Source organism: Alligator mississippiensis, chromosome 4 (assembly GCF_030867095.1).
Source record: "Alligator mississippiensis isolate rAllMis1 chromosome 4, rAllMis1, whole genome shotgun sequence".
Classification (NCBI taxonomy): Eukaryota; Metazoa; Chordata; order Crocodylia; family Alligatoridae; genus Alligator; species Alligator mississippiensis.
The window spans coordinates 163,604,682-163,668,461 of NC_081827.1; the positions used below are offsets into that span (position 1 = coordinate 163,604,682).

The 63,780-nt window shown below is 43.1% G+C and overlaps 3 protein-coding genes and 1 non-coding gene across 5 annotated transcripts in view; all 4 read left to right on the top strand.

Annotated features, from left to right (window-relative positions):
• Window positions 1-9,502: 9,502 nt before the first annotated feature.
• LOC102567035 (keratin, type I cytoskeletal 19) lies at window positions 9,503-15,519 on the top strand. Its single transcript, XM_006276665.4, has 8 exons — window positions 9,503-10,075; window positions 11,503-11,585; window positions 12,121-12,277; window positions 12,749-12,910; window positions 13,380-13,505; window positions 13,741-13,967; window positions 14,472-14,578; window positions 15,259-15,519. The coding sequence occupies exons 1-8, from the start codon at window positions 9,554-9,556 to the stop codon at window positions 15,276-15,278; spliced, it is 1,404 nt and encodes a 467-aa protein (XP_006276727.1). The 5' UTR covers window positions 9,503-9,553; the 3' UTR covers window positions 15,279-15,519.
• Window positions 15,520-31,661: 16,142 nt separating this feature from the next.
• Window positions 31,662-31,755, top strand: TRNAT-UGU (transfer RNA threonine (anticodon UGU)). The gene is made up of 2 exons: window positions 31,662-31,699; window positions 31,720-31,755. It is a non-coding gene; the product is annotated as a tRNA-Thr (tRNA).
• A 13,815-nt stretch (window positions 31,756-45,570) lies between these two features.
• Window positions 45,571-52,406, top strand: LOC102566807 (keratin, type I cytoskeletal 19). The gene is made up of 8 exons (XM_006276664.4): window positions 45,571-46,139; window positions 48,802-48,884; window positions 49,683-49,839; window positions 50,112-50,273; window positions 50,378-50,503; window positions 50,650-50,870; window positions 51,546-51,571; window positions 52,113-52,406. The coding sequence occupies exons 1-8, from the start codon at window positions 45,708-45,710 to the stop codon at window positions 52,142-52,144; spliced, it is 1,239 nt and encodes a 412-aa protein (XP_006276726.1). The 5' UTR covers window positions 45,571-45,707; the 3' UTR covers window positions 52,145-52,406.
• A 6,802-nt stretch (window positions 52,407-59,208) lies between these two features.
• The window catches only part of LOC102566571 (keratin, type I cytoskeletal 15), an 8,190-nt gene continuing 3,618 nt past the window's right edge, over window positions 59,209-63,780 (top strand). The window contains exons 1-3 of one of the 2 annotated variants that reach the window (XM_019476716.2): window positions 59,209-59,842; window positions 60,900-60,982; window positions 63,030-63,186. In XM_019476716.2, the coding sequence (XP_019332261.1) occupies window positions 59,270-59,842; window positions 60,900-60,982; window positions 63,030-63,186 (813 nt within the window). In that variant the 5' untranslated portion in view covers window positions 59,209-59,269. The remainder of the gene's footprint in view (window positions 59,843-60,899; window positions 60,983-63,029; window positions 63,187-63,780) is intronic. The other variant, XM_006276663.4, reaches the window with a different exon arrangement.

Sequence of the window (63,780 nt, forward strand, 5' to 3'; positions counted from 1 at the left end):
TGTGGCCAGCAGCCTGGGCAGGCCGGGTCGGAGAGGGTGGGCGCCGAGCTAGAATTAGGCACAGACACGTAACAGTTGATTTTAAGATTATTTTACTTACACCGAGATGGTCGTGGTGTAGGCTGAGAACTTGCTTGAGTTGCGGTTACAACAAAAAACACGAACACATGTGGAGGTTGCAAGGCTCCACGCAGACAGAACACGACAAACTCTGGATGTCCAGGACAAGCGCGCATTAAACTCGTCTTTACGTCCTATGGCTCCGTTCAAGGACGGGAAGAGGTGGGCGGTGGATCAGGCCGCCAAACTCCTCTGAGCGACACACAGGGTTTCTATTACCCTGCCGTGCACACCCAGAGTCCCCACGAGATGGATGCGGAGTCCTCTTCGGCTTGGGCGGAAACTGCTCAAGCCTCTTATACGGCTAGCAGGCCAATCGCTAGTCGCCATGTGTGAATAATTTAGAACTAGCCAATTGCACAAATTTGCATATGACGAGTGGGAAATCTTTGCACCGTGCATTTCTGTGCTGCAAAGGAAATGCACCCCGCAAAGATCCCTGCAAAGTGGCGGGAAAACTTCTTTGCACGCGGGTTCTCTGCGCAGCAGAACTCCTCCATGCAATGAAGTTGTATACCCACGGGGATAATTCTTAGTGCCGAAGCGCACACAAAAAAAATCAGACCTTTGGGTCATGACACTAGGCACATGTGGATGCAGCCATGGAGATTGAGAGAAAGGGCTACAGTTTACTCTGCTCTTTGAACCAGTGAAGCACCAAGTTTAGTAAAGGGCTCACATTTTGCACTGGAAAATCCCATATTCTAGTAGCAAAAGGAGTTGTTCCCAGTCCTCACATTCTGCATTTTCTCTTTAATTTCTCTTGCACTAGTTTTATAGGCATTACATTATGTGAAAGTTCTGCAGTATTTTTGAGCTGAAGCCACTATTTTGTTGCCCTCCTGCCTTTCCTTTTGCTAATGCAGTGGAATATTAAATACATGGAGATGTCTTTCAGCAAAGTGTTGCAGACAAGATCTGATTTTCCCACTTGGTAATTATTTCCTTTCTTTAACAGGGCAGTTGAGACAATGCTAAGACAACAAGAGGGACACAGGCAGCGTAAAACTTCAGATCTTCTGAGAAGACCCATGGACAATGACAGCGGAGACCCAGCACATTCACCATACATCCTTCCAAAGCATGGCTGATGCTGCTAGAGCAGATTGGCTGGGCCACCTTCTGGCTTAGCATGTTGCCCATTGCCTTCATTCTGCGTGTGCTCTTGTAGCCAGTCAGTTACTTTAGTTCCTTGGTTCTGTAGCTAGATATCTATCCTTTGCTGAAAAAAATTATCTCTGATAAACATTTACTTCTCTGCCATGCAAACAAGAAACATGTCTGTGAAGTGATTTCATGTAACAAATTCTTTTGTTGGAGTTCCAACTTGGGTGCACCTCCCAAATGACATAGTGTAATGCCTTTCCAAGAAAGTTTCCCTGCCATAATACAATCAGACAATGTTTGAACAAAAAAGAAAAATATTGGAGTAGGAAAATTTTACTCCTAGAAAATACAAGGGTGACATCAACCAGAGAAGAAAAATGAGCTTTCATATTAACAAGTGAAGAGGGCAGAGCAGGAATCTGTGAGACTCCTGGGATAAGAGATTTTTTGGATTGGAAGCAGGAATCCTCCTCAGAAGCAGAACCTCAATCCTGCACGCACTGGCAAATATTTTTTGAAAATAATTTTATTATGGGTTAACAAATTAAATTATCTTTATGATTTTCCCTACGGCTGACCTGAATCCTGAGATTTAGTCTGACTTCCATGGCTGAAGTTCCCATGGCAAGGTCAGACTGTGCATCATTCTTAGTCCATTCTGCAAATTCATCGTTTTCAGGCATGAGTGTTTCAGTTTGATCCTTCCTGTGGTAAAGTTGTTCTGCACCTCTGGCTATCCACACTTTTGGCAATTCATAGGGATTGCAACAGCCCAGGACAGGAGAAGGGGACAGGCTAATTAATAAAAGTACCAAATTTCTTCTTCCACACAAAAGAATGTCTGGCCCACACATTTTGAAAAATATTTGTAGCATTTTCTTTCATTTCCTTTTTCTATTTACATAAACCAGTGCAATCTCCATGAATAAAGGAGTTGGATTCTTCCTGGCTTTACATTATGTACACATGTGCAAAATAGGTGTTGAGTAGTACTGAACCAGAACTGATTCTTTGTTGTATACTTCCCTGACAGCACATTTGCACCTGTATAACAGACTGCAAAAAGTGAGAATCAGGGCAGAATCCGGAACCAAAGTTTTATGTCTCAGGAGCTACCTATGCACTTTATTGTCTGGGTGAGGATTAGCTATAATCATCGAAGCCATATCTTTCTTGTCACTGGGTATCTTCAGAATATTATTCCACAGCTATCAGTAAAAGGAAACAAAGTCGCTACACTTCCTCCTCCTTTGGCATCCTCAGACCTAGTTGTCTTTCATCAGCTGTTTCCATCTAGGTGTAATGCCCATAGCCTCTCACAGAAACTGCTCTCTCAAATCCCTGCCATTTTAGTTCAGAAAGACAGCCAGAATGATGCTGTCAGGATGAGTAAAATGAAAGGTGCTTGTGGTGTTCAGTAAGTACAACCCCAGGCAACAGATTGAAGCCCAGACTCTTCTTCCAGTAAGCACAGAGCATTGCACTTAGAATCGACAGGAGATAAGGGCAAGGAGAAGTTCCTCTAGATCCTCTGTACCAACAAAGAGCCAAGATTTCAGACCACCTTCGTGCAAGTCAGCCTAAGGCATCCACAGCAACAGAGATATTTCTTCAGATACAAGTCTGTGTGGAAGTGACCTTCATAGAACTCCTATTGGAAAATCTGACTTGAAATGACTTTCCTAATGGGCATCTAGAACTCAAATTCCAAGTTTAGTTTTCACATATGAGAGATATTTTTTTATGCTCTGGAAAACACCATTCCAGAAATTATTTGCATTTCCTAATGCAAGAGGGGATTTTCCCGAGGTGTTTGAAGAAATTCAGAGCCTGCTCAAACATTCTTGGTCATCTCCAGATAAACCATTTTTGGAGGCAAGCCCTCCTCATTCCTTGCCTACACTTTAGCTAGTTAAAAAGAAAAATAAATCTTTTCTGTAGCCCCTGGTCCCTTAGGCTAGGGATAGGCATTAATCATAAATTGGTTTAAGTGATCAGAAACTGGTTTCAGCCTGTAACAGAACAGATATTCAGTGCACATAAACCAGTTTGAAAATGGCTGAAACCAGTTTGAGATAAACCTGATTGAATATAGTATCAAACTTAAATGATTTGGGTCAAACCTGTTTATGCAATGTCTGTCCCAGAACCGTTCCTGGTTTAAGTTAGACCAGACTCTCCCAGCAACTCAGTATGCTTTCTGGGCTGGGCTCTCTGCTCCCCAGCAGAGCTGGCCTCTCCCCTCTGTTCCCTGGCTGTTGCTTGGCAGAGACTGCAGGCATTTGTTTGGCTTCCCCCTGCTCCCCGGCCTCCCCTCACCACTCTCTGCTAAGCCCCCTCTCCTCTGTCTTACAGACACCTCTCAGCATTAGCTAGCAGACCACATGCTGGCTATAGTCTGTGCTGTGAGAGACCAGTTTCTTCCTTGGGAAAGCTGTTTAAGAAGAGCTTGAACTAATGGAGAGAGGCTTTGTTTCCTGATGGGGTGGTAAACACTGAGTTAGGGGTGATAAGCACTGTGTTATCAACTCCCTGCTGGGCTGGGGAAAACCCCCTCCTTAATCAGAGCATCCTGCTGGGGCCTGGTCATGCTCCCCTCAGCTCAGCACTGTGGAAGGGAAGGGAGGGCTGCTCCAGCACCCCCTGCTTCTAGTCTGAGCCACTGCAGGCATGTGCCTGCATTTCTGGGATGTCCATATGGTTACAAACCGGTTTAGCCTAACCAGGTTAGACTAACCTGTAAAGATTGAATCCATTCAGACTCAGGCTTTTTGAATGTTTGTCCCTAGCCTTAGACTCTATTCAAGGCTTGGGGGTAGTGTGTTCTAGTGAGCACAGACTTCTTTAACTTAAGCACAATACCTTTTCTCTTTTCCCCAACAGCTTGAAATGGACAAGTCTGCACTCACTAGATCATACTACTCTCCAACCTAGAATTAAGTCGAGCTTCTGTCTGAGTTCTACTTCTAAGCCATCGCCACAATTTATCTGTTTCCTTGTCTAGCAAAATCCCAGTTCCCCTCTCTCTCAGAAACTTTTTGCAGTGTTTTTCATGTGTTTGCACAATATTTCCCACTCTTCCCCCAGCACTCTGAAACTGCATCAAGTTCACCTCTTTCTTCCCTACCCAAGGACTCTTCATGCTCATTACCTGACACGGCCTTCTTAGTCAATCCCCATCTTGTTAATTGTTGCCCCTTTCTGTTTGCCAAGCAATTGCCAGTTTTTTCCGTGGCACCCCTCTTAAACCTGTCTCCTTTCCTTCACTGCCTCCAAATGGTTTCCTAGTCCCAGCTTCCTCGTCCAGCCAGTTTTAGTTTTCCCGTCTCTCAGTGGCTTCTTATCCAATCCCATTGTCCCCCTCAGGCTCTCTACTGTATAAAAGTTACCATAGTAATTATTATTAGTTTTACAAGAGCTTAACAAATCACATTTAGTCTTTTGTCTGCTGAACACACCTAGGGCTCCACCTTCCTCATTACTGTGCAATTCTCAATGGTGTAATTACTAGGCATAAGCATGGCAGATTCATTTTATTGGGAAACAAATGTAAGGTAAGACTTGAGAAAGAAGTAATTCAACAAAAGGGATAAAGAAAATGCATATCAAGATGATTTGGAGACTGGAGAGCCTTTTTTTTTTTAACCAGAAGAGACTAGAAGAAGATAGCAGGTTTAGCCTGGCAAAGTAAAGGGTGAAAAGGGAACTGATTTCTTCCTATAAATACATCATGGGGTAAACCTATGATAGGGAAGGAGAATGACTATATAGGCTAAAGCTGGGACAAGAATAACCATGCCAAAACTGGACATGAAAACAAAAAGGTTGGAAATTAGAAAAAAAAACATAACTATGAGTGGAGTGAGTATCTGGACAAGCCTTCCAATAGCAGTACTGGAAGCAAGAAACCTAACTGGTTTGAGGACAGAGCTAGATAACTTTGTAAATGGGATTGTTTGAGACAGTTTCCTCCAAAGCATAGGACAGGACTCAGTCCATGTCAGTCAAATGTTCCTACAAATACATTTATAATGCAAAATGAGGTAGTAAGCAACCATCAATCATATGGACCATGGTATATGTGTAAGAGGTCTAGTCAGATGCCTGAGGAATCTGTCTGTGGCTGACAAGCCCAATTTGAGAGCAACACAGCTTGTTACAAGTTTAACATCCATATGTTGTCTGAGTTGCAGTCCCAATTTACAGCATGCTGCTTTCTTCTTTCTTGTTTTGATTCCATCCTCTAGATCAAAGCCGCGTCATGTTGAGCTGCACCCAGTGCCTGATGTTCCCTCCAGATCGGATGGGATTTTGTGTGCTCCTCTCAGCTTTCTACACTGATGTTGAATGGCTTCATATTATTTTTGCACACATCATGGTACTGCCACAGAGGGTGACCCCACTTTCTAGAGCCATCTTGAATCTCACTATACAAAATATTCTCAGGGAAACAGCTTTCTCTCATTATCCTGATATGACCAATCCATCGCAAACGTTTCTTCCTGATAATGGTTTCTAAATGTGTCACTTGTGAGTGTTCCAGGACCTCTGTGTTTTGTATTCTGTCTTCCCACCTTATTTTCAGGATCTTATGAACATATCTCATGTGGAAGCTGTTCAGTCTCTTGATATGCCTAGCATATGTAGTCCATGTTTCTGAACCATAAAGCAGGGATGACAGCACGCAAGTCTCATGGATTCATAACTTCACTTTAGCTGGCAGTTTGCTGTTATTCCATTCACATTTCTGTAATACCCTGAAATTCTTAGCTGCTTTTCCAATTCTGTTCATCAATTCAGTTTGAAGGTCAAGGTTCCTGCTGATGGTACCACCTAAGTAGCAAAAACTGTCAATGACACCAAGAGATTTATCCTCTAGAGTGATGTCAGGTATTGGTTCTTTCACCCCTTGGTACATAATCACAGTCTTCTTGAGACTAATTGCCATCCCAAAGCTCTTGCATGATTCAGGAAATCTGCCCAAGAGATTTTGCAGGGAAGATTCACTGTGGGCAACCAAGGATGCATTGTCCTCAAACAGTAAACCTCTCAGAACCAGCTCTTTCACTTGGTTTTCATTCTAAACCCTGCAAAGTTGAACAAGCCTCTGTCTAATCTGGTTCAAAGATAAATGCCATCATTGCTTTCCTTGAATGCATGAAGAAAAAGGAATATAAAGTAAAGTAGATGTTAAAAAGCATGGGGGCTAAGACATACCCCTGTTTCATCCCATTGTTAATGTCAAAGTCATTTGACTCTTTGTTTCATACACTGCAGGTGCCTTCATACCTTGATGTAATGAGCCAATGCTGTTCAACAGTTTGGGGATACAATGCAGTTTCTTCAGAACAAGAAAAAGGCCCTGTTGGTTGACTGTATAGAAGGCCTTTGTCAGATCGATGCACAGTGATATTTGTTTTTCTCTACACTTATCTTGCAGTTGCTTGACTGAAAATACCTCTTCTTTCCCCAAGAGTTTGTAGCCTAGGGAGCATGTCGCAAGTGACAATTTTTCCAACAATGTTCAACAGGAATATACCTCTATAGTGGCCACAATCCTATCTATCCCCTTTGTTTTTGTATAATTGTACAAACTGAGCATCTTTGAAATCTTGTGGTACCGCTTTCTCTTTCCAGCAGAGTAGTATAACTTCATAAAGCTTTCAAAGCAATTTGTTGTCAGCATATCTGTAGATTTCAGCAGGCCAATGATCATTGCTGGATGCCTTGTTCCCAGGAAGGTATTTAATGGCTTTCTTCAAAGCTTCTAATGTAGGCTCATCATACAAATCCATCATCATTTCAAACAGATACTTCAGGATCGGGAAGGCAGTTACTTTCTCAATCACTTTGGAAGAAGTCTCCTGCATTCTGATAAAAATATGCTGTGTTTCCTAATGCAGAGAGTGAACATAGAGCTTAGACAGGTATCTCTGAACCTAAATGTAAATAAAAATGGGCCTGACTTCATTTTGCTTTCTCAAGGCTGAAGAAATGAACAGATATTGGATTGACATGAAAGACTTTGTATTTGCTTAATCTACAGTTGGCTTTAGCCTGATTATTGGAATTCACTAAGGCAAACTCATAGATAGTATGCACCTTATCAACCACTCTGTTTCACCTGGTCTCCCAATGGATGTCTCATGCCAAGCAATACATTTAAAACATGGATCAATTATAACAGACTTCAGTATTTCTAATGGGTTGATACCAAATAAATGCTTTCAGAGAGGGTGAATGCATCTTTAAACCAAATCCAAGTTCTGTTTTTGTCCCATCTCTACTTTATATTTTTGAGAGCTATACTTTGTTAATATGGACAACCTATGACAAGAGTGGTTAACTTGGCCCTAAATTAAATGTTTTCTTAGAGCACTGAGTATGCATAATTAAATTATTTAAAAGTATAACAGAAAGAAATATTCATGTTTCAAGAAAGGTATATAATGTAGCTCTTTGGAGACTTCAGAAATGTGGTCAGATGCCATGATATAGGGATGCAGAGAAGAACATGCAAAGTAAACACTTCAGAATTAATGCTAATGAGCAGCTGCAACCTCATAGGGAAGGATGAAGAAGCAGCTGAATTTGCTGTTGAGGAAAGTGTGATTAAGGAATCACGCACACCAAAGAAAAAGCATTCACATTTATAACAGTGACTCAAGCAATTTCAGCAGCTTCTCTAAAACAAATTGTTTAGAGCATGCAGAGAACTGAAGGGCATGTACACACAAGCAAAGAACTAATAGAGAAGCTAAGACATGAATGTATAGCACTCAGCTACACTACAGCAGGTGCTCAGGTGTATGCTTTTAGCTTGCAGTAACTGAGAGGCAATCTTCTTTTTCTTTGAGGGGAACCATTTGTGGGTTCAATTTGGATAGAAGTCAGGAGTTGGGACTATCAAAACTACTGTGGTGGGCAAAAGCATTTTCTGAAACTGTCACATCCTGGATTGAAGATAACTGGAGTTAGACAAGGTGTTTTGGGGGATGAACAGAATACAGAATACATTCAATGAATACTCCCCTTACTTGCAATTACTGCACATTTCCCAACTAACTCCAGACAAGGGCATACATTTTACTGCATGTGCTGGCCATAATATTCTGAATTAAGTTTTGATCCCTCCTGTACATGGTTACTTTGAAGTTGACAACTATCAAAAGATTCATTTTAGGGATCACAACAAGATATATGGAAATATTTAACCACAGTACTTCCCTATTTCTTCAGGCCAAGCAAAGTCCTAGAGGTGATGGTATCAGATCCTCAGGAAAACATAAACTGACTCATGAGTGTCAGTTTATAGACCACTCCAGAGAATTTTATCAATCAGAATTATGGAAGGCAGTCTCCACTCTTTTTAAAAAAAAACTCTCTCAGCTTCTACAAAACATTAATCCTTAGTGATAGAAATAATCGAGCACTGTATGTCCCATCCTGGGTGAAGGTGAAGGGATGTGTAGAAGTGTGGACAGACTTTTTTTGTATTTAAGTTTTTGCCATAATACCTTAAGTTGGTTTTTGGTTTTGGGGGGTTTTTTTTGTGTACAGGTAGCTTTCAAGGAAAATGTGTGTATCAAATGATTGTTAAATGGCTCTAAGAGAAAAAGGTATCACATGGAGAAATGAATGGTGGGAATGTATGAGGAATGCCATTATTATCCCAACTAAAACAGAGAGGAAAAAACTCAGTTCTGAACATTCATGTCTTTTCTTCTGCTGTGTAAAAAAAAAGTTCCTAAATTGCAAAAAAGTGATCAAGTTCTTCAGGCAGAATGAATGAACAAAATGAAAGAATGAATGAATGAAGACTCACTACAACCACAGAAAAGTTGAGCTTTATTATTTAGGACCATAAGGTAGAGATAGAAGTTGAATTACGTCATTTTCTCCATACACGAGACTGAAGGAATGAGAATAACTGGGTATAGGATCTTGGTTTCCTCTTCTTGCCATGACATAAGAAGTAGTGATGCAATGAGTCTCAATCATAGGTTAACAAGGCCATCCATTATCTCACCCAAAATCTAACATAGCACCACCCACCTGAGATGACTGTCCATTTTGCATCTGAATCAGCACAGACACATACAATGGGCTTATGCAATATTGTCCAAAGGACCAAAAAAAATTCTCTTCAGCACATATTTCTGGGCATAAATCATAAAGCTGGCAAAAAATTAATGAGACGCTAGACCAACCACTGACACCCAGAGAAGAACGTATAAATAGAGAGCACCAAAGGCACAGTTTGTAGTCAGCTTCCCTACCAGCCTGCACATAAAGCTTTGGGGTCAGATATTTCCTCTCTCTCACTATGAGTTGTAGCATCAAAAAAACCTCTAGCTGCTCTTACAGAAGTGGTGGAGGTGGTGGTTTTGGTAGCTGTGGTGGTGGGAGCTCCTCTATTTCTACTAAAAAATATACCTCCTCTGTAGCAGGTGGCAGTACTTATGGTGGTGGAAGACTGGGTGGTGGAAGCTATGGTGGGGGAGCATGCAGCATTGTGTATGGAGGAGGAGTAAGTGGTGGTAGCATTGGCGGTGGACAGGGTAGTGCCTTTTGTGGTGGGTATGGAGGTGGCTTGAGTGGTGGCTTTGGAGGTGGCTTTGGAGGTGGCTTTGGGGGTGGGGATGGGGCCCTGCTGACTGGCAATGAAAAGACAACCATGCAGAACCTTAATGACCGCCTGGCTACCTACCTGGACAAAGTACGCAGGCTAGAGGAAGAAAATGCTGACCTAGAGGAAAGAATCAGGGAGTGGTATAGGAAGCAAGGACCCAGCATCTCCAAAGACTACAGTCCATATTACCAGACAATTGAGCAACTCCAGAATCAGGTGAGAATGTGTTTTTTACTATCCATTGGCATGATCTCTCATTTGGTGGGATTTCCTTTTGAAACCTTGATGTAGTAGAAATAGAGAAAAAAAATGAATGTCCAGTCTCCTAAAATGTGCTGCACAGCACTAAAGCTGGATAGCGATGAATTTTCCTTTTGATGGCAGAAATCTGCAGAGGCAGCTGTGCTGCTGCTTTTCCCCAGGTACCCTCCATCATACCCCACAGGAAAATACAGATTTATAAGGGTTCTTCTGAGGACACATTGTGGTGGAAAAAGATAGAGCTGGGCTCTGACTAGTGCCACCCCAGGATAAATAACTGAGGGACCTGTGAAGCCCTAAGTTCTGCTGAGGGCAGGTGGTTCTGAGTCAGGGATGTGTACTCAGCTCCCAGTGACTTCCTTTCTTCATTCCCTCTTAGCCCCACAGATTAAGGGGCAAAATCACACCCGAGATGGGTTTTGCTGTGAAATTTCTTTGGTTTTACAAGTATTGATGGCAGATCACGTAAAGATCATCTGTCCTCTTACAAAGGATGTTATTTTTTAGATTTGATCCTGTCTTCTCTGTGATATCAGGCATGACTACCCCCCATTTTGTCTACTTTGGGGATGCAATGAGCTTCTGCACTGTAGCTTGCTGCTAAGGTGCCGTGATGGTGACGCTACTGCACACTAGCGTCTAAAAAAACATGCAGGGATGGTGCTGTGCAGTAGCAGCAGTTACAGTGCAGTCATTTGCTACTTGGTCAAGCAAGTACTAAATGACTGTGCAGTAGCAACTGCGCAGTCTGCCACTCATGCAGATGCGGCCTGGGTGCGCAAATCTCATGAATCTTGTGGCCTCTCCGTCAAGCTTAAGCACGATCCAGAAATATTTTCTAGTATAATCTTTCATGAAGTATTCCTGATAAAGGAACTTGTTACCAGGATGTTTTACGACGTGTGGACAAGGAAAGAAAACAATACTTAACACAATTAAATTAATCCTATATGGACTCTGAGATCTCTTTGTGGTAACTATCATAGTTCTAAACTGGGGTTTCCGCAGTCTGTAAATCTGAACCATCACTGTGCAAGGAGGACTGTCTTACAAATACACTTTGTTTCTTTAAGCTAGCAAAAACTGTAAAACAATACGGATGCTGACTAGGCCCAACATTGTTCCTACTAACTGAAGCCAAAAAGAAAATGCCAACTGTTTTCCTGTATGAGCAGTATTGCAGTTATATTGGGGTGACCAGGGATTGCTCAGAACGCTCTCTTCCTGAGCTGTCTCAGATACTCTTATCACATCACCACTGGGAAAAGAAATTTCAAGAGCAGATTTTCTGTATGTTTGTGTCCCCTATACATTTGGACAACTTCTTGACCATGCAGAGCTCTCATAGTGGAAAGTCACCTCTGTAACCTCCTCTTTTCCAGATCATTTCTGCAACTGTGGACAACAACAAATTGATTCTGGACATTGATAACAGCAAGATGATTGCCGATGACTTCCGAATGAAGTGAGTACTTCCCTCCGTGACAGAGAAATGTGCTTCTTTCACATCTTACTCATAAATTGAGCAATCAAAGTAGTCATCTAAGGGAGGATAATAGGACAGGAGTGCTTAACAAAGGAATATTATGAGAGTAGTTGTATTACAAAAGATTTTTAAGTATTCCTTAATGATCTCTCTCTGGTAATGACAAATTCAGTTCATACTGAACAAAATACCAAACAAATATCTCTACTGAGTTGGTACTGGCCCACTATCTCCCCTGTCTGTCGTCACGTCCATATTTTGCTTATAAATTTAACATCAAACTACATCAAAACATGGAGAGACTGATGGGGGACATCTCAGTAAGATCTGTTATTAGGGAATGGGCATTACATGGAAAGACATTACATTTTTTGGCCACTTGACTGATGGTCTGTGCAGCATGCAGTGGCAGATAGGTCTGCATAGACTCATTCATAGACAAACTGGCTAAGGCAAGGAGTACTCTGTCACTGGCTCATACACTGATGTTTTTGTCCTTTTTGCTGTGATTCAGGTATGAGAATGAACTGGCCATCCGCCAGGGTGTGGAGGCAGACATCAATGGCTTACGCAATTTCCTGGATGAACTTGTGCGTGTAAGGTCTACTCTAGAATTAGAGGTTGAGACCCTGAAGGATGAGCTGCTCACCCTCAAGAAGAACCATGAGGAGGTAAGATCCAGGACCCATTAAAGCAATACAACTGAAAGAAAGCTACATTTAAAGAGCCATCCTGGTGAAATGGTTCTTTGCTGCCATGCTCTGTTTAGTATTGGAACGTCAAGTTCCTGACCTTTGCAGTCCTACCAGTTAAGAAAAAGAGTTCACTGTAACTATTTAATTAATTTGCTCAGTTGAATACCCCAGCATGAGATTCACATTAGTTCAAGACTTGAACACCCAAGTGGGTAGAAATGGTGAAATTGTCCCACACTTTCTCTGGAGAAACACTCAGGGGTTCCTTCAGTTTCCCTTCTTTAGCTATAACTGAACAACAGTGTGCTGCTAACTCATCATTACTCATTGTGGAGTTCAGATTGGACCCTGCTCCAGAGATGGGCCACATATGAAAAAGCTTCATTCAGAGCTGGATGTTGCTGTCTTTTGTTTGCTAACTTTGATATATCTCACCTTTCATGTAAGGAAATGAGACTACTGCAATCCCAGACTGGTGGTGATGTGAATGTGGAGGTCAATGCTGCTCCTGGCCAAGATCTGACAAAGATACTGAATGACATGAGACAGGAATATGAGGAAATCATTGCAAAGAACCGAAGGGAGGTTGAACAGTGGTATGAAGTCAAGGTAAGTTATGAATATAATAAATTATCTCCATCTTCAAGGAAAAGAAAAGAGAGGCAGTAACATGCAAGTGAAAGGCGAGTATGATTCACATCATAAAACTCATTAGCATCGAGTAATGTTAACAGATTCATATATGGCTCACTATATTAAGCAAGAAGGGATGACGTGTATTAACATTTGAGTTCACTGGTAGTATAGTGTGTGGGAATAAGAGCACAGGGTGTTGCAGATGTGGGCAGGTGTATACTGGGAAATACTGGTGGCATAGGAGGGCTGTAAAAGTAGTGATTGTTGATCAGCAGTTAGCTCAGCCTGTTGATGGTTAGCTTCAAAACAGAGTTATTAGTTTTGTGACATTTATGCTCATTAAAGTCACCATATTCAATGCACAGTGAAAGTCTCCATGATCTTTAGAGGTAAAAAAGACCCTCACAACTAAAGAGTCTTCTTCTGTGTTTGTGTGTTTCAGATGGAAGAGGTGAATCAGCAGGTCACATCAAGTGGTCAGGAGGTGCAAACAAGTAGCCACCAGCTCACTGAACTGAGACGCGATTTCCAGAGTCTGGAAATTGAACTGCAGACACAGCTTAGCATGGTATGTTGTGGTCCCAGCTATTATCCTCACATACTCTAGGACATGTCCACATGGAGATGGAGGGAAAAATGTTATGCCTTGCCCTTCTTTTTGAACCACCAGAGCACCCAGCTTGGCAAAGCTGTTCCCTTAAAGGGCTCTCACAACTTTGCACTAGAAAATCCCAAATTCCAGTAGCAAAAGAATCACATTTGACCAAGTGCACCCATTCTGCATTTATTTTTTAACTTCCCAGAAAGCATCTCTGGAAAACAACTTGGCAGAAACAGAGGCTCGTTACGGTGCTCAGCTGCAACAGATCCAGGCCATGATCAACTGTGTGGAGGAGGAACTGGCCCAGCTGCGCTGTGAAATGGAGAGTCAAAATCAAGAGTACAAGATGCTCCTTGGCATCAAGACCCGCCTGGAACAGGAGATTGCACAGTACCACGGGCTGCTCCAGGAAGGACAGCAAGACATTACGTACGTGCACTGCAGAGGTGTCAGGGCAAAAAGAGAGACCAGTCCAAATGACTGTTTAAAGGGGATATAGAGTCATTAGGGAAACAGTGGGTAGTGCCTGGGTGGAAAGTTGTGCAAAGGGTTCTGCACACCATCTTCACTGAAGGCGGGCATGTCTTATGTTAATGAATCTACATCTGCTGAATTGGGAAAGGGGGGTTCAAATAAGCATCAAATCATTGATTTACACCTTGCCCTGTCCCTTTTGGAAAAGCTGAGGAACAGCACACAAAACTGCATTGTACTGCACTCTCTGCTGCCACCTGTTCAACAGGTACAATGCCAAGAACCTGTCTTGCACTGTGTTATTATTTCCATTTCTAAAATGCCTAAAATGCTGAGGAAGCAGGAAATGCAACTAATACTTCCAAACTGCAGGAAAAGTCCAGCTCTCCAACATCTCCTATGCATGCATGAATTATTTAGCTATTGTTACATTCATCCTAACTCCTCTCTCTTCCACAGCTCTTCTCAAGGAGGGATTCAAGGAGGTGGTAGGTCCTCGCAGTCCTACTCTTCCCACTCCTATTCTTCGACTTCCCACTCTCAGTCCCATGGTGGTGAGATGACAGGTAAGAACTCTCTATATGAGGAGGTGTTATTTTATTAGCAATCCAGGTTTTTATATTTTAGGATGTGCTATCTAGCCTATATATGGGCATATTGCCTTTTGTGATAGGATCCATAGTGGCCAATTCAGAAGGAATAGACATCTGCATCTAAAAACATGTGAGCTGCTACATCTTCAGTAAGAGTCCAAGTGTCATTAGCTAGGGGTCAGTATGGGAGAGACCTGGTAACTAACACCCCCTACCCCACCCCCATGACTTACACTTGCTCTGATCCGTAAAACACTTTAAATGAAAATTGAAGAGTTTGGGAAGATTAAGGGTGTGGAAAGCAAAGAAAGAGAGAAAAAAGATCAGTTATAGAGCAGCTAGAGATATAAAATATTAAATAAATAAATAAAAAGAAGCATTTTTTTCATTTTCCAAAAACCTAAGACACCTGTAGCTAAAATTAAAGGTAGTTTTCCCTAGTTCCTCTTGGACTGGCTGAATAAACATAATGTTTCAAAAAAGTTCTGGCATATTTCCAAACTTGGAACCACCTGAACTTCTTCCCGCATCCCTTGCTAATACACGTGTTAATAAAGGAGAACATACAAATCAACAGACACATCTTACAATTCAATGCTGGAGGAGAGAGTTGATTTTCCAGTTATATAATATTTTCTTCTGTCTTTCCACAGGACAGACAAGACCATGCTAAAAGTAGAGCAGAGCCACAAGGACCCGCTGATCTAAGAATCTTGTTGAACAGACCCATGGACATGCAACATCTTTGTCATATACCTATCAGAGAAGTCCAACTGGGCCACCTTCTAAATCTATTACATTACTTGTTTTCTTCTATTTCATTATGCTCTTCATATCCAACCATGGTTGGTGATCCACCTTCTACTGGTAGTATGTTCTCTAATAAAACTTTACTTATTTCTGATGCAAACAAACACATGTGTCTTACAATTGATTTCATTTAACAATCTTGCCAGTTTTCAAACACAGATGGGGATGTGAAGTTGTGGATTTGGAGAGTATGTAATTTGAATGTATGCACTGAATTAGAACATTAAAAAGGAATCTCACAAAAACCGGAAACTTGCTCATATCATTAAGGATGAGTATACAAGTATAGAACAGGCATGCAGAGGGAAAATCCAGGAGGTCAACACAAAAATTTAGAAACAGCTAGAAAGGGACATAAAAAGCAGCAAAAAGTATTCTATAACTATAGTAGAAGTAAGAGAAAAATGGAGGAAAGTAAAAATCTCTTCTGAAGGAGGAGGAGTTAATAATGGATGTTGTAAAGAAGGTTGAAGTGTTTTATATATTTTTTATGAAGACCTCGGTCTTCACCAAAAAAGCTCAGCTATAAGATATCAAGCACAGTTAACAGCAGGGAAGCCTAGATCAGGGAAAGAACAGGTTGGAGATTCCTTGGACAAGCTGGACATTTTAAAGTCAGCAAGGACAGATAATTCTGAGGATATACTTCTTAACCAATGTAACTTTCTCCCAAGGAAAGTTTTAATATGATCAGAAAAGGTCTTGGAAAAATTATTGGACTAGAAGAAAAATAGTGCTGTTTGATTGTAAAAATGACATCTAACATAAGGAAAGAGTGAATGCCTGGGAAAATCAGTTTTGCAGGATACATGGTAAGGGCTGTGCATTGATGTTTTAGTTCAATGCTTTAGTGTAACATAATAATCATTTAAGGTTGAGATGAAACTGAATTTTTCTGCAATTTTTTGCAAATAAGAAAAAAAAAGTTTGGGTCCCATAGCTAGAAATGAATAGTTGTCAGGAATTTAAAAAAACCTAAAAAGCCTAGACTCACAAATCCAGTTTGTGAGAGACAAGGAGCAGGACTCCACTTGTGCATACAGCTCAACTCTTAAAATGCCCACTAGGCACATAGGAGATCTAGTTTTCCCTGCTTGATTCAAAGTATGGATTTGACCAAATTCTCCTAATCTCCCCAAAGAGTGTCTAAACCCTTTGGCAATGGGATATTCTGGAATGGGTTTCTTTCAATCTCTCTTACTGAAGCTATAAAATACTTAAGATTCATTGAGCAAGTGGAGGAAAAGGGTGAGTGGAAGTAACTCTATAGCACGGGTCAGCAACCCCCGGCACGCATGTCGAGCATGGCACACGAAGCCATTTTGCTCAGCTCACCAGTGCCAGCCTCACACAGATCTGGGTGGCGCAGGTGCCCCCAACCCCTGGGAGTGTATGCTGCTGCTGGGAATGGCCCCACTACCTGCCCAAGCACACGGCAGGCAGCAGCAGTGGGTGGGGGAGCCGGGTCCTGCTGCAGCAGCTACTGCCTTCTGTTGGGGGCAGGGAGCTGTGGACCTGGGTCCCTGGCCCCATAGCCTTGGCAGCTGGAGGGCCCCTCCAGCAGGGCTGGGGGGCAGGGATGGGGGGAAGGGGCTTTTGGTGGGAGGCAAGGGGCACGAGCAGGGCTGGGGGGCTGTTGTGGGGGAACCTGCACAAAACAAATACACAAGATCAAAGGTAGTATCAGAAGTTTTATTTATTGTCACCAGGTTTACAATTTTTAGAAAATCTGGTATTTACCATAAAATGGGAACATTTATGATTATTATCTATACTAATATGCAGTGCATCCTGCCCTCGTGTTGTTTTTCTGGCATGCCGGCACTCCAGCACCTTCCAATGTAGACATTGTGGTTTTTTCAGCACTTTGTCCAAAAAACGTTGCCTACCCCTGCTCTATAATTTGGGGCTCAGGATACTTGTTTGAACCATGGGCAATCTGGATTTAAATTCCTGTGCTACAATAAGGCAAAGAATGGAGTTAAATGAGGTCTTCTACATCCCACGTAAGAGGCCTAATCATTGGGCTACAATAAATAAAAGTAGTGCTACAGTAATGACTTAGCCATGATAATCAGGAAACGTGAGAGAGGCAAAGATATTGTTTATGGTGGTATATTTTATTGGATCGACTGCATGTTTGAGAGATATTTTAGATAATTAAAAATACACCGTATTTCTCCCCCATGTGAGTTTGTGAATGGTACTGAACACATAGAAATGTTTTATTCTGCTATAATCAAAATCTGAATCTTTCTAATTCAGTTTTGGGCCAAACCAAAGTCAATTTTTTCAGAGAATATCTACCATTAAAAAATTTACGCAACTATACACACCCATACACACGCCTACATTGTATAGTAGAGCTCTCGGTATTGCAGGAAAGCAGGCAGGCCTTTTGATGTGCCATTTGGGGACATGGGCAACCAACAAGTACAGGCAACCTCTGCTTAACGCTGTTTTGCTTAGCTCTGTTTTGCTATAATGCTCATTTTAAATTGATACCTGATTCCACTTAGCGCTCAGCGAGTTTTGTTATGGCTTCCAGTTGCCATCTTGGGTCATCAAAAACTTTTGGTTTCACTTAATGCTTGTTTCACTTAATGCTCATTTTTTCAGGAACCAATTAAGAGTGTTAAGTGGGGATTGTCTGTAGACATATAATGAGAAGGGCCTCTGAGAGCACATCAGTGATCACTTGGGACAACAAAATGAGAAAACAGGAATGGGAGTGAAGGTCATAGTTTCAAAACTAATGACTGAGGGGGGACACCGAGGGGGGACACTGAGCAAAGCACACCAGTACTCACTGGCCCTTGAATGAGTCCAAGGAGCCAATGGACACTGCCCAGTGAAACTGCCTGGAGATGTGAATGGACAAGGGACAGGAAAGAGGCCCCACAGTGCCTGGGGGTCCTCCTGCCAAGAGCCTTCTTCCTGGTTAGGTATATTGCTAGCTTGGTTATGGCCAGGAGGTCCGGAGACTTGGTGAGGTTGCAGATGGGGAGTGCATAAAAAAAAGGTGTAGGAGTGCAGCCCCAGCCAGAACCTCAGTGGGAGATCCTGGAGCAGGCAGTGGAGGGAGGGGCTGCAGTCTGGCACACTCCAGGGTCTCCCTTTCAGAAAAGCAAGCAGATCTATTTGACACATATTTGTGACATAGAGCAACAGTTAGCCTGCACTGTTAATGGAGAGGGCTAGTAGACATGTGCCAACTGCTACTTGAGGCAACAAAAGAACAAAGCAGGGACAGGAATGAAGGTCATAGCTTAAAAATGAGTGCTTAGAGAGGGGACACGGAGAAGAGCACGCTGGACAGCGCCCACTGGCTCTCAAATGAGTCCAAGGAGGCAATGGACGCTGCCCAGTGAAACTCTGCCCAGAGATGTGAATGGACAGGGGCCAGGAAAGTGGTCCTGCAGTCCTGGGGGTCCTCCTGGCCAGAGCCTCCTTCCTGGTCAGATAGATCACTAGCTTGGCTAGGGTCAGGAGAAGGTCAACCAGAAGTTTCTGGGACTTGGTGGAGCTGCAGATAAGGAGTGCATAAACAAAAAGGCACAGGGAGTTGTATAGCCAAAACCTCAGCAGGAGGTTCTGGAGATGGCAGTGGAGGGGCTACAGCCTGGCACAATCCAGGTAGGCATTAGGGCTGTGTGAAGCTTAGGTCACTGATTCAATTCGGCAGCCAAATCTCCCAATCTGAATCAAATCAGGAGACCCTTTAATCTCTCCAAATTGAAGTGGAACCCTCTGAATCGATTTGGAGAGATTTGGAAAGATTCGATGATTTGGACATAGACACAGCTTTAAATGTTTTTTGTACATACTTCAAGGTACCAGGTGGCTCGTGAATGCTGAGATGCTGGAACGGATAGAGCGTCCTACGGGAATGTATGTGTGTGTGGGGGGGGTGGGGGGGAGGGGAGGGGAGGGAATGTCCCCAGTGCACTTGACAGCAGACCTGGAAGTAGACCAGAAACACTTCCAGTCCACTTCCAGGTACAGCAGGGACCGTGTGTGGGGACCCCTGTCCTCGCTCCCCAGATTGGTGATTGGTGCCTCCTGGGTCTGGATGAGCACCCGGGTCCCCCTGTGGCTGATCTCTGAGCCAGGGGGACACAGGGAAGAGGGGGTCCCCTACGTGCTCAGTGGTGGTCCCGGAAGTGGACCAGAAATACTTCCAGTCCACTTTTGGGTTTGCTGCTGAGCACATGCCCTCCCCTTCCCCTCCCCCCCGGCCATGCTCCCATGGGATGCTCCATCTGCCCTACCATTGCAGTGTTCACGAACCGTGCCTGGTACCTTGAGGTATGTAGAAAAAGCATCTAAAGCTGTGTCTGAATCACTGATTCTATGAATCAGCATTGAATCTTCAGATTTGGATTTGGCCAGATCGAATCGGGACAGCGATCCGAATCAATGAAACAAATCATTGTCCCCAGTTCGGGCCAAATCCAAATCCAAATTGAATATGGCCCGTTTCGCACACCCCTAGTAGGCATGTGCCAGGATCTCCCTCTCAGAGAATCAGGTAGGAACCTGTGGGAAACCCTGGTTTAGAAAATAGGAAGTATGTATACAGCCCTTTAACAAGGAATGCTTTGCTCACTCTAATCCAGAGGTGTGTTGAGAAAACTCTCTGATAAAAATTCCATATGCTAATGTGTAGAAAAGCAACCAACCACTTTTCCAAGTGTAAAAAAAATTTCCTTTGAGACATGAAAGAATTCTCATACATATAGATATGTTCCAGTGTGAGCTTAGGTCTTCTATCTTGTCTCTGACAGTGGCCAGTCCTGGATCCCTCAGATGGGGATTCACATTACACCTAGTTATATTACTTACTTATACTATGAGTTGGGATGAAATGTTGTTCTGACCACAGGTAATGATCATTTTAAGTACTAGGAAAAAGGAAAGCTCTACAAAAGTACTTGAAAACCCAGGAAATTAGACTACATTTTCTTTGTTGCTTCTAGAATCTTTCTTGGAAGCGCCATATAATTCAGATATCCTAAATTAACTAAAAAGAAGCCTCAGCGCTGGGCACACTGGCAAACTTCCTTTGCAGACCATGTTGTTATGCATTACTTATATAAACTACCCCCATGGTTGGCCCCGTGGTTCACTTAACCTCAGTGCTCTGACACTATTCAATGATCGTGGCTAGAGATCTTATGGCAGGATGCAGCTGCACACATTTTTGCTGCTGCAATATCAAGGGTTGATGGGGTGAACTCAGGTTTTACAGAAAAGCAGCTTATACTCTATGTTTGGTCTTTCTGTTTTAATGTAGTTCTGTACTCATGGCTTCACTCAGCAGAACAATCTCCTAAATTCTGCTAGAAATCACAAGCACCTTTGATATAGTCAGCCAAGCAATATGTTCACATGGCATCCTCTAGTGGCAAACACAAGAAATACGCAACTATTCTGGGAGGAATTCCTTAACACAGTTTGAAAATTCATGCCCTGTGATTCCATTGTTCAGGTCTAGGAGTAAAGGGATTATCCATCCCTTTACTTATGTGAATTTTTTATGTGAATAAAAACATCATGATTTATAATTTATAACAGTCAGTAGAAAATGAAATCCCTATCTGCTCCTTCTGGTTACTCAGGCACAAAGAAACATTCGCCAAACCTGCCAAAATTCTCTCTCTAGATATACATGCTCTTAGCCGTCTGCAGAATCTGCTTACTGGTCTCCAGTAGGGCTGTGTGAGGCTTTGGACCATGCTTCAGATCTAGAGAAGTTTCAGATGCTTCAGTGTCCAAAGCAGCATATCTGGATTGAAGTGCTGGCTTCGTTAGGCTTTCCAAGTGGTTTGGAGCTTCCGAACCACTTCGGAGATCTGGCCATAGGGTATAATGGGGAATCAATTAAATATCTGTAACTTTGTTGTTTTGCCTCTGATTTACGTGAAACTTGCTTGGGTGGTAGCCTCTGCCGAGAGCATGAAGTCTGACAAGCTTCAAGAAGTTTGGTGCAGGGTTTTGGGGGGAACTGTACCGCAAATTCTTGAAAGCAAAACTCATGTCACGTGTATATGTTACACTACAGGAGGGTGAAAACTGCAGGGATGGTGGCCCCTGATGAGGCCACAAAGCCTGCTAAGTTCCAAGAAGATAGGTGTAAGGGTTTGAGGGGAACTGCACCTCAAGCTGCTGACAGGCAAAACTCGTGACATAGATGACCCTGCATGTGCTATGGTGCAGTGGGATGAAAACTGCAGGGGTGGTGGCCCCTGCTGTGGCCACGAAGCCTGCCAGCTGTCAAGGAGATAGGTGCAGGGGGAGTCTGGCTTCTGGAGCCCTGCACCTCTGGATGCTGACAGGCAAAACTCGTGACACGGGTGACCCTGTGTGTGTTAAGGCGCAGTGGGGTGAAAGCTGCAGGCCTGCTAGCCCCTGCTGAGGCCACAAAGCCTGCCAGCTGTCAAGGAGATCGGTGCAGGAGGGTTCTGGGGCCCTGCGCCCCTAGCTGCTGACAGACAAAACTCATGACATGGGTGCTTGTACAACTGACTGTGTCTGTCTTGGGTCAGTTGATTGTCTGTATTGATTATTTCCTCTCCTTAGTCTGTGGTTTTGCAGGTGTTAATCCTTGCTCGTTAACTCATTACGTAGTAGCTAGGTACTATGTATTGAGCTGGTCCTTGAGTGTCATGAGTTTTGCCTGTCAGAAGCTAGAGGTGCAGGGCCCCAGAACCCAGACTCCCCCACACTTATCTCTTTGACAGCTGGCAGGCTTTGTGGCTGTAGCAGGGGATACCATCCCTGCAGCTTTCGCCCCGCTGTGCCTTATCACACGCAGTGTCAGCCATGTCATGAGTTTGCTTGTCCGCAGCTTGAGGTGCAATTTCCCCCAATCCCCTGCACTTATCTCCTTGAAACTTTGCAGGCTTTGTGGACACAGCAGGGGCCGCCACCCCTACAGTTTTCAGCCCACTGAGCCTTAACGCACACAGGGTCATTTATGTCATGACTTTTGCCTGTCAACAGCTTGAGGTGAAGTTCCCCCCAAACCCCTGCACCTATCACCTTGAAACTTGGCAGGCTTTCTGGCCTCATCAGGGGTTACCATCCCTGAGTGTTGACCCCACTGTGGCTTAACACATACACATCCAGGGCAGCCTAAGGGCCAAAAGGGGAGCACATAAAAAGTGGAAAAAGGGTGAGATCACTAAAGATGAATATACCTCCTCTGCTCGTGCTTGTAGGGAGGCAGTTAGGCGGGCCAAAGCTACCATGGAGCTGAGGATGGCAACCCAAGTAAAGGACAACAAGAAATTGTTTTTTAGATATATTGGGAGTAAAAGGAAGGCCCAGGGAGGAATAGGACCCCTGCTAAATGGGCAGAAGCAATTGGTGACAGATAGAGGGGACAAGGCTGAACTCCACAACGAGTTCTTTGCCTCAGTGTTCCTAAGCGAGGGGCACGACAAGTCTCTCACTGGGGTTGTAGAGAGGCAGCAGCATGGCGCCAGACTTCCATGCGTAGATCCTGAGGTAGTGCAGAGTCATTTGGAAGAACTGGATGCCTTTAAGTCGGCAGGCCCGGATGGGCTCCATCCGAGGGTGCTGAAGGCACTGGCCGACGTCATTGCAGAGCCACTGGCGGGAATATTCAAATGCTCGTGGCGCATGGGCCAAGTCCCGGAGGACTGGAAAAGGGCTAACGTGGTCCCCATTTTCAAAAAGGGGAGGAAGGAGGACCCGGGCAACTATAGGCCGGTCAGTCTCACCTCCATCCTTGGTAAAGTATTTGAAAAAATTATCAAGGCTCACATTTGTGAGAGCCCGGCAGGGCAAATTATGCTGAGGGGAAACCAGCATGGGTTTGTGGCGGGCAGATCGTGCCTGACCAACCTAGTCTCTTTCTATGACCAGGTTACGAAACGCCTGGACACAGGAGGAGGGGTGGATGTCGTATACCTGGACTTCAGGAAGGCCTTCGATACGGTATCCCACCCCATACTGGTGAACAAATTAAGAGGCTGTGATGTGGATGACTGCACAGTCCGGTGGGTGGCGAATTGGCTAGAGGGTCGCACCCAAAGAGTCGTGGTAGATGGGTCGGTCTCGACCTGGAAGGGTGTGGGTAGTGGGGTCCCGCAGGGTTCGGTCCTTGGACCGATACTCTTTAATGTCTTCATCAGCGACTTGGACGTGGGAGTGAAATGTACTCTGTCCAAGTTTGCAGATGACACAAAGCTATGGGGAGAAGTGGACACGCCGGAGGGCAGGGAACAGCTGCAGGCAGACCTGGATAGGCTGGACAAGAGGGCAGAAAACAACAGGATGCAGTTCAACAAGGAGAAATGCAAAGTGCTGCACCTAGGGAGGAAAAATGTCCAGCACACCTACAGCCTAGGGAATGACCTGTTGGGTGGCACGGAGGTGGAAAGGGATCTTGGAGTCCTAGTGGACTCCAAGATGAACATGAGCCGGCAGTGTGATGAAGCCATCAGAAAAGCCAATGGCACTTTATCGTGCATCAGCAGATGCATGACAAATAGGTCCAGGGAGGTGATACTTCCCCTCTATAGGGCGTTGGTCAGACCGCAGTTGGAGTACTGCGTGCAATTCTGGGCGCCGCACTTCAAGAAGGATGCGGATAACCTGGAGAGGGTCCAGAGAAGGGCAACTCGTATGGTCAAGGGCCTGCAGACCAAGCCCTACGAGGAGAGACTAGAGAAACTGGACCTTTTCAGCCTCCGCAAGAGAAGGTTGAGAGGCGACCTTGTGGCTGCCTATAAGTTCATCACGGGGGCACAGAAGGGAATTGGTGAGGATTTATTCACCAAGGCGCCCCCGGGGGTTACAAGAAACAATGGCCATAAGCTAGCAGAGAGCAGATTTAGACTGGACATTAGGAAGAACTTCTTCACAGTTCGAGTGGCCAAGGTCTGGAACGGGCTCCCAAGGGAGGTGGTGCTCTCCCCTACCCTGGGGGTCTTCAAAAGGAGGTTAGACGAGTATCTAGCTGGGGTCATTTAGACCCAGCACTCTTTCCTGCTTATGCAGGGGGTCGGACTTGATGATCTATTGAGGTCCCTTCCGACCCTAACATCTATGAATCTATGAATCTATGTGACACAAGTTTTGCTTTCAAAAATTTGAGGTACAGTTCCCCCCAAACCCCTGCACCCATCTTCTTGAACTTTGGCAGACTTCATGCTCTCAGAAGAGGCTACAATCCCTGCAAGTTTCATCCAAATCAGACAAAAAGCAACAAAGTTACTGATATTTCATGTATTCCCCATTATACCCTATGGCCGGATCTCCGAGGTGGCTCCGAAGCTTTGGAGCCGCTTTGGCCAGATCGAACCGGGAACCCGGTCTGGAGCTCTGGATTGGATCACTGGCATCCAAAACAGCAGGATCTGAAGCCAGATGAAATAGCTGCCTACTCGCACAAGCCTAGTCTCTGGTTCTAACAAACTTATCTCTTCCCTTCCACACATCATCTTGTACAAGTCAAGCAAAAAACTTTTTATAATATTTAAAAAATCTCAGCTCAAGTTGTGCCTCGCTCACACAATGGCACAAGTCTTTAGGTGCTGCACTTTGTTGTGGAAAAGTCAGTGACATCAGTGATTTTTAAGTAGTAAATGTGGAGAAATGCTCAGCTTTAACTACTTTTATCAACAGGTTAGTATATTTGCAACCACCTTTCCCAGGGTAAAATTCCATGAATTTTCTGCAATAAAATCCATTTGCTCTAAAGAAGTGGAAGCAAATAGTGTTACTCACAAAACTCGAATGTAAACTCTGGAAACCCTCAGATTTTTAATTAAAAGATATTAAATCAAATAGCTATGTTTTGCCTAGGACCATTGTGATTTCAGATGAGGCAAGGCACCAAATAATATACACACAGATCACATTGCTGTGGGGATATTTATCTGGGTGAGAATTAGATAAGTGCCTGATATTTAGGCAAGACTGTCTCTGAAGCTCTTGAAATCATTCCATAATAAAGTCAGAGCCTGGGAGTGCTGTGCTTGCATGTACTTGATTTAGATCATGCTGTTCTACCTTGCGTCTAACTCATTCAGATACATCATGATATTGTCAGCAGTCAAAAAAAAAAAAAAAAAAGAGAGAAAGCCAAAGACTATCAGTTACAAAAGGGGAGAGGTTTCACTACAAGTATGGTTTAATGAATGTAGAGTGTGTTTATAATGCAGACCTCTAGAGGGGACTGTACTGATACTGTTGCTTTGTGTTATGTTGTTGCTGCCTCCAAGGGCAGCAAGCTGTATGCTGCGCTTTAACCATTAGGTGTGTCTGATTTTCTTAATTCTGAGAAGTAAGAGTTTCCACCTGTGTAACAGAAAGGTGAAGTAAAGCTGGTGAGAGGCCAGGCTTGTGGAACATAAGAACTCACGGCCCCTTACAATCTATGAATCCTGTGCAGAATGTGCTAACTAGAAATGAAGATACCAGAATAACAGAAAAGAAATTAGTTCCCCACCCTAAGTGCATGCAGGTCCAGATTTACTGAGGGGTGTAATGAGGTCCCAAACAGACTTTGTCTAAGTGACTTTCTCATGAGTTTGCACAGATCTTGCTGCCATCTTCTCTTGTGCAGCCACCCAGATTCCTTTCTTTTCCTCTGTGATTTGGATAACCTTGCCAGTTGGTCCAGCATAGCACACCATTAGTCTCAACCTTTTTTTTGGCAGAAAAATGGCTGTTTGAAATTTTCCTGAATCTTTGGGCTCTGGCTATGGATAAGAAAATCTTGCACAAAAGACTTTGGTTCAGTTTCAGTTAAGAAGGAAAGAGAGAATCATTGTGTCAGGATTAGTAAAGAGAGAGATATTTGTGCTTTCAAGAAGCACAGTCCCAGGCAGAAGAGTTTACTATTGGTGCGTGTTCTAGTAACCACCTGGCTCACCACATCCTCTACAAAGTATTAAAACAGTAATTTCCAAAGCCTGAGGCCTGGGGCAGTCACCCCAATTTGCCCCCCCACCCCCAAAGCGACAGCCCTGCTGACTCCTTTGTTGCATATCAGCATAGGAAATTTTTATCAGAGTTTTCTCTGTGCATGTATTGATTATGCTGAGTAAAGCGTTCCCTGACATAGAACTAGAGATTTATGAGCTGGTCTGGAAAAATCAGAACCTGTGAAAGCCTTTCCACAGAATTTCAGGTAAATTTTATAACTAGCACTCTCTTCTCTCCATTGGCTCAGATATTAAAAAGGTCTCTGTGACTCTATGCTTCTGACAGGAAACATAGAGCACAATATACCACACAGAAAGTAGCTTCTGAGATACTTCCAAAACATATTATACTATTCCAAAGAATAAAGAAAAGAAAGGAAGTGTTGCAAATACTGGAATTCATGCATGAAAACCAAATCACTCCCTGTGCCCAGCCCAACCTTGCCTTCATTACATGTTGAGATAAGTGCAGTTTTGAACACAATCCAAATAAGCACTTGAACTGCTGAGATTTGCCCACTGCTGCAACATAGCCATCACAGCTATGTTCCTTCACAGCTGGAGCATTGAATAGGTAATTTCAGGGTCATGTAAGCAGACTTCTTGAAGCTGGTTTTATAGTGCTGACAGGGTGAATGCATTGTGTAATTGTTTCTAAAAGCCCATTATTTGGGAATCTATGCTGGGAGCTATAGTAGAATAGCTGGTTGCAGGGAGCACCTTTCTGCTGGAATGCAGTCTTGGGAGAAGGGAATTGCTCTGGCTTCACTTTTTATACTGTGATGGACCAGAGGTATTTCAAGTGGTTTTAATTTATTTGTTCTTACACATTTACAATCTCAGGTCAAATATATTCCACCACTCAGCATCAGACAGCTTACCACATAAGTTGCTATCTGTTGCCTTTCTCTGCGCTAGACATACAGTCAGCATTTCTGTTGTGGGAGAATTTTAGAAAGTCCACAAGGATTTCAAATGCAGAAGGAATTTAAATACCTGCAGCAAAGTTGCTTTCAGGAAGAAGTTTGAGCTGTAACCTACATTCAGCTTTTTTTTTTTTTTTTTTTTTTTAAACTTGATTCCACAGTGGTATGAGGCTTTGTACCTTTTAAACAGGCATAGAGCCATACTGCATGCTAGAGTTTTCAGCAAGCCAGACTAGGATAGGCAGAAGTATGTAGAACAAGTGAAATGATCTACTAAACAGAAGCAGATCACAGCAATCATCAAAAACAGAGCTGGAAAGGACCTTCAGAGATTTTCTAGCCCATTTCCCCACCCCAACATAAGATCAAGTGTAGCTAAGCTATCTCTAATAGACATTTGGCTAACCTACTCTTAAAAATCTCTTCTTCTACCCCACTCTTCTTGCCTAGCTAGTTGCAAGCACTTTCTCCCACAAGCTAAAATCCCAGTCTTACTTATCCCCTTGTGCCAGTCTACTCTTTTCCCGCCCCCTCATTTGGCATCTGTTCCCTCTGCATTAACATCAGCTGCCTTCCTCCTCCCTGTTCCCTTGGTGCCAGTTAGACTGTAATTGAAAATATAGGCTCCCTGATCCAGGTTCCAAAGGCTATGACAATTTTTGCTCCTAAGGGCAGCACTCTCAGCTGTTATTGGGAAATGGTGCACATGGGAAGCTCAGGTACACTCAGTGGGGATGGGATCATCAGAAATCATAGCTGCTCAAGTCACAGTTTTTAGAGAGCACGTGTAAACTACAGTTTTTCAAAGCTTTATCATGTGGCCAAATGTGGGTGGATTTTCACAAGGACAGAAAAAAAATCAAACATCCCAAACCCAAAGGCTTCCAAGCTCCAAGTATGAAATCATGGGGCTGCTCAAACTATGCAAAAGGAAGAGTGCAGACTTTTTTAACACAACCCCCCCCAGAAAGTATTTTCTCTTCACCTCATTCTCAAAAATAAAGGAACCATTTGTCTTGAATTTCCCTCCCCAAAATTCAGCCTGATAGAGGCCTGATATGTAAAATTTCATTCTAAATGGTTAATTGTAGCAGTGTTTTAGCTTTTAAAAAAAAAAAAAAAAGGGTCTTACACTCAGAAGTATCAGGCAAGCTTAATTATAGGCAGAGTGAGCAGCCCCACCTGAAATAACTTAGAGGTGGGAGAGGGGATATCCTTAAACAATTATGGACATGAAATATTGCAGCTGTCTCTGATATTATATGATTTGCATTCCTGTCTCCAAGTTGCATTCCTGTCCTGAGTCCAATGCTCACTTAGATCCTCTTAGTGAAGTTGTAGTCTGTGTCCATAGCAGTGCATAGGCTGCAATTAAGCAAACTGTGAAATGCATCAACATGCAGCTAATTGCACTGGGGGACCAGCAGAGAGGATTGTCCTTGAAGGTCATATTCTTAATGCTCACTTTTCTGATTTAGGGATCCCTTAAAGTAAATTGTCTCACGTTAAAAAATCCCGGTACTCTTTGAAAAGCTCCAAGGCTCCTCTGAAATGAATCATTACTTTGCTGTGAAACATGAATATTTCTTAAATTCCCTTCAGCTTGAGACAGGTTTAATTCATTTGGCTCTGGAAGCCCCGTCCAAATAGGGTTTGCTTTTTCATGCTTGTTGAAACCTGAGTTTTAGGACAAATGAATGTTTGTAAGAAGTCTGGCTCCTAGTAACAGCCTCTACTTTTATTATATCCCCTCTGGAATTTGCGTGGTAGACAACAGATTACAGGATTTGCATAAAGAAAATCCACGGGATCATTTTTCAGTCATCGGTGCACCAAATTCTGCCTCTGATCCTTTCTCTCTGCACAATTTTTAGTCGGGCTGAAAGGAAATCTATTTTATTTTCCATTATTTGGGGAGTTTACTAAAATCTGACTACTGCTAAAGAAGCAGAAAAGTGACTTGAGAGATTTTCTAAGGTTAGGCATAAATCCCAGAGGTTGTTCTACCCCTCTGTGGGGATACCATTTATATGCATCATCCTCTACAAATAAGAGAGGAAACACATTCTGGATAAAGAGACAATACAGTTTGGTTAGGTCTCACCTGGGACACTGTGATATTGTATAATGTTTCTTCCTCGGGTGTTAACGGTTGTTTTTCAATGTGTTCAAACTTGCCTTTTGAGAGACAAATGCATTAGTGTTTTTTCATTTGCTGGCATCTTTAGTGAATGTGTGAGAAAGGTAAACCCTGAGGAGATTTGCAGGTGAATGATTAATAACAGGATATGCCAAGATGTGCAAGCAAGAAACTCTAAGGCTGGCATTGTATACAGACATTTGACAAACACTCAGTCCTTGTATGGTGGATTCTTTTAAAAAAGAAATTGAAAATAAATAAATGGAAGTAGATTTTGAGGTTAAACTTGAGAGAACTGACATGCCATACCTCTGACCCCCAATGCATTGACAGAAGCTGGCAACACATAATGGAGTAGGGAACTGTTCCTCTTTGGAGGAAAGAAAGTTCTGCTTCTAATGGCACACGACTCCTCTCACTTCCACCCCGCAGCAGCCTGGCTCAGGAACCCCATGCGTGCCTGCTACTGCCACTGCTTCCTCTCTGCTCTTCTCTATTGTAATCAAGGGGCTCGTAGTAAGATGCATTTGCAGAAGAGATGACATGGTATTCTCTATTAATCGGTTTGCCACCAGAGTAGAGAGAGCTCTGCTTTGTTTAAGATCACAGCAATAAAAATCCCACATCAAAAAGGTAAAAACAAAACAGTGACTTTTACTTGCAACTTCTCTGGATGGAAACAAACCTTCACTATTAACAGGGTAGGGCAGGCATGGATTTAATGAGGCAAGCAAGCTGCAGACAAAAAGGGTGCTAAGAGATGGTTCAAGAAACACATTTTCACCAAATAACACATGTTGAAAGATCTCAAATATGAAGCTGAAGCATTAAATAAGATTTGTTTGATCCTTGATATGCAGCTAGCTATGAAACTAAAGGCAATGCTGAGCATAGGTTAAATGTTCACACGGTTCACTTAGCTACAATTGTGATAGTGATTTGAGAAACTACCTGGAAGCAAACTTGGCAGAGATGCAGGAGACTGGAATACATGCTACTGTTACTCAGGTTTAAAAAAAAATCTTTGCTTAAGGTAATCATAAAAATATCCTGAAGAATTATACATAAGAGAAAGAGCAGTAGCAATCAAGATCAGGGAGGGTGTGTCAGTATAGGATAGAGATTTACTGAGGTTCCCAACAGTCAGTAGATAACTGACCCCAAGATATCAGATTAATTCAACTCACTCCCATAGGAGGAGAGAATTCTGGGCAGCTTGTTGCTCGCGGTACAGACTCCCTTTCACAGATCTTCTTTTTTTGGTTCTTAAATTGTTTTACATTGGTGATGGGAAAAAGAGCAAAGGATTTTTCCATGTATTTAGTTCCAGTAGAACAACTATATTAATGGATTTATTGCTTGTGAACAAAGCCATACCAGGGAGTACCAACGAAAGCTGAGACATGTGGCCATTGAAATAAAAGAGGTACTTATATATAACAAATCTGAACTTAACCCCTCCGCCCCCAAAAAACAAACAAACCAAAAAACCAAAACAAAACAAAACCCCTTTAGTATCTGGTTATCTCCTTGGGACAACCAGAAGATTTAAGGAAATTCTGGAAGCATTTTGCTGCAGTGGTGTAAGCTTGTAACATCTAGTGTAGACAAAATAGAATAGTGATCCCGTGTGAACTGAGCCCAGTCTATCCTGCCAGCAGCACATTATTAACACACTTCTGTTGCCTTATCTGGGAAATTAATATTTCACAGTGGGCATGTCTACATGTGTAGTTACATGCGCCTAAATTTAATGCACCTTTGATTAAGGCGTATTAAGGCAATTTAGGCACGTGTTTACATGTAGATGCACTAATGCTCATTAAGGAGCATTACATTTAGGCTGGCATAGCTAAGTCGCATTAGTGCACATGTCTACATGAGGGCTAATGTGACTTAGCTATGCCAGCTAAAAATTTGCTCCTTGCTTTAAGTAGGTATCAAATTTAAGTGGGATTATCCTAAAATTGCCACTTTTAAGGCATATTAAGGGCACATGCGTGTGGATATGCACCCTTAATGCACCTTAAAAATGGCGATTTTAAGCTAATCTAATTTAAAAGTGCCACATATAGACAAGCCCAGTGAATCCCAGTTCCAGGAGGCCTGCCAGAGCATGACCTTGATGATGATGATAAATATTATAAAACATCAATATAATGTTAAGCTTATATTGCCATTATAAACTTAACCAATATAATGTTAACCAAGATAAGGTTGCTCTAGTGGTGCAATTGGTTAGCACATAGTACTTGTATAACAGTACTTGGGTGAGCTATGCTGAGGTTGTGAGTTTGATCCTCACCTGGAGCAGGAGTTTTATGGTGGGGGAGGGTGGTTTAAAAAAACCAGCTAGTTTTTTAAGAGATGGGAGGACTTGAAAGAGGACTGTAGCTAAGCCCTTCCTGGTCCCCCAACTGTCTGGCGCAGAGGGAGACTATCCTAGTACGAGGGAAAAGGGGGAAAGGATCCAAAAAACTTCCTTGGCTAAACAGGGAAATCCAGGGGAGCCTAGCAGCAAAAAAGAAGGCATATAGGTGGTGGAAGCAGGGAGAAGATACCATGGAGGAGTATACCTATTTGGCCCGCACTTGCAGGGAGGCAGTTAGAAAAGCCAAAGCAACTACAGAGGTGAGGCTGGCAACACAAATTAAAGACAACAAAAAGTATTTTTATAGGTATGTAGGGAGTAAAAGAAAGGCGCAGGGCAGCATAGGACCCCTACTGAACAAGAAGGAGCAATTAGGGACAGGCAGGGGGGACAAGGCTGAGCTATTCAATGAGTTTTTTGTCTGGGTGTTCCTGAACAGGGGTCAAGAAAATAGGGCTGTGTGAAGCTTCGGGTGGTGATTCGATTCAGAGGAGATTTGGCTCAATTTGGTGGCCAAATCTCCGAATCAGAATCGAATCAGGGGACCAATTTAAAGGTCTAAATTGATTCAGAGCTCTCCAAATCTTTGGAAAAGATTCAGAGAGCTTTGATGATTTGGGCAGTCCCAGCAGGGAGCAGCAGCCAGACTCCAAGCTTGTAAGTACTAGGGGTGGGTCAGCTGTCAGCCCCTCTGACCCCCCTGCTCCCCCAGTTCCCCCATGGCTGCCCCCGCCTGCTCCAGCTCAGTACTTTAAAAAAAAGCCCCAGTGCTCACTGGGTGCTGCCAGGTGGGAGGGCGATCCCCGTTGCCCCCCACTGCTCCACACTGCATGTGGGTCTGTGCATGAGCCCTCCAACCCCACCCTCACTCCCCCAGGCCCCCCATGGGTGCCCCACCTGGGGGCAGCTCTGGCCCTTTAAGAAAAAAAGAATGGAGAAAAGCCCTGTGGTGGCCTTGGGGCTTTGGGGGCTCATGCAGAGGCCCCCACATAGTGTGGGGCAATGGGGGGAAGCGGGGATCACCCCCCACCCCCCTGCCAGCAGGAGCGGTGAGTGTGGGGTTTTTTCTTTTTTTTTTTTTTTCTTGAAGGGCCAGAGCTGGCCTGGGCAGGACACCTGCGGGGGGGCTGGGGGAGTGAGGGGGGCTAGTGCAAAGCCCCCCATGCAGCTTGGGGCAATGTGGTGCAGCGGGGACTGCCTCCCTGCCTGGCAGCACCCGGTGAACCGGGGCTTTTTTTTCCAAAGAGCAGGGAGCTGGGGTAGGCGGGGCAGCCATTGCCGGGCTGGGAGAGCGGGAGGGGGATGGGCCTGCCTGATTCAGAGATTTGGCAGCAGCTGAATCTCCCAATCAGATTGGGCCAAATCGAATCAGGACAGTGATTTGAATCACCAAATCAAATCACTGTCTCCCGAATTGGCCAAATTTGAACCCAAAGTGAATATGAGCTGCTTCGCACAGGCCTACAAGATATGTCTCCTAATGGGTTCTTAGATGGGCATCAGAGGGACACCAGCCCACAGACTGTCGATGCTGACTTGGTGCAGAGTCACTTGGATGGACTGGATGTGTTCAAGTCAGCAGGTCCGGATGAGCTGCATCCGAGAGTACTGAAGGAATTGGCCGGTGTCATAGCAGAACCACTGGCATGGCTGTTTGAGCACTCATGGCACTTGGGTCAGGTCCCAGAGGACTCGAAAAGGGCCAGTGTGGTCCCTATTTTCAAGAAGGGGAGGAAGAGGATCTGAGTAATTATTGGCCGGTCAGTCTTACCTCCACCCTTGGAAAGATCTTTGAAAAGATTATGAAGGATCATATCTGTGGGAGTCCAGCAGGAAAAATAATGCATCAGGGAAACCAGCATGGATTTGTAGCAGGCAGATCATGCCTGACCAGTCTGGTTTCATTTTAAGACAGGGTCACAAAATGCTTAGACACAGGAGTAGAAGTGGATGTCATTTTCTTGGATTTTAGCAAGGACTTCAATAAGGTATCTCATCCCATTCTCATAAATAAATTAAGAGGCTGTGACATAGATGTTTACACAGTCTGGTGGGTTGCAAATTGGCTTAGCAGTTGCACCCAGAGAGTGGTAGTAGATAGGTCGGTATTGACCTGGCAGGATGTGGGTAGTGGGGTCCCACAGGGTTCGGTCCTTGGACCTGTACTCTTCAGCAGATGCATGACAAATAGAACCAAAGAGGAGATACTTCCCCTCTATGTGACACTGGTCAGACCGCAGTTGGAGTACTACATCCAGTTTTGGGCACCGTACTTCAAGAAGCATGTTGATAGACTCAAGAGAGTCCAGAGGAGGGCCACTCATCTGGTTAGGGGCTTACAGGACAAGCCCTGTGAGGAGAGACTGAGGGACCTGAACCTCTTCAGCCTCCGCAAGAGAAGGCTGAGAGGTAATCTGGTGGCTGCCTACAAATTCATTGGGGGACACAGTAAGGGATTGTTACCCTCTTGGGGTAACAAGGAACAATGGTCACAAACTGACAGAGAGCAGATTTAGGCTGGATATCAGGGAAAACTTCTTCATGGTAAGGGTGGCCAAAATTTGGAATGGGCTTCCAAGGGAAGTGGTACTCTCCCCTACCTTGGGGGTCTCTAAGAGAAGGCTGGATATGCATCAGGCTGGGGTCATCTCACCCCAGCACTCTTTCCTGCCTGGGCAGGAGGTTAGACTTGATGATCGGTTGAGGTCCCTTCTGACTCTAGCTTCTATGAATCCATGAATCATTAGCTTTACAGACAAGTTAAAAGCAAAGTCTGTTCCAAAGAACTCAGTATCTCAAACACAGGTTAGGGAGAGATTGTTACAGATGCTGAGTGCCAGATTGTTGACTATACAAGAGGTTGTGTTTGTAACCTTTTGCAACTTGGCCCCAGGTTCCTTTCCACTAATGGAGAACTCTCTAGCCAGGAGGAATTCCCCACTAAGCACTGCCAGCTCTTTTAAGTGTGTTTTGCACTACAAAGGTGTAATTAATTAAAAGTGGTTTTAACTGTTTAGAGAACCTAACCTGTAGCCAGTATGACATCATATTAGCTACCACGGATGTCACATCCCTCAAAAGGTCAGACTACAAGTCATAAGGAACATTATTCCTGATAATGGCAGTACTTTTGTTTCCATCAAGCTCTCCTGCTTTGTCCTTACGCACAGCTATTTCAAATTTGGAGACTTCCTCTGTGGCCTGGGCCTCTGCAGTGGAAACATTTTCCACTAAATTCTCCATGGGGAGAGCTGCACAATTTCTGACACACAACATCCTCTATTCTTGCAACTGTCTTTCTTTGAACACCAGGAACTTCTCTATTCGGCCTGTTCCCAAAACTTCTACTCTTTCTGGCCTTCATTTTCAGCTGTTACAAAGTTTGTGGCCAACTCTACAGCCACCTCCGCAATTGCTGAGTAATGTTGCCTTCACTCTTTTGTTCATGATTACTGGAGCTGAGTCTCTCACCCCTGGCAGGAGCCCGCAATTGGTGAGGACTGGAGAAATGGACTGTAGCTGTGGGAAGTGCTGCTTCAGTTAGTAATATCAAGACACAGCAGGTGGAAACATGAGGTCACTGGAAAGTCATCAGGACAAGCAAGCAAGGTTTAACCATCAGGTGATTGACTCTAACCATCAAGTGATGACTCTAGCAGGCCACCCAAGGACACCCCTGGGTCTGCTAGAGTCATCACTTGTTTACAGTGCCCCTTGGCTGTCTACATTGGCATGAAAGAAAGAATAGACACCAATTGGACATCAATTCTGGAAATGCACAAAAACCTGTGGTGGCACACTTTAACCTTGGGCATTCCATCTCTGCCCTCAGAGTAGCTGTCCTTAAATGAACCTTTAGAAACCAACTTGAACATGGAAGTGCAGAACAAGAAATCATCCACAGCCTGGATTGTAGTAACGATGGTCTCAGTAGGGGATGATGGATTCTTATCTCATTATCTAGACTAGCATTTAACTCCAGTGTCCCTCAAGATATTAACTGTCATATTCACGTTAATGAACGTAAACCAGGGGTTTTCAACTTTTTTGGGTCAGTGTACCCCTGGCAGCTGGTCGAGAAGGCAGGAGTCCGCCAGTGGCCAGATGAGCAGGGGGCAGCAGCCAGTCAACAAGCAGGAGGGGTCCTCCTGCAGCCAATCAGCAACTGTGCCAGCGGTGTAGCGGCAGAAGTGCCAGTGTGCTGCCAAATACCCCCTGAGGCCATCCCAAGTACCCCTACAGGTATGTGGACCCCCGGTTGAAAACCCCTGTTCTAAACAATCTAATCTTAGCAATGTCTTCTCCTCTGTCCCTTTTCCTTCTATATAAAATCTTGTCTTTCTGCCACTTCATTTCTAGCATGTGACAAAGAAGGTTGTTGCTTATGAAAACACATGCCTTTGTGGACCTGATCATCTCTAACAGGTCATGGTTCATGTGACCAGACTCTGGAATAGACTCCCAGCGGGGGTGGTGCAGGCACCTACCTCGGAGATCTTCAAAAGGAGACTGGATGCACACCTTGCTGGCGTTATTTGACCCCAGCAGTTGTTCCTGCCCAAAGCAGGGGAGCTGGACCGGATGATCTCACAAGGTCCCCTCCAGCCCTAAACTCCCATGAATCTTGAATCTACAGTGCTACCTTGTCCTACCTGAAAAGGGATAGATGGCGGTTACAACAATAAGATCATACAATTGCCTTGGTTAGTGAAGCAGTCAGTATGGGTTTTGTATGCTTATCACTTTGATATATCACTTTTCTTTGCTTCTGAGACTTGGAAAGTCCTTATTCCTTACAGGCCTGGATGCTCCTAAAGAAGAGGAGTATGGCACTGTCAGGGATGCCAAATGGCTATTTAGCAACTCCATTTTTGGTACTTATGATCTGGAAGGAGTGCATAGGGAGTTCATGAAAACAAAACTCCCCCTACCCTCCCACCTCTCCTAAGTCACATGTCTACTTCTGCAAACCTTCTCTCCTCTTCATGTATGACCAGGGGTCCTATTGTGGCCTGTTAACAGCAGAAACTTTTACAAAATCACCTCTGGATTAGACAGAAATGGGGGCTGGCATGGTATAAAGGTTAGAAACCTTGTAGTTTTGGGGGCTGAACACTATTCATTTAGGCCTGCCCTTACTTGTGTGTTGGGACCTACACTAGGTTGGTGGGCCTTCTGTACATACACAGATTGCAATGTCCTGTTCCAAGTCATGGCTTTTTGAAACTGGGGGTAGATGAAAGTTTGTAGGCTTCAAGCAGGGTATGCAGCAGGGAAGGTTCATCTCTCTAAACATGCCTACAGGACATGATATAAATATGGAGGATGAGGGGTGAAGTAAGGCACTGAGGATATGACAAAAGGCCTAGGAGACAGCTAGGAAGGAGAACTGAGGGGGCAACTTTTGCCTTTTTTTTAAAACCAAATTAACTGTTTCAAAAGCTTTTCATCTTTTGTTAATAATACACTAAACTGAAGAAAAGGTCATGAACTGAATTGTTTGGGGTATTTAATTCTACTTTCTTGGCTTCTACTTTCCCAGATGAACATAACACTAACAGCCTCAAGCATTTCAAATACTTCCTCATCTCCTTCAGAGGACACAATACAATTAAAAAGTTGTAGTCTAGGCTGATCAAGCCTCAGCATTTTGTAACAAACTTAAGGCACTATATCATCGAATGGCAACAGACTCAACATTTCTTTGACGTCACTTCATCATCTAACCACAACCTGTGTATTCGTAATGATTCTACAATAGAATGAATATATTGTTGTCACCTTTTACTTGCTTTCTTTGCCCATGCAGACACTCTAATATGCTAAGGTAAATACTTGATCTCTTGAGGAAAGTTGGATCAGCTATCTGTTGTGCAGCTTTTTCCTGCCCTGGGCTGAACAGGACATTCAGATCACAGGGAAGGAATTGTGTACTTCTGTCAAACAAAACTGTCCATTGGGGGGTTTCTTTTTCCAAAAAATTATATATCTTTCTTTTTCCAAAAAGTTGTATATCTTTCCTGCTAATCTGAAACAGGTGTGTGAACACAGCAGCTCATACTGAATAAAGGGAACTTAAGTGAATCCCTGTAAAATGACTGCATCCTCAGCAGTGGACTGGAAATACTTCCGGTCCACTTCCGGGTTTGCTGCCAAGCATGCTGGAGAGCCCCCCGTGCTCCTGTGGGATGCTCCATGTGCCCCAGCAATCACAAGCTGTGCTGCTACCTCAAGGTATGTAGAAAAAACTTTAAAAGCTGTGCTTGTGTCCGAATCACTGATTTGCCAAATCAGTGTTGAATTGTCAGATTTGGATTTGGCCGAATCGAATCGGGGGACAGGGATCCAAATCAACAGATTTAATTGCTGTCCCTGATTTGGGCTGAATCTGAATCGAATAGGGCCCGTTTCACCCATCCCTAATGTACAGATAGTTACATTTTATGCAGTATCTCTTAGCATTTTGAAAGCTTCTGAGAAGTCATAATTAAGGTTCTTCTGGTTTATGTAGTCTGACTAGCAGTTACAAAAAGATTTTAAGTGAGGAGGTAGGTGCAGTGGTTTAGTGCTGTATCCTTTCAGTTCCTGGGATGTAGATTTTATAGAATTTAAGTATAGAAGTATGATAGAGAGTTCTTTAAGAAGAAGCTATCAGATGGTTAAAACACCTCACTCAAGAATGAGGACAACTTTGGCTAAAGCACATTTTAGTTTAGTGGCAACTGATGGCAGCTATTGGAAATGAAAAAGTAACATATAATAAATGGAAAAAGGAAAAATAGCCATAAATATAAATCAGAAGTGAAGATATTAATAAAATTGATAAGGTAACCTAAAGACATCAGGGGAGGACATCCCTATGGCCATCAGGGATACGGGCAATAAGGAGGAGTTCTAAGAGTATATTGGGATTAACAACTTGCACCCAAGAGTCCTAAAAGAGTTGGTTAAGTAGATTTCTGGTCCAACAGATGCTAATTTTTATTAAATCTTGGGATACCAAGGAAATTCCAGAAGACTAAAAGAAGGCTAATGTTTGATAACACGCTAATGAACAAGTGGGATGTCCAGTTAGCTTGACATCAATTATGAGCAAAATAGCAACATTTGATAAAGGATATAGATATAATTAATGCCAGTCAACATTTATGGACAATAGGTCTTCTCAAACAAACCTGATTTGTACTTTAATGACATTGTAAATCTGGTTGATAAAAACCTTCCAAAAGTCTTGATTATGTTATGCAGCTGTTTCTGACTGAATACAGCATGATATTCTGAGTAAAAATTAGCTCTGTATGATATTATTAAACCAGACATTTAAACAGATCATGAACTGTCTAACAAACAAACATTAAAATATAGTTGCCAATGAGGAACCATCAAAGGAAGATGCATATTTTTGGGCTGTGCAGGGTTCAGCACTATGTGAGTGCACTATTCAACATTTTTATCTGTGATCTAGAAGTACATATAAAATTATTGTTGGTAAAATCTGTGAATGAGATAAAAAACAGTAAATACTAATGAGGAAAAAGTAGTTATACAGAACAATCTGGATCACTTGGTAAGTGGGGCCTGTCAAACAAAAAACATTTTAATACAGTCAGATACAAAGTTATGCACCTAAGAACAAAGAATGCAGGTCACGCCTACCAGATGGGGGATTAACTCTTGGAAAGCCATGATTCTAAAACTGGATTGAGGTCTCAAAGAAGAAAAGCAATTCTATGTAAACTCTCAGTGTGACAATGTATCAGCTGTGTCAAACTCACCCCAAGGCCCCAGGCCAGATTTGGACTGCAGGGCCTCCTCCTGGCCCAGCCCTATGGGGCCAGCAGTAACTGTGGTGGGGCTGGGCAACAGTGTGAAGCCATGTTCAAGTGGTAGCATGCATCTGGGGACTGCTGATGATGGCTATGTCCAAGGACTCCAAATTCTGCAGCAGGCAACACCTGCAATTTCTGGTAACCCACCAGCAGGCCAGATGAAACACCTGATCTAATGGAAGCTTTGGGTGTATATGCAGAGAAGTAGTGAATAGGAGCAGGGAGATGATTTTACCTCTGTATACAGCATTAGTAATACATGCAATTCTGGTGTCCACATTGTACAAGGAATGTTGAAAAACTGGGCAGGGTGCAGAACAGAGCCACAAAAATTATTTGAGGTCTAGAGAAAATGCTTTAGAGTGAGAAATTTAAAGGACTTAATCTGTTTAGCATGCAAAAAAGGAAGCAGCAAGAGAACATGATCGGAGGGCACCGTGGGCAGAAAACACTAAGCAATAAACAGCAAAAGGTAGAATAAGAACCAATCCATAGTGTTAAAAGCATTCTGACCTGCTGCGGTCTTTCTGAGTTCTTCACACAAGGGGAATTTCTCTATTATTTTTCTATAGTCAAAAAACCAGTGAAAGCTAAGAGCTGGCATTTTCTGAGGGATACCTTGAGTCTAAAAAGGTTTCAAATCGCTGGACTATATGGTTCCTCCTATAATAATTATAACAGCTATTAATACATGAATACATCTGTGGATCAGTAGTACCTCTTTGCCACTTCTTAAGATCTAAATAATTCTCAAAACAATCCCAAGTAGAGGATAGGGAATGAGAATATTCTTTCCCTATACCAAGTTCACTCCAAGAGTTGGCTCCTTTTTTGGCACTCCTTGCATCCACTGTGTTGCATTCAGTCTCCCCTGCTGTAAATAACTTGCACAGAAGAGCTGAAGTCTAGTTTGGCTCATTATACTCTCCAGCAACCTTGAGATATAGCAAAAGAGGTTGTAAGTTACCACTTAACAATCTTACTGTTATACATACTCAGTCCTGGGTGACTTACCCTGCATTTCACATGTTTATTTCTGCCTCCACTATGCATACAACCACAGCATACAGATGTATCTGAGAATTTTCAAAGGAACAGCCAGATTTTATTTTGTAACTCACACTGGAAATCCACAATATTTAACAACATGGGTATCTAGAATTACAGTTCCCAACTTCCAGGCTTTCTGCTCCAAGAATCAAGACAAACAGTAAAACTGAGCACCTGTAACAAGCTGTCAGAGGATGAAGTGATGAAGGACAATATAGTAGGGTATTAAAATAAGCAACACTAGTATAAAACATTGAAAAAGAAAGGGAAATGTTCAGATAGTGGGGTAATAAAGGCCATATTAGTAAGCTGTATCATATGAAAACTTATGCTTTTCTGAACAAGTTAGTCTTCAAGGTGCCACCCTACCCTACCTTCTACATAATAATTACAACATAGCAGCAGCTGCCCTTCTGAAAGGGCTTCAAATGTATGTGTCCACACCCTGTGTTTCTCACCAAAACACTCTACTTCCTGGAAAGTTGGAACAAACACATATTTTGAAAAATAATAAATGTTTCATTGTCTCCTTCATGTTCTGGCCTTTGCATTTCTAAACAAAGAATGTAGAGGGAGAGTGAGTGACCACAGGCAGAGCCAGAGGGTCTTGTGCTGGAAAAAGTATCTGCCTCAAATATAGAATGGGACACTTAGCAAAACCCAGCAGCAGTGAACAATTAGAAGCGTCTCAACTGTCTAGGCCACAAGACTCAGTTCTACCCAGGATAGAGTGAGTCCTATCCAGTAGGCCTGTGCAAGTCGGCAGCGATCTGATCCAGCTTCGGATCTGGCCACTTCGGATGCCAGGGATCCAATCTGGGGCTCCGGACTGGGTTTCTGCCTCAATCCAGCTGAAGCGGCTCCGAAGCTTCGGAGACACCTCAAAGACCTGGCCATAGGGTATAACAGGGAATCAATGAAATATCTATAATTTTGTTGTTTTTTGTCTGATTTAGATGAAACTTGTAGAGATGGTAGCCCGTGCTGAGAGAATGAAACCCACCAAGATTCAAGAAGATTGGTGCAGGGGCTTGGGGCAACTGTACCCCAAATTCCTGAAAGTCAAACTCCTGTCAGGGCTGTGTGTTACAACACAGAGGGGTCAAAACTGCAGGGCTGGTAGCTCTTACTGAGGCCACAAAGCTGGCCAAGTTTCAAGGTGATCAGTGTAGGGGTTTGAGGGGAACTGCACCTCAAGCTGGACAAGCAAAACTGTGCCATGGGTGACACTGCGTGTTAAGGCCCAGCGGGGTGACAGCTGCAGGGATGGTGGCCTCTGCTGTGACGCCTGCCAGCTGTCGAGGAGATTGGTGCAGGGGGTTTCTGGGACCCTGCACCCCTAGCTGCTGACAGACGAAACTCGTGCCAAGACTGTCTCTGTCTTGGGGCAGTTGATTGTCCGTATTGATTCTTTCCTCTCCTTAGCCTGGTTTTGTAGGTGCTAATTGATGCTCGTTAAGTCGTTACGTAGTAGCTAGGTCCTGTGTATTGAGCTGATCCCTGAGTCCCTGGTCCCTGAGTGAATCATGATTGATTGATTGGTAACTGGGAACACAGTAGCTTAGCAGCCAGGCCCCAAGCCAGAGACGGTCAGTCCCACAGCACCCATGGCACCAGTTTTGCTTGTCTGCAGCTTGAGGGACAGTTCCCCCCAAGCCCCTGCACCGATCTTCTTGAAACTTGGCAGGCTTTGTGGCCTCAGTAAGAGCTTCCAGCCCTGCAGTTTTGACCCCCCTGTGTTGTAACACGTAGACGTGACAGGAGTTTTGCTTTCAATAATTTGGCGTACAGTTGCCCCCAAACCCCTAAACCAATCTTTTTGAAACTTGGCAGGCTTTGTGGCCTCAGTAAGAACTACCAGCCCTGCAGTTTTCACCCCACTATGTTCTAATGCCTAGATGTGACATGTTTTGCTTTCAAGAATTTGGGGTGCCGTTTCCCCCAAACCCTGGCACCAATCTTCTTGAAACTTGGCAATTCATCCTCTCTGCAGATTCATCCTCTCTACAGATTCTACCACCCCTGAAAATTTCATCCAAATCGGACAACAAACAACAAGTTATAGATATTTTATTGTGTCCCCATTATACCCTATGGCCGGATCTCCGAGGCGGCTCTGAACCACTTTGGGAAGCCAAACAAGGCAGTGCTTCGACCCGGATGTGCTGCTTCGGACCCCAACGTGTCCAAAGCTTCTCCGGATCTGAAGCTCTGTCTGAAGCCTCGCACAGCCCTACTATCCAGGATATATTCGGCATTCTTAGCATGACTAGTATGCTGCTTGTCATTCACTTGCCAACAGGACTGTACAAACCAGATTCTAAAGCAGGTATTTCTCAGGATCCATTACCAGCTTAGTTCTGGAGTTTGAGACATTACACCCTGTGATCTTATTTGGATGTTTCCTTTCTTGTCTCACTTTTTAAACACACAGAAAAAAAATTTCAAAGAAACCCAGATAGCAATTAAATGAGATTTATGAAATTGAATTATAACTCACAGTTAGTGTTAATCCATGTTATTCTCCTCTATAACTTGACTTCCAAAAAAGAGTACTCAGATCTGCAGGCACCACTAAAGTTAATGTCTAAACTATGACTCAGTCTACCTAATCCTTAAAACCCCCAGTTTCTGATGAGCAAATTATTTTTGGAAAAAAATAATGTCACCCCGGACCCAGCCTGCAGCAGCAGCCCACCCTCAACCTGCACAGATCCAGTGGCACTCGCTCCCCAAGCCTCCCTTGGAGTGCATGCAGTGGTGCCCCCCCCCCCACCCCCCACATCCCCTGGACAAGCCACTCATGGCTCCATCCCATGCTCTGCCTGGCTGTGCAGCACCTGCCCCTGCCCAAGCCCCAGCCCCACTCCCTCCCTCATCGCAGAGGCATTGATCTGCCCCCTCCCTGCCCCTTCCCTCACAACAGACTTACCAGCTGGACCTGGCTTCTCTCCATGCTGCCAGGCAGTGCTCTTGGCCACTTGCATGCTGCGTTGTGGTTGAGTGCATGCACGGGGCATTTATCGATGGTATTATTGGCCACATCAGCCAAAAAAAGTCAATTGCCGATATAGTAAATTTTCCTTATATTGGTGCCTATCTAATATGGGACTGATATGTCGGTGCACCTCTACTAAAAATAATTTTTGCCTGATGTTTGACCATTGGCAAACTGATAGTCTTGGTACAGTTCCTAGTTGATACATGGCACCATCATTACACATACTATGTAAACTGGATTGTAATTTCACTTTGTATATTGCTGCTTCTTTGTGTCCCAAAAGAGAGTCAAAATGATTGATTGAGTGAGTGTGAAGTGTGGAAATTCTTGTCCCTGACTGTGTTACCTGTCAGGATTAGCAGGGAAAACCTGCAGTGCCTGTTCACAGAAACTTTTTTGAAGAATAAATAAAGCTGTTGACCAGACATCCTGGCCAATGCCCAGTTAGTAACTTGGGTATTTATTCTCTTTCTTTACCTAAACTTTCCCAGGGCGTTCAACATTTCTCTTTGTACAATCTGTGTGTAACATTGCTGTGTACTTTAATCACCTGCTGCCTTTCAACATACTTGTGAGGATTATCCACAAGCACTGACACAGATTAGGTATTTTATCTGGCTCATCACTAACGTTCTCAAATTTTTATTATTTAGATTTTCCACCCTGACCCCTAGAAGTGTCATGACCTGTCACCTGTCTCTTAGCATGCTCCCTTTATTGGAAGCATTTCCAAATGGCAGAATCTACCCATACCTGGGAATGGCTGTTCCCATTCAAAGTGGTATTTAAGGGATAGTTTCACAGGAATGGTGGCCTTGCTTGCACTCCTTCTATTCAGTGAAGTACTATCTTTCTGGACAGCTTTGGGGAGGGAGACTGGGGGAAAAGAGCAGAAGAAAGAGCAAAGCACCAAAAAGACGAAAGGGAGCTTCGCTTAAAGATGTTCACAGAGAAGTCAATGGAACCAATAGCAAAGCTTTTGTGACCAATTGATCTTAGATAATAAAGCATTTTACCTTATCCAGAAATAACATTTTCTTTCTTGTCAGGAGCTAGAAAAGTAAGGAATTATGCTCCATCTGCTCCTGTTTCCCTGATTTCACTGGCACTCATGTGCTTTGTTAGTGAAAGGCTGGGATTTATATACACACGTGTCACTGTGCTGTTTACACCAGAAAGGCATTTTAAAGGAATATCTGATGTAGGGCCCTTTCAGCCATACTGCCCTAAAAAGGAATCTCATTTCTGAACAGAAACAGACTTTTTCATTTCCACCATCAATCCCCTTGTACAGGGATCCCCTTGTAACCCTAAAAAGGAAATAAGAGCAAAGAGGCAAATAGTCTTTGAAAGAGTTTTCTCCTGAAGAGAGAAGTTTTCATAAAGAGAAGTAATGGAAAAAATGGGTAAGCAATGGGAATCTGTTTATCCAAGCCTCTCTTAACACAATGCTGCTGTGCTGGCCATTTCAGCTCCTCTCAGACAAAATGCCATTAGTAGCCTACCAGCTACTCTCTGCAATCAAAAAATTCCTTTGAGATTTACCTGAAAAATGGTTAGGTGACTTCAGACAATGGAGGCACTGTGTACAGTGATGCAAGGGCATGGGCTTAAATGCCTTTTGTTTCAATGTAAGTAAACTTTCATTCTCAATTCAATATCATCAAATATTCTTCAGATTAGAGGGCCACCTACCGTGAAACCCACCTGTTGTCTGAAGAGGAAAAAGAAGGGTGGGGGAAGAAGAAGAAAATAAAGGAATCTGGAATGGTTGAAAGGATTTATAAAAGAAACAGCCCACTTCATACTGACTGACCAATGAGAATAATTTCTGTGTTGGCAAAAGGCTTAAGGCTGGTAAATTCCACAGGGCTTGCATATCATGTTCTCCGGACAACTCCCATTGTTGCAGACATAAAAGAAGGCAGGTGAAGGAAAGGATCTTACATTCCTGCTTCCAGGTCACAAACAGCGCAAATAGTGCTTGGGGCTGAATCTTTGATATCTTCTCATCATGTCCACTTTCAGCCTCAGGCCGACCACCTCCATCCGTTTTGGTGGAGGTTCCTATAGGTCTCCAAGTATCCATGGAGGATCTGGTGGTCAGCGTGTCTCTGTCTCTTCTGCTAGGTTTGTCTCTTCTGGTGCAGGTGGTGGGCTGGGAGGTGGCTATGGTGGTGGCTTTGGCAGCAGCTTTAGTGGTGGTTTTGGTGGTGGATTCGGTGGTAGCCTTGGTAGTGGTGATAGTCTCCTTTCTGGCAATGAAAAGATAACCATGCAGAACCTGAATGACCGCCTGGCTTCCTACCTGGACAAAGTGCGTGCTCTGGAAGAGGCAAATTCTGAGCTAGAAATTAAAATCCGAGATTGGTACCAGAAACAAGGACCTGGGCCATCTCGTGATTATAGCCCTTATTACAAGACGATTGAAGATCTTCGAGATAAGGTAGGTGTTAAAAGTTTGTTAAAAAGCAGAAAATGATAAAAGCACTATATATTGATGTGGCTCCTAGTATTTAAATCCGTCATTATTATCCATAAATGAAGACATCTATTTAGTGAATAGCTTCTGGCAACAGTGAAAAATTTATTCAGCCTGAATAGCAAGTTTGAAAGTTTATAAGAAACAATAAAGCCTTAGTAGAAAATCAGCCAGAAGGGATCTTGGATTTTGAGGGGGAAGTGGAAGGGGGAAACAGGAGAGTGGTGTATGTCGTGAATCAGAAAGGGTGGATAAGACAATGTTTAGTATATGTGCCTGCTATTAAAAATGTTAGCTAAGAAAATCTGATCAAGTGTCAGCCAGAGCTTTTCTCACTGCTTATAGTTGGTATAATGTTCACCTTTAAAAGTCAGTGGCAAATGGCTCTGAGGGCCACAATGGCCCTCATCAATCCAGAAATAAATCTGCGTATTGCACTGCAGTGAGTTATCCTTAGTGTAAGTGGATAAAGTCTTACTGAAGTCAGTCAGCCTAGTACCCATTTCTTTTAAATAAATACATTTGGCAAACCAAGAAAAAAAAAAAAGAAAAGAAAAAGGAAGCAACCTTTTAAATGATGTCAGACTACTGGAGGCACCTGTCTACCTCTGCAGCTCTTTGCCTATTACAAGCCACTACAAGTCTCTGTACCACCAGTGTGGGGTGTCATAACAGATCAGTTAGTTACTAATTTCCTAGTTCATATTTACAGTTAAAATAAGAACTGAACAAAGAGAAAACTGTGCAACTGTGAACAGCAGCATTTCAGAAGTGTATCACTGAGAATTAAGGTTTTCTATTGCTTGTTTATTAGATTTGTGGGCTGCCCTCCCCAAAAGTGGCTCAGTTCATGCTGCTTGCCTTTTATCCATGGACCCTGGCTTTCAAAGAAGCCAGTGTTTAAATACTTAAGGAACAGGCAGTAACTAATCTCATATATAAATGAAGGATATCTTTTGCCTCATTATTGCATTGTTTCCGAAAGCACACGCCCTGTAAAGCACACACAGTAACTGACTGAGCTAAGTAATCAGTGACTCCTGAGCAAACCTGAAGTTTACTTTTCACATTTTAGCTGTGAGTACACGACTCCACCCCACAGTTTCCTTTCCCCTTGGCCTAACTCACGCACATACTGTCCCCATTTCAAAACTCCAAGGTCAAGTGAGCAAAGCTGATTCCCTCTTTTGGCTTTTATTGATCCTGTGCTCTGTTCCCAGCGGTAGGGAGTAAGCAGCCCCACCTGGTTTCCTAGGTCACCTCTTGATTTCCGAAGGTGTCTCACAAAAGCAAATTTGCCAAGTAAAAGTAAACAGTGAAACCTTTTTTAAGTAAACAAAATGCTCTGTGTGGCTTTTCCTGCCATGTTGGAGGAAGCTCTTGACATGGGTGAGCACAGCAACCTGCCCGGTTGATTAGACCAGGGGATAAAATACATTCACATTCTGTCCAAATGTTAGCTAGCATTATGTACAGTATCCCACACAAAAAATTCACTTTGTTTTGATTTTTAAGTTAGGCCCTGAAATCTCTGGTCAGGGATAATGCAGGTAAAAAAAACAAACAACCTGCTTGGCACAAGCTTAGGTTGGGAGTGCTCTGTAGATCTCCTTTGCTCAGTACCTCAGTATGTTTTCCTAGTCCTCCACTGCCATCTTTGACCTACTGCGTTAGCAAAGTTACCTTCCTTTACACAAAACATAGGTTCATCTCCCTATTGTCCCATAATGTTGTGGCGGGGCGGACTCTGCTGACATCAGTGGAATTCAGTGAACTTGCCCAGTGGAGGAGTCACTGCTTGGTCGACATACTACATCTCAGGAACTGAAGGGCACTGAACCAGAGGTTGACCAGATTCTTAAAGGCAGATTGCCACTAGAAAGGGAAAAACCCACTCCCAGCTTAGATTCAGAAGTTTCAGTAAAGTTATACCCAAGATTAACTTGGGCTAATACAAGACTGCCCACCTGGTAGCCTGCAGGCTGCATGCAGTCCTTGTGGGATTCATTTGTAGCCTTCAGGCTCCCACCCAGGCATGGCTCCCTCCGTTGTTCTGGCTGAAGCATCAGCTGGGATCTGCGGCTCCCCCTCCCTGCTCAGCTTCCACTCCCTGCCCCTGCCCCAGGGGCACAGCTGCACAGCATGGCACGTTCCACGAAACTAACCTCTGGGAGCTAAGGGTGAGGCTGGGGCACTTGAGCATGTAGTGCTGCATGGGGGCATCCACACAACCCAGAGCTTGCACTGATGAGGCCCCTGCTGGTGTAGTCCATGAAGCAGGTGGCCCCTGGCTGCTTAGAAGTTGGACAACCCTAGTGTAATATATATTAACTGAAGACTGTGTTACCTTGGATCAAAGAGAAAATAACCTTCTTTAGGAATAAAAACGAAGACCGTAGACTGGTGTACGGGGATCTTAGTATACATGAGAATCAGCCTGAAAGCGCTTAAAAGATATACGTTGACTGTAACACACTACTACTTTGCTATTCACACCAAACATCATTCATTTTAACAGGACACATCTATAGGTTCAGTCATTTATCCCTGCTTGTAAGTGAAGGGAAACAGATTGTTATTTCACTCTAACCAATGTCTCACTCTTTGTGCTGCCTCCCTTGCGCAGATCCTTGCTGCCACGATTGACAACTCGAAGATTGTTCTGCAAATTGATAATGCGAGGCTGGCTGCCGATGACTTCAAAACCAAGTGAGTAAGTTCCTCTAAGGCTATGGGATGCTGAAAAACAGGCAGATGTCCATATAGCATCCACAGTGCCCTAGATGCATATCACTAGCCAAAATGAATATAAATAAAACCCTCAAATTCAATCCTACTACTGCCAATTCATACTTCTATGCTCTTGCTGAAAGCATTGTATATGGCAATGGCACTCATACTTGATATATTTAAGATAGAACAATTTCTGATTAAAACAGCAAAACTGCATATATTTAAAATATAGAATGGGCTCCACAGCTGACACAATTAACCTTATCGAGTAGCAAGTACTTTGTCCTATAGGCTAATAGATAGCAATCTAAGAAAATTCCTATACTATTCAGCAAGTGACTGCAGTAATGAAGTTGTTGGATATTGTGCATTTTTGTGGAGTTGTGTAAGGTATTAGAACAACTGTTAGAACAACTGTAGTAAGGTGTTAGAACAACTATGTAAGGTGTAGTTGTTCTAACACCTTACACACCTTTTGCCTGCTACAAGGTGCATTTGCAGATTTGAGTAAGCAGAACCTTCTCAGTACCAGTCTGAACAAAACTATGCTGCTATTAAAAGTATCTCATTAATGTCCATACATAAAAATAGCCTAGTACAGTATATGTCACATACATTAACTGTTTGTATCACCCATGTGCAAAATATTTTGGATTCTGAATGTCATAGTCTTTCCACTTGATGAAAAAACCAGAATCAAATGCAAAATGAAATACAGATATACTTTAACAATTCTTGGTTTTGTTCTGTTTTGTGGGTTTGCTTTTTTGGAAGGTTTGAGACAGAGCAGGGTCTGCGTCTGAGTGTTGAGGCTGACATTAATGGCCTGCGTAGACTCCTGGATGAGTTGACCCTGGCCAGAACTGACCTGGAGATGCAGATTGAGAATCTGAAGGAGGAGCTGGCTTACCTCAAGAAGAACCACGAGGAGGTAAAATACATTTGAAAATAGGCATAAAAAGGGCTGCCAAATGGCATGAGGGAATCTGGGATTTCTCAGCATTATCTCTGACTTCCCTAGCAGACTATAAAGATCTCTAGTACAGAATGAGTAACTAGAAACTGCCACCTGCAAATAATTTGAGAATGGTCAATTGGAAAATAGTCCTCGAGGAAAGTGGGTGAATCCAAGGCACTGTTAGTTCAAAAGTGTTTAACAACTTTTGTGCCCTCTTTTGTCTTTCTCTGCAATGTCAACTATAGGAAATGAATGCCCATGCAGGGCAAGCAGGTGGCCAGGTCAGCGTTGAAGTTGACTCTGCTCCAGGCATCGATCTGACCAAGATCCTGGCTGAGATGAGAGACCAGTATGAATTCATGGCTGAGAAGAACAGGAAGGATGCTGAGGGTTGGTTCAATAGCAAGGTAAAAAAAAAAAAACATGCAAGAAAGGAAAGAAATTTCATCATTTTTGTAGAAAAGGGCTCCAAGAGAACTATACTTCATTTTTCAAATGTTTTCCATTTCAGACTGAAGAGCTGAACCAAGAAGTAGCTGTCAATACTGAACAACTGCAGACCAGCAGGACTGAAATCACTGATCTGAGACGTACCCTCCAAGGGCTAGAGATAGAGCTTCAGTCTCAGCTTAGCATGGTATGTGGCAATTTTGACCCAGATTTGCACTATATAAATAGATGCTAGGAAACTGGGCATAGATGTAATTAAAATTCAACGTTGGGGCTTCGTGTATTTTGTAACAGGCTTTGAAATCTTTTTTCTTCCAATTTTTATATTCTCAGAAAGCTGCTTTGGAAGGCACGTTGGCAGACACTGAGAATCGCTACGGTGCTCAGCTATCACAGATCCAGTGCCTGATTAGCAACATTGAGGCACAACTGGGTGATCTCCGTGCTGAAATGGAGAGGCAGAACAGTGAGTACAAGATGCTCATGGACATCAAGACCCGGCTGGAGCAAGAGATTGCCACTTATCACCAGCTGCTGGAAGGCCAAGACTCTCAGTACGTAACCATATCCAGTGCAAAAGACTTTTGAGCTTGAGATGACAGGGCCGCGATATTTTCAGGATGCTTCTATAGTGATTTTCATGTCAGCATGTTAAAAATAAAGTATGCTTAGAGACTCTAAAATGTCTGGTGAGTTAGCAATGCAGGATGCATTACAGATCTGCAAATATTTGTGCATTCTTTTCAGATAGGAATTGCCACTTCACACTGCCTATGTTAAGCATTGGCAGCTATTGTTATTTTTACTCTTTCCACTAATGCTTACAATATATTAGTTGTTTTGCAAAACTAATAGAATACAGTTTCTGCTCCCAAACAGTTTCAAATTTAAAAGACAAATAGACAACGGGTAGAGATAACAAGTAAAACATATGTAAAGTGGTTAAGGTGGTAATTCATCATTAGTTATACAGTGTTTAAATAACCCAATGTTGTTAGGATTGTTTTGCACCATATGTAGACAGTAGTATAACTGAGGGGGGTGAAGGGGCAGCTGCCCCAGGTGCTGCATTTATGGAGAGGCACAAAAATAGCTGTAATTAGCAGCATAGCATGTATGACTCTTAAAACTGTGCCTATTGACACTTTGCTTTCTTGTATCATCCTCTGTTCTAGTGCTTGAAATTTGTCATCTTTCTTTGCTCTAACTATTTTCTTCTTGTTCTACAGGCTGTTTGGCCTTTCTGGAACTACTGGTAAGGATCCTTCTCAGGGGAACCTTTAAAAGTCAAAATAGTTTATTTTCTACAAAGAAAAACCTACTAATTAGTTATGTCCATCTTACAAGCTACTGCACAGTTCCCTGTCACTTAGAATTCAGGCAATGAAAGATATTCAGTCAGATTAGAAAATGGGAGAGCATAGCTCTTTGCTAAGGTTTTCTTGGTACAAAACTGACGTTAGAATTCAGAAAAGCACCAAAGACTATGTTCCAATAAATAGCTAAATAGCCAAATACATACTCATTCCTATAGGTATGAGAAGTATGAAGAAATTCAGAAATGACCAGTTCAGAGCTATTGGGCTCATGTCTAAGGAGAATTTTTTGGCTAGCAATATCTTACAAAATACTTTAAGGTGGCACTTACTTCCGATTCAGTGGTATCAGAAAGAAATGGTTTGGGAGGGAAGACTGAGAAGTGAGGTGGAAACTAAACTTATCTTTCTAATGTAAAAGGGTGTTTTTATATATGTGTTGTGCTTAAATAATAATAGTTATCTCCTTATTTAATGCAGACTCTAAAAGAGGTGGCAAAGGAGACAAGTAAGGAAGAGCCTCCAAAGGTCCTGCTCTCTATAAAAGAACAGACTAGACAAATAGGAATCAATGCAGTATGGTGCCATCATGGTTGGATGGAAACAGATATCTCAAAGCATAAGAAATTATTAACTATGCAAAGTTCACTGTAGAATAGGGTCATTTATTGACCGCATTTATGAATTGGCTGTGTGCGCATTTTTAGTTCTTTCATGTACCAATTGTTCTGTTCCCACTGTTTAATAAAAATCACCGGGTTCCTGCAAACTTCACTTCTGCCTGCTTATTGTGATATACTGAATAAATCTTGCTTCCCTCTCATGTATATTATTCAGAGTTTGAACTATTGATCAGCCTTGCAGTTTAATGATAAGGGCTCACAGTGCCTTGTGAGAGACTTGAACTCTCTATCTGTGAACTCAGAGGAGCTGTGAGCATTATGGAAACACCATGCTCAGTTCCTAAGTTTGGGGGGAGCTGGGAGGGGCTGGCTATAGGAAACTGGAAAGTAACATTAGTGAGCTGCAAAGTGTTCGAGATAAGAAATGTGGTAACTGGAAAACACTCTATCAAAGGTGGAGGAATAGAACGTGTCAGAATGCTACAAGTACATTCCAATAGGACTACATAGGAGACTTGAGGACGACCTGTTAAGTGGCAAAGCAAGTTCTCAGTTTAAAACCTAACAACTCAACATCACACGACACTAAATAAAAACACCTCCTACCTTAATCCCTGCAGTCAAAGCCTGAGCAAACAGATGCTTCTACCCTGAAAGTGGATCAAAATGGGATTTGTCAGAACAAGGTGGGAAATGAACCGAGACCTCTCCACTAGATGTGCTCCAGCCTTACTACACAGAAAGGACTCTGTAAAAACCCACAGAGAAAGATCTCAACATTTGTGGCTGTACTTTGGGAAAGGAGAGGCCATCTCAGGCACCAAACTATGGATTAAAGGGAATTATTAGCATTTTGGATTACATGTGGAAACAAATTAGCAAACAATTTTAATCTCTGCTGCACTGATATAACATCTTCCCTGTGACCAGCTCTGATAAATAAATGATGCCATGCATTTTGGGCTCCCTATGGTTTCAAAGTGGTTTTCAAAGATGCAGCTTCTGTGCCACACATACAAGAAAAGGCATGTTTGCTTCATATGACCACCTAAAATGATCTTATATTACCACTTCTGGGTATCCAGAAGTATCCTAAGAATATGCACCTCACCCACAATGGGTGGGCAAAAACTTTCTGTCTTAGTGGCAGATACAGTATTTGTGTGCTGATGTTGTAATGACTCAAGTGAATTGCTGACACCATTTGCTGTAGAACCTGGAGTTTTCCTTGGGACTCTCCTTTCCAGTGCCGACCCAGTTCTGCTACTTTCTAATCACACAAAAAAGGGGGGAGGTAGCAATGAAAACAATTAATTGACAAAAAGGAACGATGTAGAGGGGAGCCTAAGACAGGAACACCCATTAAACCAGTGATTTTCAACCAAAATGCCCTGGCACCCTGGGATGCCACAAGATCCTTGGAGGGGTGCCACAGGAAGTGGGAGCAGATAAACACAGAAGGGCAGGCTCAGGCTCCAGGTGTGAGGAGATAAGCAGATAAGGGCAGACTGATGCTCTCCCTACTTGGCTGCTCCCCCCGTCCCCGCTGCCCGGCCCCTCTGCAAAAAGATAAGCACTGTAATGAATTCATTCATTTTTGACATAGGGTGCAGCTCAATTCAGAAAAGTTACAGAGGGGTGTCTTTAGTCTAACAAGGGGTGCTGTGAGTGTAAAAAGGTTGAGAACCATTGCATTAGACTGTGGCGCCTTGGGAGGGGCATGGGTGAGCCCAGTCAAAAGAAAATGTAGTAGGTCAGGAATGAAAAATCACTAACAGAGGTGGAGCTGAAGGTTGTGCATAGAGAGCACGCTTTTATTTTTTTATGTCTGGCTGTGGGAGAGGAGAGTGAAGAAATCTGTAAGGCATTAAACACAAAGGGACTTCTGTATCATTTATTCAAAGCGGCTGGCTCACTTTCTCACAGATGCTTGATATCAGATTTCAAATCCTTTCTCTCCTAAACCTGGTGGTCAGACCTCTATTCTGAACTCAGCAAAAAACTCTATTCTGATTTTCTTGACTTCTCTGTGCGAGAGCATCCCATGTTCCTGGTGAAGTCTTGTCACAGATCTTTCCATTTGCAAATGTCCATCTTTCTTTGCAAATGTCTAAACAGAAAGGAGCTCGCAATACTTAGCTTACAGTAAGTTCATTACCAATATCAATTATTGGATCATATTTAGGGTTTCAAGGGGGAAGATCCACCATTAGACTCTGGGCTATTTTAAGTCTGAAGTCTGGGTGTCTCAGTGTGTTCAGAAACAAAGCTCCTCCCCGCCTCTCAAAGAATGCAATGGCTTGGTTACAGTTTGACCACCCAAGAGCTGGGCAGGTCATGGTGACAAATAAGCTGCTTTTTGAATGGAGTCTTTGTGTGAATGGAAGGAGGGGCCATTGTGAGTTATTTCTTAGAAACCTTGTAAGGAAGATATGAGAGTAACAGGGTTTGCAGAACATGTCTGCCAACAAAGTTCTGCTGTAGCAGTACAAAGTGAGGAGTTTATACATAGCTTCTTGGTCTGAAATTCCTCATTTACAAAGGCGCACGGCACAAACACTGAAATGAGCAACTGAGCAAAGGACTAAACTGAGTGTAAGTCGCAAGATAGCTGGTCGGAGATCTTACTAGAGGGACAGTGAGAAACGTGCAAAGACCATGAAGGGGCAAGTTCAAGATAGCATCTACCATGTCAGCAACCAGAGGTTCCATCATGCTTCCTTTAGAGCAGCGGTTCTGAACCTTTTTCTGTCGATGTACCCCTTGGTCTCAGAGTGAGACTTCACGTACCCCCTTTCAATGGGAAATTAATTTTTTAGGCCCTCCAACCTGTGTTAGACAATGTATGAAATATATGTCACATACCCCCAATGAGGCTTCATGTACCCCTTGGGGGTACATGTACCCCCAGTTCAGAACCGCTGCTTTAGATCTTTTCCTATGGACCACATAGATTATAGTTCAGGTGTGGGCAAAATATGGCCTGAGAGCCAGATCTGGCCCACTAACTGATTGGATCTGGTCCGTGGGTGGGAACCTGCCAAGTGAATGGATCTAGCCCACTGGCAGGCAGTGGCTCTGGCTATAGCAGCTTCATGCTGCCAGGTGGCTGGGGATGCTTCTGGTGTGCCAGGCACTCTCTTTCTGTGTCTGGGCTGGAGCTGCCACCAATGCAGAAGGGTAAATATTACCCTGCCTGCAACTGTGGCACGCCCCACTCTCTGAGTTGGGATCTGGCAGCTTCCAGTTGCATCCACAGTTCCCAAAATGCAGGCAGCAGCTTCCAGGTAGGGGCTACAGCCGTACAGAGAGGTGGGCAGGACATGCTACTGCTACAGGCAGGTTAGGACTTTTGTCCTGGTTGCAGCCTGCAACTGTAGCACACCCCGGTCTGGTCCCCCCATGTTGGGAGCCCCATCCCAGAAACTGCTGGCTTCATTTGGGCAGCTGTGGACACGGCCATCAGCTGCCAGGAGAGAGAGAGAGGTGTGGCCCTTGACAGGTCATCAGCATTCATTAAGTGGCCTGCCAGCCCCAATAATTGCCCACCCCTGTTCTGGTCCATAGCTCAGCTTCAGAAAAGTAGCAGATGTACAATACAATACACTGATCTCAGTAGGTGTAAAAAGGAATATCTTCTCTGATTAATATGATGACAGTACTGATGAAGAATGTCTTACATTTGAAAGCTTGTCTAACTCTGTCCCAACTATGCAGTTAGTCCAATAAAAGAAAACACCCTAAGAAATCCTTACCTCTCTAACTGACTTCAGAAGAAACCTAGGGATGGTCATGCAAACAGAGGAGGGTCACGAATTTCTGAGAATTCTAAATCCCTTAGATTTTGAGAATGTGAATTATTTTTAAAATAGTGTATAGAATAAGCCTAAAATTCAGGACCAGACAGTAGAACACAAAAAGGACTAATTTATTCATATCAATAATCACACCTACACCTATGGGTAAGCTAATAAAAAAAGATTTTCAATGTAAAAAGGTTAAGTTAGATTCACTAAAGTTCCATTATAAAAAATATACAATTCATTATGTATTTCTCAGTTACAGAAGCAGTCTAATCAGGGGCCACACAAAAACTATGAGATTTGAACAATATAATTCGAGAATAATAAACATGCAGAAACTGTTGACCAGCAGTCTGCATTCAAGTTCATCATTTTTCTTTCCCAGGAAGCGGCAACATCCAAGCCAGAATTCACAGAAAAGACACAGCAACCGACTCCAGCTGCAAACATGTGATCTGCACCTGAATTTCTCCAAAGTTCTCAAAGATTGGGGTGCGGCACCTTTTTTCCAGGTCCACCCTTTTTTAAAACTATATTTTGCAACTGCAAGATACTGCATGCCTTGTGAGTCCATGTGTGATGTTCAAGGCAGCAAGAAGAAAACAACATACCCTGCCAATAAGCTTGACCAAGTTATGTTATAGTTATATTTTATTTGACCACACGCTATTGCCACTCAGCATTCAATGAATGCACATCTGAGCAGGGTCCAGTATGTGTATGGAGTAAAATAAAGTAAAGAAAAAAGATAAAGAAAAAAACAACAAACAACTCTCACCCTTTAAGCTTGCAAAAGGAATGATTAAGACGAGAAGTGAAAACAGACTGAAAACTCCTTTAAAAAGTCTGCGACATTTTCCACAAGGGTGCCTGCTGACCCCCAGGTTTTTAGTTAAATGGAATATGATCGCAGAGCCATTTGGGGTTAAATTGAGCCAAATAACAAGTCAGTTTCAGCGTGTTATTGTTACAGAGGGGTTACAGAACATTCTTCATTGGCGGAAGAGTTCGTCCAAACTTGTTTCTTAGGATGCTGAAGTCTTGCTGTTACATAGATTTGGCAAGTTAGAAGGAACTATTAATCAGCCCTGTGGCAAGGCTGAGCCTTCATGGCTGAGATCCAGGCTCAGTTTGAAACATGCTTTCAAAACTTGGAAACATCTTGCCTTTTCTGATGACTGGGAAAGATGAATAAATGTTCTTGTGAGTGCACATTCCCAGGGCCAGACTGTTAAGGGGTGGATCAAATAGATGATCTTAATAGTGGTCTTTGCTCCCCACGCACACAATCCTGCTTCTTCATGGTACAAGGTTGGGTGTTTCTTTAGTGCTGTATTAACAAGTCACCTGCACAGCCTTGGAAAAACCCTCAGTACTGTGAAACTAATTTGTTTCAACAGTTGATATGATCATAAACTAATCTGATAACTCCTGTCTCTTTTACTCCAATTTCTTTATGTAACCATGTCTAATTTCAACCACTATAGTAGGCCGGGGTTGTTGTTTTTTTTTAATATAAGTACAGTTTCTATGTTGTTAAACAATATATACAATGTTTGTTATTTCTACTTTTAATAGTTTTATTCCAAGATAAGTTTGGTGCTTCTGAAGTAAAGAATAGGAAAAGCTTCCCCTAAATCTCCTCACTCTCTCAATACCTCTTAGGCTTCCTCTTTCTTCTTTCTGTTCTTGATTCCCTGCAAATCACTGCCAATGGCACTCACTCCGGGTCTACACAATTCCAGGCTCTCTAATACTGCATCTGGGAGTTGTACCATTATTTGCTACTTCTTGTGCCCACCCTCCACTAAAAAATGACTGCTTTTATCTGAAGAATGGAAATTGTCAGACATATCATGGAAACTGTCAAACAAGCTTCCCAGGCAGAGGGAACAGGTATTCAGAGAAAAGTGTTACTGTTTCTTGTCCCCACCCTTCCCTCTCTTTCCCCATATGTGCACGTTCACACACATGTGTGCACACACACGTGTGCGCACACATGCACATGTCTACCCACTTCTATCAGTAAAAAATAACACTTGCGTTAGAAAGTTCACAAATCTGGTTTCATAATGTCTGTGCAGCATGAAGCTGCGTATTTTTAATCAGTAGGATTTAGTCCAGGACATTGCACAATTCCACAAATGGTGAATCAATCTGAGGCTACTGAATTTCAACAGAGAATTTCTAAGATGGAAAGAAACACGCCATTTATTTCCCTCCTTTTAGTACAGGACTAAAATCATTAAACAGTTTTCCACGTATGCTCTTAAACTGTGATTTGAAAATCTCAAGTGCCATTAATTCCACCTTCCTTTTCAGAAGTGGGTTTCATATCCTACTTGATATTACTATTAAAAATGTTAATTGCTACATGAACTGAACTATCTTGTTTTATTTTAAATCCATTATTTTGACTTTTCTAATGGTGGAAGCAATTTTTCCTATCTTCTTCATAACAGCCTCTTAAATGCATTAATCTTTTACCATGCCCCTGTTTCTGTTTTTCTTGGCCATAACATCCGAATACATATTCATTTGCTTTAGCTATGCACGCTCTTTTCTTGACACTGATCTCTGTATGCTGAAACTCTCACACACCAGGACAATGTGTTTTATGTCTTAAACACTGAGGTTCCAAACTTTGAAATGATTCTGTGATCAGAAATGAAAAGACATCCGATTGGATTCCAAATTCTTGATCATAATAAATTGTAAGATAAGTAATGGATGGCTAAAGGTTCATTTGAGAGAAATGGTAGTTTCAATGTAACAAACTTCATTTTGGCAGATTTTTTTTTTCTTAATATGATTGTAATAGTTTTCTGTTAATGCATGAAATGGGGTGTGATGGGACTTGCCTGTTTATTCTACTCCTGAGTGCAAAACAAGTAAAACATAATCCAAGTGTCAGAACTGTAGCCTCAAGTAAAAACATTCACCCTGAATCATACCTTTTGTTTAATTAAAAAACAAAACCCAAACCCTTGAGATGTGCAGCCAGCTGTGTTCACAAGGAATATTACAGCTGGCCTCACCCTGAAGGGCCTAAGGGAGGAGAATATTTTTTGTGAGGAGGTTAGCAGAATGGGATTGACTTGTCACACCCACTGCAAGAAGTATAAATAGAGCACCACTACAGTGAACAGGCTTACTTTCTGATTCTGCATCTAGATAAGTACCTGTCACCAGATCCTTGAGTGCTGTTACAATGGCAACTACCTTTATGCGGAGCTCCTCTTCTAGCTATGGTGGTGGTGGTCTGGGGTGTGGGGTTGGTGGCAGTGGCTCCTCTCGTGTTTCCTCTGTTCGAATGGGAGGATCATACAGAGCTCCAACTATTCATGGGGGATCTGGTGGCAGGAACATTGCTGTCTCTTCTGCTAGGTATGCCTCCTCCGTAGCTGGTGGATATGGTGGAGGCTTGGGTGGCGGCCTTGGTGGTGGATATAGTTCTGGTTTTGGTGGGGACTATGGAGGAAGTGCTTTTTACGGTGGCATTGGAGGAGGTGCTGGGGGTGGCTATGGAGGAGGTTTTGGTGGCTTTGACTTTGGTGGTGGCTTTGGTGGTGGTGATGGAGGCGTTCTCTCTGGAAATGAAAAGATAACGATGCAAAATCTGAATGATCGTCTGGCCTCCTACTTGGACAAGGTACGAGCTCTGGAAGAGGCCAATGCTGACTTGGAGGTTAAAATCCGAGACTGGTATCAGAAGCAAGGTCCCACTAGCCCAGCCCGGGACTACAGTCCTTATTACAAGACAATTGAGGACCTCCGAGACAAGGTATGATGTTCATCTTTAGAAGGCATTTTGATAATAGTTTGCTATAATTGCTGAAATGTGTATTCCAAGTTGTTCAACTCACTTAAAAATCATTTAAAAAAAAATACATTTTTTTGCCAAAGAGTTGTGTGTTGTGGATATGCACACACAGACAGAAAAGACAGGAACAGCTTTTCTTAATTTTTTGAGTGAAAATCTTAGACTGAAAATAGAAGAGTTATTTTCAGTGATCTGTCAGCTCTAACAGACAATAAAGCATGACAGAATTCATTAAAAAGTATCAGTACATTGTTGAGAAATCAAAGAATGTAAATACGATCAGAAACAGCTTGTAGCCTTAAGTAAGGAAACCCTCCAAGGAGAGATAAGGTAAGATAATGTTCTGCATAAATGTATTTGCCAGTTATTCCAGATGTAAAAGCACACACTATTTAACTTATGAGGAATATAAAGTTGGTACAAGAGTACTATAGTAGGAATGAACAACAAAAGAAAACTCATACTTATAAAATGTCACGTTTATTTTCTGTTTATATGCATTTTTACCATCAGAACTATGCAGTGTAACAATGCACTTTCAATATTAATTCTTAGTCACATGTCTTTTTTATCCTTAAGGATATTAGCACAAATATAACAGCAAATACAAGGATCAAACATTGTTGCCACTAGATGCACATGAACTGAAACAATGCATGGACAAGGTAGAGGAGGAAAATTAGGCTAGTTCCATTCAGACACACCCACCCTTGCTATGGGTTAAATTGGGAGTCTATTCTGCACTCAGTTCCCTGGTTTACCTTTAGAATATGAATAATGTGTATCTTCTTTTGTAGCTTTCATAGAAATCCTGGAAATGCACAGAAATAATGAGAAATAGTGGCAATATGATAAAATGAGGTGTTGTAATCCATAACGTATGCTTTAATTGTCAACCCAGATCCAGTCTTTCTCCTGTCTTTATTCGTTTGCATGTCTCAGTAGCCATCTACTACGTACTATTGACACTGATATTTCACTATCATTTCCACCCCATCCCCTGCCTCTCAATTGCCAGATCCTTGCAGCTACCATCGACAATTCCAGAATCATTTTGGAGATTGACAATGCTCGGCTGGCTGCAGATGACTTCAGAATGAAGTAAGTAAATCTTATGCACTCTTTTTCTCCTGTATTTTTTTTTCTGAAATTGAATATATATTCTTATTTAGTAGTAGAATTGAAAGTTTAGGGGTGGTATTTTCCCTCCTTATAATTACAAGAAAAAAAATCTGGAAAAAATACTGATATGCTATAGTAAAAAAAGGAGATAAGATGTTATTAAAAGTTGTATCAAGCTTTTCAATATGTTGTTCTCTTTAATTATAGCAAAGATCTTAACTTTCTGTCATAGTCTTCCTGTACTGGTCTTTCTCTAAAAAAAATGAGCATCTAGATTTAACAGCAAAGATGTCTGAGCTTTGCTTTCAATATAGAGGGATAAATCTCTTTCTTATACCACTTCTTTCTCCTTGGGAATAGAAATTGAGAGAAAAGACAGAAAGGAAAGTCAAAGGCTTACTCCATGCTTCTGAAGTTCTAAGACACTATTGATAACAGCTAATAAAGTCACTGTTGTCAAGATGCCAAGGTACTCTCACAGCTTTCTCATGCAGTGAAGTAAGCTCTAGGCTTAGCCTTTTTCTTTTAGTGCACTGTGCAAACTGCCTAATACGTGCTTTTCTTCCTAAATGGGAGAACTGCAAATGAACTGAACTGTTTGTTACTCTCTTTTATAAATACTGTAAACTGGCAGCTACTGGTAACCCTTCTTAGAAACTGCCAACCCATAAAGTTCAGATCTATCAGTATCTCCAAAATGGAATAATTGCCAATGTACCACTCTCTTGATGCATGTGACTGTCCATCTATCTTGCATCTGAGGACTGATAAGATTGTCAAAACATCAAGTGACTTTGTGGTGTCATGCAGAAAAATGGCAGTCATACTTTTATACATTGGCATTTATACTTTCATATATCATTGTAACAGGGTAGCCTCCTTGTCAGGTCTCTGCCTGGTGCCCTGCTCCTGGGGTAACCACCTGCTTCACTCTCCTGCCATGCCTTGATGGAAAAATATGAGAGTTGTTACTAAGGCGGGAGGCTACCCATTACTTGCCCTGCTGACAAGTGCCTAATTCATGCTCTGACCTCCCCTCCACAGGTCCCATGCCTCGCAGATGTTACTCTGGTGTTATTTCTCTGGCTCATGGCTGGAGCAAACTGGGCACACAGTTGTAGCTCTTGTCTACAGCCCCGGAGGGCCACTCACATGCCACCCTTCTCTCACTGGGGTCCCATTTACTCTGCTGGCTCTCACCCAGCCTCTTTCATACTGCCCTTTCTCAGGGCCACACTCACCCCGCATGGCCTCACCCAGCTTCGGGCTTAGCTCTCCTTACCTCAGTCAGCCCTGGCGCAGTCTGTTGGGTATCTCCCGCTACCCTCACCTGAGTGTTGACTGAGCAATTCTACAACTATAGGCCTATTTTGCTCCTGGCCTCGCCGGGCCACTATGTCTCCACTGGGCCTCCTCACTCACCCACACTCATGGGACCGCCCTGCACATCGTCCCTCTCACTCAAGGTCTCTCTCGCAGCCCCAGGCTTTCCCCTGCTGCCCACCCTGAGCTCTGCCTCCGGGCTCCTTAATAAGCCTGGGCTCCCCCTGCTCATTAGAACACCACCAGGGATGTGGGGCTGGGGTTATAAGGTGCCCCAACCCACCTTTCACCAGGGGGGTAACTGGCCTGGCATTTCCTGTGGGCTCCCACACCACTAGGAGCCCCACCAGACCACCCTTCCCCAGCAGGGTGCAGTTTTACATTTTACCCAGGACAAAGGGTCACCTCCACCCCATAGCCCCTGTCCTTACCTCTTGACTACGGCTGGAGCAGCCTCTCAGCCTGACGTTACCTCCTTCCTTCCAGCAGCAAACTGCAGCCCAACTTATATCACTAGGCCAAAATGGCTGCCTTCAAATACTTTTTTTTTTAGATCTAGCCTCTTTCATCTTCCAAATAGACAATGTGTACTGTGTGCTCCTGTTCCTTCCTCCCTACCCCCTCCCACGTTTCCTAGTTTTATAAAACTAGGCATTTACATAGCATGTGCTTTCTAATATCTATTTTTTTCTTTAAACTGCAGATATGAGAATGAATTGTACCTTCGCCAGAGTGTTGAGGCTGACATCAATGGCCTGCGTAGGGTCCTGGACGAGCTGACCCTGGCCAGAGCTGATTTGGAGATGCAGATTGAGAACCTGAAGGAAGAACTGGCTTACCTCAAGAAGAACCATGAGGAGGTGAGTATTGTAAACAGCGGCTTGCGGGAAACCATCCATCTTTAGAATTCACTTTGGGATGAAGGGGTATAAAAAGAGCTATTACTTCACAGCCGAATTGTTTAAAAGAATCTTCAAAGGAATGGGACAGATTACCTAAATTCTGTGCAATCTCTGTTTTGAGAAGTTTTAAAGTGCAGGTGAGACAACCATCTCTGTCCCTGGCCAGGTGTGGACTAAAAGGCCTCTAGAAGTCTCTTCCAGTTCTTATTTTCTACAATTCCAAGATTCAGAAACAAGAAAATTATTTCCAAGCTCCCCCCCCAATCTTTTATTAAAATAAAAACATTAAGTGCACAGAGTAGTATCAGTCTATAGCAGTCATGGTAAGCCTATATCAATCATGGCACTGCATTTAGAAATAGCAATGTTCGTTCACAGGATGTATGACCATACATTTGTCATCTCACTAAACTTTCTACATGAAAAGGAACTGATAAAGAACTCAACAGTTAAAATGCTGAAGTTACACTAATATGAAACAAACATATATTATGTTATTATTCTATGATAAAAATCAAAACGTCTAATGTTTCCAACTGTGTTGTATATATC

Excerpts from the sequence above, each read along its gene's own strand:
- LOC102566807 (XM_006276664.4), top strand. The coding sequence starts at position 45,708 with ATGTCCACTTTCAGCCTCAGGCCGACCACCTCCATCCGTTTTGGTGGA. Across the intron at positions 48,885-49,682 it reads GCCGATGACTTCAAAACCAA|GTTTGAGACAGAGCAGGGTC; the intron begins GTGAGTAAGTTC and ends CTTTTTTGGAAG. Across the intron at positions 50,274-50,377 it reads AGGGTTGGTTCAATAGCAAG|ACTGAAGAGCTGAACCAAGA; the intron begins GTAAAAAAAAAA and ends TTTCCATTTCAG.
- LOC102567035 (XM_006276665.4), top strand. The coding sequence starts at position 9,554 with ATGAGTTGTAGCATCAAAAAAACCTCTAGCTGCTCTTACAGAAGTGGT. Across the intron at positions 12,911-13,379 it reads AACAGTGGTATGAAGTCAAG|ATGGAAGAGGTGAATCAGCA; the intron begins GTAAGTTATGAA and ends TGTGTGTTTCAG. Across the intron at positions 13,506-13,740 it reads TGCAGACACAGCTTAGCATG|AAAGCATCTCTGGAAAACAA; the intron begins GTATGTTGTGGT and ends TTAACTTCCCAG.